This window comes from Lepidochelys kempii, chromosome 3 (assembly GCF_965140285.1).
Source record: "Lepidochelys kempii isolate rLepKem1 chromosome 3, rLepKem1.hap1, whole genome shotgun sequence".
NCBI lineage: Eukaryota > Metazoa > Chordata > Testudines > Cheloniidae > Lepidochelys > Lepidochelys kempii.
Window position 1 is genome coordinate 154,105,547 of NC_136382.1, and position 72,089 is coordinate 154,177,635.

Sequence of the window (72,089 nt, forward strand, 5' to 3'; positions counted from 1 at the left end):
TGAATTGCAGGTCCCTTCAGTTCCAGGGCTTGTGAAATGGTGCATTATGCGGGTGCATTATTTAGGACAGGATATGGTGTGACACTGCATTGCAAAGGATAGATTTGCATATGTAATGCTTATTTGTCTGGAATGTTTTATATCTAAAAATAAATAAATATTTTTTAAAACAAAGACCACCCTCCATCTGGGGAATGAAATGCAATGTGAATTTTCCTCATCTGTCCCTTAGACCATAGACAGTTTGCTTTTATTATCCTTACCTTTCCCTAACCTGCAACATTTACTCTCATCATCCAAACTCCCTGCATGACTAGAAACCATTTGTATTTGAGGTGGCCTGTCAGCGTTGACCTGCCCCTGAATCACTCTGAGGTTTGAGCATTAATGAATGCTAAAGAGAAATGGATTTCCTCCACAACTGTATTACACACCCATAGAGGCATAAAAAAAAAAATTCACCATGATTAACAATATTACTCTGGATACCAAGGAAGGCCAATTGATTTGGCAGTTATTATAAAGTGCTGCCCAATTTCCATAGACTCTATAAATCCAGAAAGCAGAAACAATCTGCTCTTACACTGTGCCTACTTAGTACTGTTAATGCTAAATGAGCTAGTATTTATTGCTATACAGCTCCAGCACAGACTATGATGATTTTGTTTTATATCAAGGACAGCAGCAAGAATTTAATTAAAGCATATTGTTGGCTTCTCCTATTTAACAACTTACAGAACAGAGATTACAAATAAAAATGGAGGGGCAGATCCTCTGCTGGTATAAATCAGCCTAGCTCTATTGACTTCAACAATTCTGATCTATTCTGTACACCTACTGAGGACTTGACCCATAAACTACAGTACTTTATAAAGGTGGATTTTCATTGAATCATAGAATATCAGGGTTGGAAGGGACCCCAGAAGGTCATCTAGTCCAACCCCCTGCTCGAAGCAGGACCAATTCCCAGTTAAATCATCCCAGCCAGGGCTTTGTCAAGCCTGACCCTAAAAACTTCTAAGGAAGGAGATTCTACCACCTCCCTAGGTAATGCATTCCAGTGTTTCACCACCCTCTTAGTGAAAAAGTTTTTCCTAATATCCAATCTAAACCTCCCCCACTGCAACTTGAGACCATTACTCCTCGTTCTGTCATCTGCTACCATTGAGAACAGTCTAGAGCCATCCTCTTTGGAACCCCCTTTCAGGTAGTTGAAAGCAGCTATCAAATCCCCCCTCATTCTTCTCTTCTGCAGGCTAAACAATCCCAGCTCCCTCAGCCTCTCCTCATAACTCATGTGTTCCAGTCCCCTAATCATTTTCGTTGCCCTTCACTGGACTCTCTCCAATTTATCCACATCCTTCTTGAAGTGTGGGGCCCAAAACTGGACACAGTACTCCAGATGAGGCCTCTCCAATGTCGAATAGAGGGGAACGATCACGTCCCTCGATCTGCTCGCTATGCCCCTACTTATACATCCCAAAATGCCATTGGCCTTCTTGGCAACAAGGGCACACTGCTGACTCATATCCAGCTTCTCGTCCACTGTCACCCCTAGGTCCTTTTCCGCAGAACTGCTGCCTAGCCATTCGGTCCCTAGTCTGTAGCTGTGCATTGGGTTCTTCCGTCCTAAGTGCAGGACCCTGCACTTATCCTTATTGAACCTCATCAGATTTCTTTTGGCCCAATCCTCCAATTTGTCTAGGTCCTTCTGTATCCTATCCCTCCCCTCCAGCGTATCTACCACTCCCCCCAGTTTAGTATCATCCGCAAATTTGCTGAGAGTGCAATCCACACCATCCTCCAGATCATTTATGAAGATATTGAACAAAACCGGCCCCAGGACCGACCCTTGGGGCACTCCACTTGATACCGGCTGCCAACTAGACATGGAGCCATTGATCACTACCCGTTGAGCCCGACAATCTAGCCAGCTTTCTACCCACCTTATAGTGCATATAAGTGCATATATTGACTTCAATAATATGTTTATTAGAAAATGGTTGCAGGCCCAGGCCCCAGCTCTTGTTTTTTTATCTGCTAGAAAACAATGGGGCCAATCCACAAAATTCAAATCTGGACAGAGACACTAAACAACCTGCATTTCTGGCATGTCCTGACCTGGGTTGTTGGTTCAGCACATTGGAGAGATGTGGCTGTTTTCAAAATGTACATCCAGACTCAGGTTTCAATGGACATCCTGAATATTTGATTCTGCTAAAGAGACCAGAATCCTGGGCTTTATTTAGAAGGTGCTTTTAGCAAAGCAAGTCTCTTGCGAGGGGAAGAGGAGGGGACATTGCATAAGAACACAAGCAATACCTACCTTTCTACTTTCATACCTCTAATTACTAATTGTAGCTGTTTGTTTTGTAGAGCGTTTACCATGCTGTTGACAAAGCCATATTCATTGATCTCGGTTTCTTTCCAGGACGAATGGAGCAGATTCCCACAACACTAGGTCAGAGAAGATCCATCAGGAAGCAGTGATATATGAATAGGAGGCAGGACAGCTGAACATAAGGCATCCATAGTAGGAAAGGAGAACTTGAGGTAATCAATGGAAGCGACTGAGGTTAAGGAACTGGCCTGGGACTCATGAGATCTGGGTATAGTTCCCAGCTCTGCCAGAGATTTTCTGTGGGATCTTGGGTAAATCACTCTCTCTGTGGGGGGTAATCATCCTTCCTTCCTCGGTCTTACTTATTTAAGATTGTAAACTGTTCATGGCAGGGACTGTCTCTCAATAGGAGTATGTACACCATTATTGTATGCACTGCCCTGGCTTCAGTAGGGCCTCTAGGCACTGCTGAAACAATAAATTAGCAGAATGGATATCAGCTGTCCAGACCCAGTTAGCCCTGATCCAACAAAGCACTTTACACATGACAATAGTGGAGCTGCTCAAAATCTCATTCAAAAATGTTTACTTTTAAAAACAAACAAAAAGCATTTTTGTCAAAATTAGAATTTTTTGCAGGAAATTTTCAGTTTCAGGCTTTTTGGTGTTTCAGTAAAAACCTCAAATATTTTTAAACACAAACTTGCATGTTCCTCTTTTTTTGTGCATGAGTGGGAGCAAAATCACTGATAAAAAGTCCATTGAGTCGTTCCAGTGACTCCAGTGGGTCAATAAGCTGCACACATGTTTAAATACTTAGCTGGACTTGGGCCTTAATGGGGGAACGGTGTCAGTGGAAGAAGCCACTAAGGACTCAAAATCCACTCGTCACTGTGCCGGCCATGAGCAAACTAATTCCAGAATACGAGATCCAGGCAGCTGCAGCGCCTTTAAGTTCTTCCGTTGGTGTTCGTTGCGAGGCACGTACAGTATTGCTTTCAGGCTCCGCCATGGGATGGTGAAATGTGTAACACTTGCTGAATAAAAACCTACAGGAAAATGTTCCTCCTCTTCTTGAAAAATCTGTTCACTTCTCCTGCTGATCCTAAAGAGAATCAAAAACCTTTCCAGGCAACTTAAAATCAGTTCCTCAGCCCTATTTGTTCTCCTGGCCCAGCTGCCACGCTGTTGTGTTACCTGGGGCTAAAATTAAAAGAATGGGTATCTGGGATATGTTGTCAGAAGCAAATGTCAGCCAGCAACCAGCTTCACCTGGATTTTTATGAAGTCTTATTTTACACTGGAGCTAGAACTCCGCTCATCATAAACCCCCAACGTTTTTCCTTCTTCGATGATGGTCTCTTTCCTTTAAGTTAATCTCGTGCTAGTGAAATGTAGCTAGAGCACAAGCAGCAGTAGCATGGGTATCCTGAAAAAGACTTCCCCCCACTCCCAAACACACACGTGGAATGCTCATCCTGACAAAAAATAAAATCTGTAAAGCTACTACCGTAGCCTCCTTAAAGCTCACGACTAGCGTGATGGCCACACAACACTGCCAGCTAACAATAGCTAAGCAGGCAGAGCGCGGACTGGTGCTACTGACCTTATCCGTTAAGCCTATCCTATTAAAAAAAAAAAATCCCTCTCCTTACAAATTGTGTACACAGCTAGTCTATAAAAAAATGCTCATAGTAGTGTTACCCCACCCTCCTCCCCCAGCTCTCTATTGGTGTCTCACCCATCTGCTACATCTCATCCCAAACTAAGATTGTAAACATATCACAGTGTTCCTCTCCCAGGCCCCCCCCATGGGTCAAGACAGGCCTTCACACCCACCTGCTGCCAGTCTGGAATACAGTAACTCCTCACTTAACACTGTAGTTATGGGCCTGAAAAATGCTACTTTAAGCAAAACAATGTTAAGCGAATCCAATTTCCCCATAAGAATTAATGTAAATAGGGGGGTTAGGTTCCAGGGAATTTTTTTTCCCCCACCAGACAAAAGACATTGTGTGTGTGTGTATGTGTGTGTGCACACGGCAGTGGTGGGGAGGGACACCTGAACTGCCCAACAATTGATAGCCTGCTGGGTGGCTGTTGCACAGGGAGCTTAGGGGAGCTGATGGGGGGCTGCCAGACCACCCTGGTTCCAAGCCCCCCCCACTAGCTCCAATGGGCTGCTCTTTCTGCAAGCAGAGGACAAAGCAGGTGGCTGCCAAACAACATTATAAGGGAGCATTGCGCACCTTTAAATGAGCATATTCTTTAATTAATCAGCGACGTAACAACGTTAACCGATGTTAAGTGAGGAGTTACTGTATCCATTCCATCACACTCGGTCATAAGATGCTCAGCCCTCCAGCTGAGTCCCAGATAGTCCACCCTTACCAGTGTCATTAACAAACAAGAAGTGAACTGTCCCAGGGGCACGGTAGGACTCTTTTTCTTCAGAGGGCCCTGGTAAGCTACAGCACCAACTGGGCTTACAGGCTACTCTTAAAATAATCATAGCATTGCCTTTTTAAAATTCACCATGTGTAGTAACAAGAGGGCCTCCCATTAAGAGGGGTCTCTCCCATGGAGCAGACACCATCTAGGGTCTGCATACTTAAAGTCTCCAGGAGCCCTCATCACATATCAAATAAAGAGAATTGTGCTTTAAACTTGATATCCCTGGTCTCACTCTGGGCTCCTGAAGTACAGAGGTTGCACAAGGAAGACACTGTCAGCTGCCTGACCATGCTAGACAGCACAACAATAAAGCCCCAGAAGGAAGGTGGCTGTCAGGCAGTAGTCATCCAAGAAGCTCTTACCTTCAGCCAGGTGTATCTCCAGGAGTTGAAGCCTAGAAGTGAGGTGAGGTCTGGTCTAGTCTCTAGTCTGACCCCACCTGTTTTGTGTTCTCCCCAATTAAGCTTCTCTCACCAACCCTGACACTTCTCACAGGTGTGATAAGGTGGGGCTGATAAAGTCTATAATAGCTTATTAACCCTGTGTTGCCCAGTGTTGGGATTGTATACCCCATCTCAGGGCACTTTTACTATGGTATATACAGTGCCTACCACAATGGGTCCCTGATGTGGCTGGGGCCTCTAGGTGCTACTGTGATACAGAAAATTAATAATTATAATAATAAATACATATACACACCTCAGTCCTGATCTTGAAGGACAACATCTAGGTTGAGGTTTTCAAGTCAGGGATTGAATTTCAGAGGGAGTTTTGTGGCTAAGTCCCCTAGTCAGCTTTGAAAATCTCACCCTAACTTTAGAGGGTGTCATGATATATGGAAGCACAAGCCTCCTTAAATAGAAGATATTTATGAAGAAAACAGCTATAAGTACAGACAAGCAAAGAGACTACCACAAAGCTTGAGTTCCAGCTCTGTCGCCCCTGTTTACCAGGGTCCACGCTCTCTCTGGAATGTGATATAACACAAAGAAACACCGAGTGATTAAAAAATATGCAGCAAGTAAACATCATTATGAAGAGGAATTCAGGCCCAAATCCTCAAAGGTATTTATACTCCTAATTCCACTGATTTCAATGGAAGTTAGGAGCTTTTATATCTTTGAGGGTCTGGGCCTCACTTCAATCCTTCTTCTCACTATTAAGGGTGACAACAAAGCCTGTAATGATGGCTTTTAAATTATATTGACATCTGTTCAACTAGAAAGTTAATTGAGACCAACAAATTTCATTGACACTGGCTTTCAGACAGCCATGAGATAGTAATAGTGTTCAGGTACTATGGTATAAACCCTTATTCCGGTCATTATGAAAACAGGTCTTTCCTGAGATTGCCAGTACCAACTAGTGCCATCCACGTTGGATGTATCACAAGAACAAGTATCAAGGTATCAAGTTTAAAGCACAACTCTCTTCAGTCTCACAGTATTTTGGCACCAATAGGGATAAAGGTGCATGGAAATGAAGGGGGTTGGAATGAACCTTAAAAACAAAATTAGAGTCAGTTCAGGTTTGGGGGGATGGTCTGAGTCACACATCCTAAAATGAATGGAGAATTTGATACTGAATTGCCTTATGGCTGACTTCCTCACTGGCATCCTGAGAAGATCCCCTCCAGATTCTTGGCCAGAACTACTGACGTTTGCAACACCTGCTGAAAAACTCCATCCCAGGAGTCCAGAACAAGCTGGCAAAGGACTTTGGGAATTCAGTTAGTGCTATGGTGATATAGTCAGGAGGAAGAAAGGATAGTGTGCTCGCTAACACACCACCCTGGGAGTCAGGAGATATATCTTTTCTTCTTCACTCTGCTACTGACTTCCATTGTTCTTGGGCAAGTCGCTTAGACCCAGATTTTCAAAAGCAATTGCTAGTTTTGTGTTTCTTAATTTCTGGGCTTCCAGTTTGGGACACTTAAGATCCACAGAGCACATGTCAGGAGCCTCCAGTGAATACAACCAGTGTGTGTGTGTGTATGAGGGGGGAAGGTTCTGTACAGCACAGGGGATTCATCAGAGACATTCCAGGCTGGTACAGAGGAGGGAGTGGGAAAAGTCATGGCCAGGGTACTCCTGTACCATGTCAGTTCCATGCAGCTGCAAGCCCTGTAGGAGCTTTGGCAGCTGGAGGCATAAGTTAGGCCATCTCTGGCTACCTCAGCCTATGCCAAGGGCTGAACCAGCAGCCCCTGCATAGGAGAGGCAGAAGTTGCTGCCCTAAGTTCATAATGCTGGCACAGGGATGAATTCTGCTGGGATCTGCCTTTCAGAAGTGCAAAGTGCCCATAACACTGAAGTCAACGGGAGCTGTGGGTGCTCACCACCTTTGAAAATCAAGTGCTGCTTGAAGTTGGGCACCCAAATACTGTGGCACTCAGAATGAATGGATACTTTTGAAAATGTGACCCTCAGCTTCTCTGTGCCTCAGTTTTTTTATCTGCAAAATGGGAGTAATGATCACAATTACCTCACAAGGGTACTAGAGAGATACAGTAGGTGTGATATTATCTTTTATTGGATGGACTGCGGTTGGTGTAAGAGACAGAGTTGTGTAGTTTGAAAGCTTGTCTCTTTCATCAACAGAAGTTGGTCCAGTAAAAGACATTACCTCACCCACTTTCTCTCTCTAATTTCCTGGGACCAACACAGCTAAAATAACACTGCAAATCACAAAGGTACTGTCAGACTTAACTCACTGATGCCCAAAAGCACTTGTCTTTGGGGTCCTTGCATGGAGGGTGCAAAGGACAGTATATTGTAACCAACTGGCCAGTGTCTACGTGTGCCGCTGCTCTTTATGGATGTAATCAGAACCGCTCAGCTGGTCATGGGTTCCCAAACTTCTTACAGTGTGGTCCATATCTTATGTTTTCTCAGTGACACCTATCCTCCTGTTTGTGATCACAATACATCCCGATGGCAACTATACTGACTGCGCTGTGGGAAAGTACCATTAGGAAAGTATGTAATGTATTTTTAGTACTTTTAAATGCAATTTCACAGCTGGAAACAAGAAGGTGAAATCAGCAGCAGATGACCGGCCAGCGCTCTGCAGACCAGTAGCAAGTGCCTCCTAACATACAGCTTGGGAAGCTCTGTGTTAGATCTCACAGAGCTAAGGAAGATTCTCTCTTATCTCAAGTGGTAGGGGCCACTTCTCATCAAGCAAGCTGCTGTTTTCAACTTCTGAATGGCCATGGGCTGCAGCAGAGCAGCAAAAATAGAGTTTTGCTGGTAGACAACACAGATTTATTTTGATTATTGCTACCATTGTTTTGTTCTGCGTTTGTACCTTTCCTAGTAGGAGTAGATTTGTAGGTGATCAGAGCAGATGTTTCCTCTCAGCGCGTGGCAGCAGTATCTCCAAATGGTCTATGAACCAGCCAACATTTTTCTTGGTATTCTAAGAGACAAGCTCGTAAGGTCGTTCAAATAGCTTCCAGGAGGTGTGCTCTAGAATTCTGTCTGGGTCTCTGTGACAGCATCCAACGGGCAGTTGACAAAGATGACAGTAGATGGTTGTAAGAGGGCATTAGAAAAGCCATTGGGCCGATAAAGAACACGATAGCTCCACTGAAAGATCTGGATGGCAATATTACAACAGATAAAGGGAAACAACCGGGGAGGTGGATTGAGGATAATGGAATGGTATCCTCAAGGGAGTTTGTCGTAGAAGAATGTATTAGATGAATTGCCTGGGTTTGAAGTTATGTCTTTGCTGGATGCCAAACCTACACTAGAGGAACTAAAGGAACTTGAACAAAGCATCAGGACCTGACTGTTTATCTGCTGAAATCTATAAATGTGCAAACAAAGACTTGCTGGAAAGACTGCACAAGGTATTGCTGGAAGGTATTTATTGGAAGGAAGAAACTGTTCCACAAGATTTTAAGGATGCTTGTTTCATCCAACTCTATAAAACAAAGGAACAGAAATGACTGTAATAACCGCAGAGGTATATCTCTTCTTAACATCATGGGGAAAATCTTAAGCTGTATTCTTTTACCTAGACTTCAAGCTGGATGGCAGGAGAGAGATCACTTGATCATTACCTGTTAGGTTCACTCCCTCTGGGCACCTGGCATTGGCCACTATTGGCAGACAGAATACTGGGCTGGATGGACCTTTGGTCTGACCCAGTATGGCCATTCTTATGTTCTTGTGCGACACAACATTAAAAATGACAACATACCTAAGATATTCAGAGTTGTTCAGCTCACACTCGATGTTTTGTCTGCTGTCACACGGATTCATTCTGTCATTAGAAACATGAGCTAAGGAGTGAGTGTGGAGCAAGAAGACTGGTAATGTCCTGGCTTTTGTCAGTTTGCAGTTTGCTACTGCATCTATTTAAATGAAATATAGATTTAATTTTTTGCATGGAGTTTCATGTTTATTCCTAAAGCAAAACCAAACCATCCACAAAAGGTTATAAAACATGCAATGCTTGCCCAAGAGATGACCTATTCTCTGTAAGAATATCTTGTTTTGGCTTCTGCAAATGGCTAGTTTGAATCCACTTAGGTATGTATTTATGCATTTTTAAAAGCTTCCCTTTTGGCCTATTTCATACATTTTCTGGGTCAGGCTCTGTCTTCACAACCCTATTCTGGGCCAGTCAGATGGCATCTCATACAGCATTTGGTTCACACATTTATGTCTCCCCAAAGACTGTGGTACCATAGCCTGTTCATCATTAAGACTTCACTGCATGCTTGAGTTAACATTTATTTAAACCCAATGCAAGTAGTGATGACACTTAGCAGAAACAGTGAGGAAAATTCACACACGCACACACACAAAGAACCACCAAGCAAGAAACATAGTAAATCCATCTTCTAAGCATGACAAATGTGAAAGTTCTCTCTTTAATGGTTAGATTAGAAGGAAGGAACTTTACACACTAATAAATATAAGCATGAAGGGGCTTTAAATAACATTCATTTCAATGGTGCATTTCATTCGAGGATCTGAAACAACTTCATGAATATTCATTCATTCTGCTTCCCAAAAACACTTGAAGCATCATTTCATCCCCTTTTCACAGATGAGGAAACTGAGGCAGAGAGGGGTTTTTTTTAATGACTTGACCAAATTCATCTGGAAAGATCATGCCAGAGCAGGGAATAGCTCTAATTACTTATCAACCCAGCCCCAATTATAATTGGATTATCATTACACTTGTTTTTTTAAGCAAGAGGGTTAGTCAACAGCCATGTGTGGCCTGCTGGATGGGATGCTGGAATGGCACTCGGGAGACCTGTGCTCAAGTCCCAGCTCTGTGGCTCCTTTTCTTGGGCAATTTATTGCCCCTCTCTCTGCCACAGTTTCCCCATTTTACAAATGGGGATAATGATACCGACCTTTGAGACCTACTGTTGAAAAGTGCTACATAAGAGCTAGGGATTATTGCTGAAGGTTCTGTATTAACATAAAGAAAATTCTTTTTTTTATTAAGATGTGCCACAATATTTTTTCCCTTTCAAAACACTGTATTATGTTATTCTTGTGGAATAGCAGAGAGGTCACTTTCAGTACCCTAGCACATTATGCTAGATTGTAACACTACACCACTGAACTGCCTCCTTCTCTTCCAATATGCTAAGAATGTGCAAAGACTGCTGCACAGAATACCTGTACTCTATGATATCACACCTGTAATATCCAGCCCTACTTTCTCACTTCCTAATGCCTGGTTAGGGGCTAGGAGTGCCTAAAGCAAGAGTGATTTCTGTCCATGTCAAAGCCTTCTGTTGCTCAATAACTACCTCGTGAGTTGATTAATGAGCATCAAGGATGCTCCTAACCACCAGGAAAGAAAGTACAATCTATATATGGCAGTGACACTGCCAACAGCAGCCAACATATCTAGGCTTGGGAAATGCTGAGGGGTTTGCGGCTGGTATTGCAGCACCCAAGGAGTAAAGGGTAAATGGCCATTTAAAAATGTGTGTGAGGTGGGATCAGGCCTGGTGTATGGTGAAAGACAGTAGAAGGACAGAAGTGAAGGGGCTGCTGTGGTGTGGTCATGTATCTGTTTAGATGTTTTGTTTCATTATTGTACCTTCAGACTTGCAACTTCTCTTTCTTCTGCAGCAACTGGCAGCCATTTTGTGCTCAGTAGAGTGCAGACCGTTACACAGCAGACACACACACACTGGGCTCTGGTACTTTTGTTCTTTCTTGTTTTCTTAATTTAAAATAAAAGCCCATCTGATTAAAATGACCACTATGCTTTTTTGCTTATAAAGCATGATGCTGTGGGCAAAGACAGAGGAATTTTTCTGAGAACCTGCTCAAAGCAGCATGACAGTAAAATGGGGAACTTCACTTTGCTCAGCTTCTTTCATATGAATGCATTGCAATGTTAAACGATACACGTACAGGTCTAAATAAAAGGACATGGGCCCACACTGAAATCTAATTCCCAGGGGATAGGGAGATGGAATTAAATCTGGTTGAGTTGTCTGGGGAACAAAAGCAGAATGTTTCTAATTTAAATTTAGCTGAGCAAGAATGGGGAGCATAGAGGAAATAGTCCAACACACCAAGAAGAAAAAAATACAGTGATCCTACCGTAACCGGTGTGGATTGTAGAACCATACTCATTCCATGTGAGTGATCAAAACCCATGAGCGCACAGTGAATAACTCTGACTCCTTCTGTGTGCCTGCCAAGTCATCTGCATTGGACTGGAGACAGCACAAGCTGTCCTGCAATGGCTCAAGAGCAGGGGTACCAACCTCAGGGCAGACTGTTAAGAAGCAGGGCACACACCCCAATTTGGTTGTGAGTTCTATACTTGGATTTCTCAGGCACTATAACAGCCTTAACATGGAGTCACAGACAGTCCCCTTGGGTACTCCTATCTGTCTTGCCACTCAGGTGAGCCTACCTTTGTGATAGATGGTCCCTTACTCCAAAAATCACAATAATATTCAGGTTACCCCCAGATCCAAAGGACCAGTCACTTACCGGTGATCAACTGCACCTTAGATCTCACACTAAAGGCAATGCTTGTAGCCAATCCTACAATAAACTATCTAAAGATTTATTAACTAGGAAAAGGAAATAACAGTTATTTAAAGAGGTTAAAGTAGGTAAACATACACACACAAATGAGTTACAGGCTTAAATTTCTAAAGGTAATATAAGCTTCTATAATAAGCAAGCACTATATGTCCCTTAGGGTTAATCCAGACTAAATAATGGAAATCTCTTGCTTATGCCTAGAAAACCTTGCCCTTGAGAGTACAAGCAGCATAGAGATCCAGTTTCTCCTTGTCAGGGATTTCTATTCCCTTCCCCGCTTCTCTGAGCTGACAGTTCAGCTGAAGGGGAGAATTTACTTGCACCACTTCTCTTCTTGGAGGATGTGGGCATGGGGGGGAGCAATCAGCAAACTCTTTTGTTCTCTTCAGTGTTCCACAATAGTTCACCTGGTGTTGATGGGCTTTCTCTATGGGGAAAGACATAAAACCTTTTGTTATAGGTCAGTATTTCACACAATTAATGTTTCTCGCCTGTCTGGTGATTTACACAGCTCCAGAGGATTACAGTGCAAATGCTTAAATATTACCTTACCCTATGGGATACAGATGTTATGAGATTAACACATGCAGCAGTTTACAAGCATTCAATAAAGTCGTAACGCTAAGCACATTTTTATAACTCTAATACCGATTTTAACAATAGTATCACAGAGGTAAACCAGATTAATCCCAGCTATGTATTTGTCAGTGTCTACATGATACAAGAGGACCTTGGCATAAGCTGGCACCTGGTTTGCCAGCATCATAGGCTGTTCAGAAGCTTATATCACATGAGCTTCTGGTTCTTAGCACCCTTCCTAATGGGACAAAAACCATCATCATAGTTGATACCCCATTTGGCAGCCTCAGCAAAAAGCCTGAAGACTAAACAGGCTGTGGAGACCACACATTTCTTTCTCTCTCCTAGAGATGGTCCCAGCAAGGAACATAAGGAGGAGTAGTGCAGAGGAAGTTTGCCCAACTGCACCTGTTCTGCAGCTGTATAGCATATGTCAATGTCCAAGGCTGTTCCCTTGTCAGTTTACCTATTGGACGGAGTCCACTGAGTCCTTGGTCTCCTTCTGAGAACACCGGGTCTTGTCCAGAGTTCTCTGCTTGGTATCTCCCTCTGGATCCCTTGATTCATAGCCACGATCTTCACCCCCATTCCTGTTTATTCCATTTTTGTCCCCCGTACTTACTTAAGTCCTGGTCCTGTGGGCCTTCCCTCACTTGAGGGGGCAGCCTTTACATTCTTGTGGGCTCCACTCACCAGTCCCAAGCTATTAATGCACTAGCAATTTTCACACCTCTGTTCTTGTGTGGCCCCCTCCTCACTTCTAGCAGGGAGGTCTTTCCTGTTACTTTTTCTGTGGCACAGGCCTGCCTCTTTCAAAGGAAGGTCAAACAAGCCGGCAACATTTGGTGTCACTAAAAACACATGAAAAGATGTAAAGAAAGCAGCCTGGAGCCTTTGGATGGGAAAAGGAGGTATCGCAAAATAAACTCTGACATCGCAGCACAGTGATTCACACAGCAAACTGGAGGAAACCCCAGTCCTGGCTTCCCAAGGAAACAGTTTCTTTCTCATGATAGAATTACACTTCCTTTTAATCGTGTGGGTTTGATTTAAGCAGAAGTAGGAGCAACAGTAAACATCTATCAAAAAGAGTTTAATTAAAATGTTAAATAATTCGCCATAGAGAAATCTCCTTTTCCAGCAATAAAGCCTCGCTACAGAGTTAATTATTTAAAGTAATGTATTTGCTTCTCTCTGTCTGTATATGAGAGATTAACATATTAATGGGAATGTAATTATGTTATAAAATTCCTTTTTATTTGCACTATATTTCAAGATGCAATGTTTCAATGAAATCTAATTCCTCCCACCACTCCCCCTTTTGTAACCTCAAGAGCACAAAGCCATAGTCTGTAGCATTGTTGGTGGAAGCACAGAAGTTCTGTGCACCATAAAAAAGGGAACTTTTCTTATTCTTGTTCTCCAGAGGTCTTGAATTCACCCTTTTGAAACGTCAGAGAATGCTTTCTTGTGTGTTTTTATGAAAATATTTTTTTCTTGGGAGACTAGGTGACTAAGAGGATACACAGCCTTTTCCCTTTAATTTTAACTCCAGCTCAGCTCAACAGTAAATTATTATTGTCTGATTAGAGTAAACGTCTGTGTCTTGGGTACAATACATTTGGTGGTTTCAGTCCATTTCCCATTGGACATGTGTCCATGCCATTAAAGCCAGTACACATTGCATACCTATTGGCAGTCCTGCAGAAAGGCCAAGGACTGAATGAACCATGGAGACTAGACAACTTTCTTTCACTAAGGACAGTACTATCAGTTCATGTTTGTAGCGTAGTGGTTTCTGGGAAGTTGAGCCAGTATTTTTCTCAGTTTCATCCTATTACTCCTAGCTATGTGTCACCCAAAGCAACTTGTCACTTTTGCATGTAGGAATTTAGTCTGAAAACGTGCCTTCTCTCACATATCTGAAACATCCGATTTTGGAAATGCAATTCATGATTTCCGGGGTGTGTGTGTGTGTGTGGGGGGGTGTGTTTGAGGAATTGTAGCTCCCAGTCCTGTTACTGCCACATAGGTTGAACTCCAGGTCAGCAGACAACGCCTTGGAAACACAAGCTACAGTCAAATTCTAAACATGGATACATCCAACTATGGAAAATAATGTGAAGGTTAAAGTTAGGTTTCAATAAAATGAGAACCAGCTAACATATATCTGGAAGAAGAGAGGGCACCACAGATGAGCAAGTGCATGAAGGGCTGATACTGCAACATGCAAAACATCAGATTCAGACAAAAGTCAAGCAGGAGAGGAACGCCTGCTCAAAAGCTCATTGAAGTCAGTGGAACGTCTCCCATTGATATTAATGGGCTGTGAATCAGGGTCCAATTCCCGCACAATTCAAGTGGCGAGCAGATAGAGAAGCAAACAGCAATAAAAGATAGCATGATATGAAGTGTGTGAGGGAATGAACTGTCTATTGCTATCCTAGTTTGGGTGATTACATTGTGCCTGCTTAGCCCCCAACCCCTACTGTGTCAATAAGGGAAAGGTCAGAGTTGCAAAATCTGGATCTGAACATTCCCATGTTTCAGGGGCAGGGAGGGACTGGATCTAGGATTTTGCTTCAGCCCATTAGGCCTTCTTTATACTAGGTGAAAATTTCCTCACAATCATTTATACTTGGTCTGGTGAACTAGAGTTAGTAATGTGAAGAGTGTAGTGTAGACACAATTGCTGCAGCTGACACCATTTGCAGCACTGTGTTGTCCAGTAGATATACAATTCCTAAAACTGTCTTGGTCACAGGAGCCCTGTCTGCAGTAAGGCTCTTTGATTTGTTAACACTGGCTCAAAGGGAAATTCTACAAAAAAGGTACCAGCCTAGATAAAATCTTAGGGAGAACAAAGGCAGCTGTGAAGTTCTAATCTGGATTCAAATATTGTGTTGCACAGGTGTAAATCAAAACCAGCCAGTTACCAATGCATCTGGATAATTAGAAAATGTAGGCAGCCACTGTCAGCTCAGAAACATCTTTACATTTTAAAGGGACCTCTGTTTTGGATGAAATTTATACTAACCATTTGCTCAGTTTCTAACTGTTCTCCCCAAAGCACAGGACAATTGACCTAACTCATTAGTTCACTGGGAGGCACTGCAGTGCTGTTTTACAACACCTACCCCTTCCTATTTTAATTATAATTTAGTTCAGCTGATTTATTTATTCCATGTATTTCCCATATTATGCCACTATATGCAGATCACATGCAAAGGGTTAAGTACATTTTATTGCTTATTTTTTCTATCTCATCTTGTTTTTTGGGGAAGTGCCCCCCCCCCCATTTTCTGCGGCAGCATTCACATTTCTCTCTTGCAGCATCTCCTTTGGATTAATGGTGTCTGTTTGCAGCATGCCTCTAGGCAGCAACTGCAAGTGGCTCTTGAAGCCATGTCAAATGAAAACTGCTCCTTAGATCTTAAGGGGCGAGTCTCCGCAGAGAGAGCAACAATATTCCTCTGAGACACAGGGCTCAACGGTCATGGCCTCTCTTTCACTCTCTCTTTGCAATGAGGTGTTCAGAAAGCATGCCAAAGTGTATCCACACAGGGCCAATTATCACCATCATTAAGATCCATTTTCCTCCTAGTTCAAAGTTCAGAAGAGAACTAGCATTGCCTTCAAAAGCCTTTCCACACACCTTGTTCACAGGGAACTGATTGCACGGCAGACAGGAACTTCCCCGTATGGCCCATGAGCCTTTGGTCTGTTCTCTTTGATGATGCTGATGGGAACATATTGCTCAGTGTATGCAAAATTCTTTGCTGACAAACTAAGTAGTGACAGTAAATAGTTACAGACCCTACAGTGTACAATTAGTATTCAAAACATGAAATTAATTTGTCTGAGAATATAGAAACCTTGTAATTTGTTTCACTTTTACTTTATTGTCAGATAGGATTCATTTTCTACATGATTTTATGGTTGGATAGGATTCATTAGAAATTTTCCCCAAACTACCTCTATTAAAAAAAAACCTCTTTCTATTCTTTTCACTGCAAATATTGTGCTGGCTTTTCTTCTGAAAATGAGCCTTAACTTGAATCTATCCACACACAATGCTCCGCTCCATAGCCTTAGGATATTTTTTATAGTATTGTTTTAATTTTCAGCTCCAAAGAAGATGTTCTTATACACGTACTCAAATGAAGACAAATCTTGTTTGAAGACTAGCAAAGGCCCTCTAAATTATACAGCGGACAGAGCAGTCTATATATTTTTTTAAGTGTTAAATTTTCCAAACTTGGCTTTAAGTTGGTTTATTGAAAAAATTTCTGACCCATGATTTCTAATTACAGAAACAAAATAATGTTTTAAAATTCAAATAGCATGATGGCTTATTGTTCATATTATTTTTCTTTTGTATAATAATCCTTCAGAAGTGAGATGTGTATTCATACTTGCATTGTACTTCTTTGTTACAATTGCTTTATCTCAATTTCTTTCACAGTAGCCACGATTGCTTTCACTAATACAGACTCCTGCCTCCATGCAGACCTCCTGTGTCTTAAACGGGGTTCTGCACAGGTATAGGGATCTTGCTGCGGGATCATGGCCTTATTTTATTATCCACTGCACAATAGTGGTCGTGATGGATGTGTAAAGACGAAGGTATAATACCTCTGACCACTACCCCAAGCCTAGTGTACCTCACTCAGCAGTACTATAGTAAGGTTGTAGAGTAAACTATTCTTAATCTTATCTCCTGATTGGTTCAAGTGTGGAAGTAGAGCGAATAGTATACTGACGAAAAATAATTACAGAATTTCATCTCCCTTTCTCTCTTGCTGTTGCTGCCGTTGAAATGCAAAATTCAGCAAATTTTGTCCAGTTCTAGAACTGGTGGAAAAAACAGGATAATTTTATTTTTATTCAATACTTCCATCCTGTTGTTTTTTTCCCCTCCGAATTTGCTCCGTTGATGAAAAAAATTGTTAAAAAAAGCACACACACACACCCCCCAACCTGGGAGAATTTTGACCATCTCTACCCAGATGTGAGAAGTCTGTCACTGAATGTAATTGATTCTTTCTTGTGTAATTTAGATACAGTAAGGGTTTCTAGATTTCCAAACTAGGAATCAAAACATTGTAAAGTTAAATTAACTCAAAGCCAACTCTGAAGAGTTCAAAACTTTTTTTTTCTAAAAACAATATTATCTCCTGGACTAATTCCTCATGCACTAAAACTTTCCTGGTGATAGCCAACTAACCCCTCTTTCACCTTCCCAGGGGGCAGTGCTGTCAAGTGGTTAGAGAAGAGGTCTGGGATTTGGGACCAACGAGCTATATTCCTGGCTCTGACTTGAAACCCTGGCTGACCATGAGCAAATCATTTGGTTTATCTGTGTTTCCATTTCCACGTCTGTAAAATGAGGACCATAATAATCTGTGTAACGGGCTTTGAGATCCTCAGGTAGAAGGTGCTATAGAAGGGCAAAGTGTTGGTATCATTGTTATTGTTGGGCTACATTCTGGTAAAACGAGTCTCATTCTGTTTTAAGCTTCCTGCCTGTCTGAGCACCTAAGGGAAAATTATACACTGCCCCTGCCTTTCTGAACTAGGAGGGAGAGAAAAGAATTTTCATGAAGCCCCTTTGCCCTCTGTGCACCCACACTAGAGCAGAATCAGAGACAATCCAGTGTCCCACAGAACACAAGATGAGGGATTCAGCTGGTTTAGTAGTCCCCTGACCACGTGCTGCCATTGGGGGGAAGGGTAGGTTGTTCCTTTCTAGAGGAACAATAAGGAGCACTAAAGAGTGCATGTTTCCCAGTCCCCTGAGCAGCCAGGATGGCTCAGGGACCTACCACCACTCCAGTCCCTTCCCCAGTACTCCTCAGACTCATGAAGAAGGCATTCTGCCTCAAACTTGGTGCAACTATAGGGCCCAGTCTTGTTTCCATTGAAGTCATTAGAAGTTCCTCCCACACACTTTATCCCACACACATTGTTTTCCACAAGGGAAAGGGACAAAGATCAGGCCCTCAATTTGTAGGTTATATAATACACTTACCCACTTTAGTTTGATTTTTTTTTAATATTGACTAAAGTTTTCTATTACTAATATATTATTAATCCAGTCTGCAGCCTTTTGCCAATGGGGAAAAAAAAAGTCAATACAAGCGAAAGACCGTGCCCCAACAAATAAATAAATGAAAAATGATTGCATCTACAAGTTCTGAAAGTCAATGCACTTTAAGAGCATTTGGAATTCTTTACTGCTTCTCTGATTAGCCAGTCAACCTGAAAGGCAGCCATGTCAGGGAACTGATGTTCAGCTTTCATTCTAAAAATCAGGGTTAAAGAAGAAATCTAACACTAGGACAATGGAGAGGATGGGCACCCTCATTGTAGGCATTATTGATTGGTACATGGACACTCAAGTAAAACTGCTCCCCTGCTACATTCACCGACTGGTGGGTGGGAACTGGGCACTCTGATCTATTTAGAGAGGAAAGTTGTTCCAGTGGCTAAGGCAATAACATGGTGACTTGTGAAATCCAGATTCAGTTCCATGAACTGTGATGCACTTGCTGTATGACTGTGGACAAATTCCTTAGTGTCTCTTTGCCTCCTTTCCCCATCTGTAAAATAGGGGTAACGGCACTACCCTACCCCATAGGGGTATTGTGAGGTGCTCAGGTATTGGGGTGATGGGAACCATATTCGTACCATTGTTTACCTGATCGATTTGGTACCATTTGGATCAGATCATCATATCCTTAGTCATGTTGAATAGTAGCTTAGACTACAATTTAATTGGAACACTTTATAAGCAAGGGGTTCAGAATCCGGCGCTTAGTTATTAGAGAAGGACTCAAGCCATATAATTTTACTCTAGATCCAGATATAGATTTTAAACACAACAAAGTTTGAGGGTGCTGGTTCACCTCCTTATAAAGCAAGGAGTTATTTGCAAAATTAGGATACACATTTTGGAGTGTTCAGATTCAGGATTTTAATTTACACATGCATCTAATACTAATCCTTTAGATTTACTGCATGGCCATGTTTAATCCTAGAATCTCAAAGCACTTGATAAATATTCATTAATTCAGGCTCATACCAGTACTGCCAGATAGGTAAGGGGTATACTGTTTATATTACAGATAGGTAAACTGAGGCACAGACAGGTTGAACAACTTGTTTGAGGTCATGCAGAGAGTGAATGGCAGAGTGGTAACACAACACAGGAGTGGCAGGGACTGTCTCTTACTCTATTTTTATATTGTGCTTAGCACAATCTCTGATCTCAGTTGGATCCACCCAAACCACAACACTACCTCATGGGAATTGCAGATGTTTTGCTCCATGCCACATTCTCCCTTATGGGCCAGGCTCCCTATCTATCTCCCCCCGCTAAGACTTAGTTTCTATGGTGCACCATTGGAATCCCATGATCTTTGTGCATCTTGGGAGATATAATCTGGCCAGGCAGGCCAGCCATAACAAGAAGGGAGTGGGGGTGAGGAACTCAAGCTCCCATGAAGTACCTTGATTGCTCAGGAGGACAGACCTAAGTTGCTGAACCAACCCAAAATGAAATGTTATGTTTCAATCTTCCAAAACTTCAGCAAAACAAATATTTTCTTATAGAAGATTTTAGAGGAGACCACCTTCCTGATCAGCTATATTGTGCACATTGCTCAAAAGACAGAGAAGTTCAATATAGTTGTCATCATATTTACTTTTAGGCATTGACAAATAGGATCTGGCCAGATATTGACCCAAAACTTGCACCAAAACCTGTGGAAGTTTGTGTAACGTTCTTCTTCTTTTTTGTTTGTTTGTGCCTTGTGTCTTCATTTCTAACTTCTTCTTCGTGACCCCACACCAAACAAAACCCAGGTATCAGAAGTAGAGTTACTGGTGCAGGAAGTGAAACCAGATATTATAGGTATAACAGAGACCTGGTGGAATAGTAGTCATGACTGGGCTACAGGTATTGAAGGGTATGTGCTGTTTAGGAAAGACCGAAATAAAGGTAAAGGTGGTGGAGTAGCACTGTATATCAATGATGAGATAGAATGTAAAGAAATAAGAAGTGATGAAATGGATATGACTGAGTCTGTCTGGGCAATAATTAAATTGGGGAAGAAAACTATTAGAGCCTCCCCTGGGATAGTGCTTGGGGTGTGCTATAGACCGCCGGGATCTAATTTGGATATGGATAGAGCCCTTTTTAATGTTTTTAATAAAGTAAATACTAATGGAAACTGTGTGATCATGGGAGACTTTAACTTCCCAGATATAGACTGGAGGATGAGTGCTAGTAATAATAATAGGGCTCAGATTTTCCTAGATGCGATAGCTGATGGATTCCTTCAACAAGTAGTTGCTGAACCGACTAGAGGGGATGCCATTTTAGATCTGGTCTTGGCGAGTAATGAGGATCTCATAGAGGAAATGGTTGTAGGGGATAATCTTGGCTCAAGTGATCATGAGCTAATTCAGTTCAAACTGAATGGAAGGATTAACAAAAATAAATCTGCAACTAGGGTTTTTGATTTCAAAAGGGCTGACTTTCAAAAATTAAGGAAATTAGTTAGGGAAGTGGATTGGACTGAAGAATTTATGGGTTTAAAGGTAGAGGAGGCCTGGGATTATTTTAAATTAAAGCTGCAGAAGCTATCGGAAGCCTGCATCCCAAGAAAGGGGAAAAAATTCATAGGCAGGAGTTGTAGACCAAGCTGGATGAGCAAGCATCTTAGAGAGGTAATTAAGAAAAAGCAGAAAGCATATAGGGAGTGGAAGAAGGGAGGGATCAGTAAGGAAAGCTACCTTATTGAGGTCAGAATATGTAGGGATAAAGTGAGACAGGCTAAAAGTCAAGTAGAGTTGGACCTTGCAAAGGGAATTAAAACCAATAGTAAAAGGTTCTATAGTCATATAAATAGGAAAAAAACAAAGAAAGAAGAAGTGGGACCGCTAAAAACTGAGGATGGAGTGGAGGTCAAGGATAATCTAGGCATGGCCCAATATCTAAACAAATACTTTGCCTCAGTCTTTAATAAGACTAAAGAGGATCTTAGGGATAATGGTAGCATGATAAATGGGAATGAGGATATGGAGGTAGACATCACCATATCTGAGGTAGAAGCGAAACTCAAACAGCTTAATGGGGCTAAATCGGGGGGCCCAGATAATCTTCATCCAAGAATATTAAAAGAATTGGCACAAGAAATTGCAAGCCCATTAGCAAGAATTTTTAATGAATCTGTAAATTCAGGGGTTGTACCGTATGATTGGAGAATTGCTAACATAGTTCCTATTTTTAAGAAAGGGAAAAAAAGTGATCCAAGTAATTATAGGCCTGTTAGTTTGACATCTGTAGTATGCAAGGTCTTGGAAAAAATTTTGAAGGAGAAGGTAGTTAAGGACATTGAAGTCAATGGTAAATGGGACAAAATACAACATGGTTTTACAAAAGGTAGATCGTGCCAAACCAACCTGATTTCCTTCTTTGAGAGAGTAACAGATTTTTTAGATAAAGGAAACGCAGTGGATCTAATTTATTTAGATTTTAGTAAGGCGTTTGATACTGTGCCACATGGGGAATTATTAGTTAAATTGGATAAGATGGGCATCAATAGGAAAATTGAAAGGTGGATAGGGAATTGGTTAAAGGGGAGACTACAACGGGTCCTACTGAAAGGTGAACTGTCAAGTTGGAGGGAGGTTACCAGTGGAGTTCCTCAAGGATCAGTTTTGGGACCAATCTTATTTAATCTTTTTATTACTGACCTGGGCACAAAAAGTGGGAGTGTGCTAATAAAGTTTGCAGATGATACAAAGCTGGGAGGTATTGCTAATTTAGAGAAGGACAGGGATACCCTACAGGAGGATCTGGATGACCTTGTAAACTGGAGTAATAGGAATAGGATGAAATTTAATAGTGAGAAGTGTAAGGTCATGCATTTAGGGATTAATAACAAGAATTTTAGTTATAAGCTAGGGACGCATCAACTAGAAGTAACGGAGGAGGAAAAGGACCTTGGAGTATTGGTTGATCATAGGTTGACTATGAGCTGCCAATGTGATATGGCTGTGAAAAAAGCTAATGTCGTCTTGGGATGCATCAGGAGAGGTATTTCCAGTAGGGATAAGGAGGTTTTAGTACCGTTATATAAGGCACTGGTGAGACCTCACCTGGAATACTGTGTGCAGTTCTGGTCTCCCATGTTTAAGAAGGATGAATTCAAACTGGAACAGGTACAGAGAAGGGCTACTAGGATGATCCGAGGAATGGAAAACTTGTCTTATGAAAGGAGACTCAGGGAGCTTGGCTTGTTTAGCCTAACTAAAAGAAGGTTGAGGGGAGATATGATTGCTCTCTATAAATATATCAGAGGGATAAATACCAGAGAGGGAGAGGAATTATTTAAACTCAATACCAATGTGGACACAAGAACAAATGGATATAAACTGGCCACTAGGAAATTTAGATTAGAAATTAGACGAAGGTTTCTAACCATCAGAGGAGTGAAGTTTTGGAATAGCCTTCCGAGGGAAGTAGTGGGGGCAAAAGATCTATCTTGCTTTAAGATTAAACTCGATAAGTTTATGGAGGAGATGGTATGATGGGATAACATGGTTTTGGTAATTAAATATTCATGGTAAATAGGCCCAATGGCCTGTGATGGGTTTTTAGATGGGGTAAGATCCAAGTTACCTGGGAAAGAATTTTCTGTAGTATCTGGCTGATGAATCTTGCCCATATGCTCAGGGTTTAGCTGATCGCCATATTTGGGGTCGGGAAGGAATTTTCCTCCAGGGCAGATTGGAAGGCCCTGGAGGTTTTTCGCCTTCCTCTGTAGCATGGGGCACGGGTCACTTGCTGGAGGATTCTCTGCTCCTTGAGGTCTTCAAACTACAATTTGAGGACTTCAATAGCACAGATATAGGTGTGAGGTCTTTTTTAGGAGTGGTGGGTGAAATTCTGTGGCCTGCATTGTGCAGGAGGTCAGACTAGATGATCATAATGGTCCCTTCTGACCTAAATATCTATGAATCTATGAATCAGGGATTTGAATCAGAGCACAACTCCCTTCCCCAATATTCAGGTGGGCCTGAATTCAATGTGGGCCCTTTAAAAAGTTCTGCAGGAAGAGAGGGAAATCTGCGCTGGGGAACTGAACCACCACCCAGCTGCTGCCAAAGGTTAAAGCCATAAATCCACCTTTCTCCAATCTCTCCTGGTTCTCTGGGCAGAGCTCCAGCTCTCCTGAAGATCCAGACCCATGTTTCAGCACAAGACCAAACAAGTGCTCGGACTGATCTCATGAAGATAGGTGTGGTACAAATACCAACATTAAAAAGGGTCTTTGCAGCATACCATATCCTGCATTGGGCTACCAGCGGTGCTCCCTCCCCACAAAGAAAGAAATCGGGTTGTGTTTTCCAGGAGAGGTCAAAGATTGTCTATTAAGGACCTTATCCAGTTCCTCCCCTCATTGTGCTGGACACTAAATTACAGGCCAGCAAAGATTACTGCCAATCAAAAAGGCAGCAAGATTAAAGTTATTTTTCAACTTGTAAGTCAGAGTACAGTACATACGAAGCTTTCCTTAGCCATTTGATTAGAATAAATGTTCTCCAGGCATAATAAAGTAAGCAAACACTCTTGGTTTCTCATTGCTATGTTTTAGTTCTTTGCTTCAGCTGGTGTTGTGGTTTCTTTTTCTTTTGCTCTCTGAACTAATTAAGGGTTCCTGATATTTCACCCACCGTACCTTAAACATTTCAAGAGTGCCTTTGTGATTGTAATATTCTTTCTGCTTGCAGGAGAGTAAATAAACCACACAGACTGTAAAATCGAGGGGTTCTTATTTTTCAGGTTTCTTGTGGGTGTCTTCCCTTCCAAAGCACATTATGATGTGAAAGGCAAGGTGCCAGGAACAGGAAGAGACCACTAAGAGCAAATTAGCACAAGCCTGTTGGAAAGATCACGCTCTTAATATGAGCATGGACATTGTCCATTTGTATAATGAGTGATGGGATAATGCAGTGTTGTATATACTCATACACTCCAGAGGCCCAGTCTTGCTGCTAGTTAATCATTTATTAACCTCTGATGTAGAGACCTGACTTCAAATCCCTTATCAAATCAAAACTGAGAATAACATGGTTGGCCTTATGAGTGCTATCAGTCTGGAATAGTCTATACAGGAGAGGATGAAAACTCATTGCTCAGGACACTTAAAACTCAACTGGACAAGGCTCTGCAAAAGGTTTTTATAAGAAGCAATCTTGTACTGGCTGAGGGCATGGAATTAAATGAACTCATAAGTCAGCAATGTTTGGAATAGGATTTGGGTATATTGGCTGAGTGGGTGGCGGGGAATGTAGCACTGCAGGGCTGCAATAACAAGGGATATTTCAAGTTGGAATCTAAGTGCATTGGTAGAGCAGTGTGCAGGGAGAGATTTGCACAGTAGCTATTTGCCTTATGTCTGGGACAAGCGAGTGCTATGAGACACTGACTTTCATGATCATGACCATTCATTAAAACAATGAACGAAGAAGCTTTTCCCCACTCTGGCCTGCTACTTCCATTACTAATTCTCATGTATGTGTGAAGCCCACCAAGAGCTTCTTCTCCACCCACAAAGACCCCCCTTCTGGGCTCCCCCACTACTCCCATTTCCTCCTCCTATTCATAATGATCCCACATATCTAGGAATTCAATGCAATCACATCTCTGTGCCCCTATAGTTTTACACAGGCCTACAGTGTCTTCTCAGCGAAGTATAAAGCTGTACAGTGATGCCATAACAGCTGTTGATAGAAGCTAATGAACCTTCGTAGGTACACTTCTACCACAGATATGGGATATCAATGAGTTGTTTAATACTGTCAAAGTGACAGCCATTTAAAATTCATCCTTTTGCATTCTGGCCAACACCCAGGCTGCCTAAACTAATTTCACTACATACAGTAGTTAAGCAGCCAGACATCATCGGAATGTTTTTATATATTAGCCATGTGTTTATTTTCAATCAGCTTATATAGCAAAGATAACCAACGCAGGATGTTTCGAGTCTGCTTATCCAATCTTCATCTGCTGCTGGAGATACAGTGAGCTGATTGAAATCTGAACAAAAAGATCACACAAGGGGAGTGCGGGGAGGGGTAAATGCATTCTTATTGCCTTACTCCATGTCACTGCATCTCTTCCTTGAGCTGAGCTGGATTTTATATGATCCCCACCTGTCTTTGAATGAGATCACAGGCTCTCAAGTGCTTTTAGGGGAGCCAAGTCATTCCAGTTTAGGCCCACCAATTTCTGTATAGGAGCTCCACTGCCTCTCCATGCAAATCCTGCCTGCTGCGAGCTATACAGCGTCCTTAAGGGTGTGCAGCCCCACAGTAGAGACGGAAGCTCAGATTCAGAGAACTCAGCAAATGGGGCTTCCATGGGAAAATGTTCAAAGGTTGGTGTGTGGTGGTAGTAGAAAGCTGGCTGGAAATGTGATGGTCAAGTACAGGCTAAGGAAGAGAACCTGAGGGTGTTCAGAGGAACGTTACAAATGCTGACTATTTACTAGCTATCTCTATAAGAGTATGTCCCCCAAACGGGGTCCTGGTCCATGATTAGGGCTCCCAGGCACTATAGTAATACAAATAATAGATTAATAAAAGAATACCACACGTGGAGCTGGGGGCATAGGTCCGAGCTCAGGGAGACATACCCCCACTAGTTCTAGCATACTAAAAATGGAATGTAGGTATGGCACTGTGATGGGCTAGTTGGCCCCAAGTACATGCCTAGCATCTCAGATGGGTACATACTCAGGGCAGCTAACCCTTCCTCCACCTCAGCGTTGCTCTATTTCAAATGCTCTAGCTCAAACAGAGATTGCATATCTCTGTGAGCTGGAAATCACACCCCCAGCTCAAAGTGTGGACATAGTCTCAGGGTTTTATATGGCCACTTTTCACTGTAGTATCTGAGTGCTGTCCACACAAAAATCGGTAGAAATAATGAAGTTAAATTCCTAGAAGCTCTTCCTTTTCAGGTCAAAACTCTGCTAGGGGCAGGTTTGCTGGGTTTTTTGTTTGTTTTGTTTTTGGGAGGGGGTGGTGTAGGGGTATAAACTAGAAGGACATTTGCAGCTAGAACTGGTTGAAAAAATGTCATCAAACTTTGTTTCAATGAAAAATGGCTTTTCAGCACACGAACATTTTCTCAAAAACCTTTTGTCTTTGTGAAAAAAATCATGTTTTCAAAAGAAAAGTTCAAAACAACATTGTTTTTGTTGGAAAAATTTCATTTAAGTTTTTGTTTTTTCCCCTACCACCTTCCTCTCACTTTCTCCTGTTTTCCACCACCTACTGGAAGTGGGGAAAAAAAAGCATATTAAGTATAAGTGTTACTTTCTCTCACTTCTGAAACATCTTTTAAAAAAAACTCAAACAAAAAAAAATGTTCTTCTTAATTTTTCCTTGGGATAGAGGAAAGGGGAGAGAGAGAGAGAGAGAGAGAGAGAGAGAGAGAGAAAATGGAGAGACTCCAAAAAAATCAAACTTAAAAAAAAATTCAAACCAAAATAGGTTGCTGTTTCATTTCAAATTTTCACAAAAAATAAATAAAAATCTTCAACAATTTTAAAGAACAGTTGTGTGTGTGAGTGCAAATAAAATTTTAAAAAATTCAACCAGTCCTACTGTTTACCTCATCTAAACCTCTGATATTTGCCCAGCACTGGTTTGAACCCTAACTTCTTACTCTTCTACCACCTTCCTTCTTAGTCCCTGTCTCCTCTAGATCTGAACCTAGAGTAGCGCACTGATTCTCAACCAGGGGTCTGCATATCCCTGGGGGTACGCAGAGGTCTTCCAGGGGGTACATCAACTCATCTAGATACTTGCCTAATTTCACAACAGGCGACATAAAAAGCACCCGCGACGTCAGTACAAACTAAAATTTCATACAAACAAAATGAGAAAGTAAGCAGTTTTTCAGTAACAGTGTTTTGTGAGACTTTTGTATTTTTATGTCTGATTTTGTACACAAGTAGTTTTTAAGTGAGGTGAAACTTGGGTATGCAGGACAAATCAGACTCCTGAAAGAGGTACAGTAGTCTCGAAAGGTTGAGAGCCACTGGAGTAGAGAATAGTGTGAGCAGCGAACTGAGTATCAGGAAGTCAAGATTTCTAATCTTAGATCTGACACTGACTCCCTCTATGGCCCTGAGCAAGTCACTGTACTCTTTTTGCATCTCAATTCCCCCTCCCCCAGCTATAAAATGTGGACAATATTTCCTGCTTCACGGGGGTTCTGTGGGGATGAATTAATGTTTTGAAGATAGAAAGTGCTAAGTATATTTAAGGGACAAGGTCGGTGAGGTGATATCCTTTACTGGGCCAACTTCTGTTCATGGAATGGACAAACTTCAGGTCAGACCTGAAGAAGAGCTCAGTGAAGCTCGAAAGATTGTCCCTTCCATGAATAGAAGTTGGCCCAGTAAAGGATATTACTTCACTCATCTTGTCTCTCTCGCATCCAGGACAACAAACCTACAACAATACTGCAAACAAAGCATATTTAAGACACTTTAGTGATGTTCCCTTCTTTATAAGGCAACATAGCTGTGATCAGATCTTTTCAATCCTTTGCTGTGTGTGTGTGTGTGTGTGAGAGAGAATGATCTTCTATTGAATGGAATCAGAGTTGCCACTAATAATGACTCCTAAGCCCTTAATTTCTGACAGGCCTCAAATAGCTGGGACTTGTGCTTTTGTAGCAGTCAGATCCACATTCTCTCATCACTGCCAACATATGGTTCCAAGAAGCCATGTATGCATTTTAGTGACAAACCACAATGCCTTGTATGGCAACAGATTTGTTACAGTATGTTAGGTGTCTCTGGAATTCATTTGTATTCTTGGCTTCATTCATTCACCATCCTTGGTAACTTATTACCCTCTTATAATCTGCTCCTTCTTTGTTTACTCCTCAGGTCTTCATTACCTAGATTAAGTTTTTTGACTCCTACACTCGTGTGAACAATTCATCTTCATCAGCTCCATCAGTCCTCCCCCTTCCCCGTCTCACTGTTCCTGCAACCCTCGCTCAGGCTGCCTCCATGCTCCCTGGCTCATGCCAAGGATAAGCCCCCGAAAGGCAGAGAGCTAGCAGAGGGATGTCTTTGATGGATTGGGAACAGTACTGAGGCGTGCACGAGCTTGAAGGCCGCCAATAGGCCATCATTCTCCTGCCCTCCCGACAACAATCATTTCCCTGTTTGAAACGCTTAACCTGAAGTTTGTGAGGCTTTATTCAACTTAAGGTGAAGGGTTCACACGGTGTTTAAAAAATGAATGAAGTGGAAGGGGAGGCATGCAGCTAAGCAGCAGCTGGTAACAGCAGCCCCTGCCTCTGAGGCACTGGACTCACTTGCTTCCTCAGAATCAGCAATGTCCAAACCAACTGTACCAAGGAGTGTCCTTTGTGTTTACGTACATTTGTAATTTTTATTTACGGATTCCAAAATATGTTGCTTGGGTAGCAATGATGTCCCTTCCATGGGGCCAGATCCTGAAGGACCTATTCTGGTTTCACTCAGTCAAATCTCCCACTGAAGCCAGTGCACAGCCCGGAGTACAATACTGTGGGGCTCAGATTGTGCCATGTAGACACAACACTTCGTAATGGACAGGGACTTCCAGAGTGCCCCTGTACAAGGAGGCCACATTGCTCACTACTATATTTACTGGCGCGTGGTGCAGTTTGCTTCTCTGCCCCCCTCAATGGCTTCATTGGGTGGTGCTTGGTTGGGCCTAAATCCCTATCTTCTCTCTTTGGGACACCATGTATCACCAGGGAAGCAGAGCAGGACAAATCTCGCACTCCCAGGAATACAGGGATAATTGCATCCATCCCTTGTGTGAGCCATGCCAGTGGGGAGAAGGTTCTGTAGGACCAGGCAGAATCTGCCATGGTAAATTTTGCAGGATTTGGCCCCATAACAGCATCTCTCACTAGTCATCTTATATGGGACCAAAATCTGGTAAGATCCTATGCATAGTGGCCTTGCCATAAAACCCATACACAGCAGGAGAATTAGAGTAGACATTTACAGCCCCAATCCTCTTTCTATCTCAAAGCCTTAGAAATGGCTGCACTGCAAGAGGAAACAGTGCTCAGAAACAGGGACTAGGGATCAGGAGTAGAGTGGGATGAATTTTTTCCCCCACACAAAATTTTTTTGGGGTGAAAAATGCAGATCTGTCGACACCAAAACATTTTGCAAATACACGTCAATTGTGCCAATTTTTTTGTTAATAAAAAAAATGAAATGGCCAGATTTAACATTTTCTAAGTGAACTGTTTCAATTGTTTGGGTCAAAATGATTTTTTGTTTCAAATTGCCCTTTAATTTTATTTTTAAAAATTAAAAAAATTAAAAGCGCAACATCAAAATGAAACACTTTGATTTTGTTGAATCAAAGGTTTTGTCTGACCCAAACCATTTTTTTTGCTGAATTTTTGATTAGCCAAAAATACTAAAAAATGTTGTTTTTCATTCCTAAGGGGAATGCTTTTTTAAAATCAATCAATCAATCAGTGAACCAAAATATTCAATTTTTTTTAAACTTGCTCTAGTCAGGAAGAGTGGGCCACATATGTCCCCCAAACTCAGCAATAGCTATCCTGCACACCACACAGTAGTAATGCCAGCTGGAACAGTGGTGCAGTGTGAAACTACTGTAGTATGTGTGCCATCATTCTGGGGAGCTGTATATGTTGCCCCAGTATCTGGAATCTCCCTTGCAAATTCACGAGGTGAGTCCTCACACTGTTCAAATACCGAGCCTTCACTTTTCATCCCGCTCTGGGAGGTTTTGAGCTATCTAAGGGCAATTTAGTTTATGTCCTTGATTCAGTTCTTTCCATCACCCGGTTTCTCTGTGTCTTACCTGTCCACGGCTCTCAAAGCACTTTCTCTATCGGATCTATTTTAAGTGTTTTGATAGAATGCTTCATAGTAGCATCTAAGCACTGAAATCCAATCTAATCCATCAGCACAACATCTAGCCACTTTATAAACATTAATGGTCAGATAAAGTTACCCTTTCTCAGACTGAAATCAATGGGAATACTCATGAAGTAGAAGACTACTCAGCAGTGAGTAAAGGTCTCAGAATCTGTCCCTAAACTCAAATACCTCATTCTTTTTCTAGAGGCGGGGAAACTGAGGTGTAGAGAGGTGAAGTTGGCCAGGATCACATCTGGCAATTCAACTGGAAATAGAGTCCAGGAGTTCTGACTCCCAGTCCCCTGCTCTAACCAATACATGTGAGAAATCTAATAGCTGTACAGGGAGTTGACTTGTGTTTAATGCATGTTATTTTTTCTGACTTGTCTTTGGTAATTGTCAAATATAAAGGGAAGGGTAAACCCCTTTGAAATCCCTCCTGGCCAGGGGAAAGCTCCTCTCACCTGTAAAGGGTTAAGAAGCTAAAGGTAACCTTGCTGGCACCTGACCAAAATGACCAATGAGGAGACAAGATACTTTCAAAAGCTGGGAGGAGGGAGAGAAACAAAGGGTCTGTGTGTCTGTCTATATGCTGGGTTTTCTGCCGGGGATAGACCAGGAATGGAGTCTTAGAACTTTTAGTAAGTAATCTAGCTAGGTATGTGTTAGATTATGATTTCTTTAAATGGCTGAGAAAAGAATTGTGCTGAATAGAATAACTATTTCTGTCTGTATCTTTTTTGTAACTTAAGGTTTTGCCTAGAGGGGTTCTCTATGTTTTTGAATCTAATTACCCTGTAAGATATCTACCATCCTGATTTTTCAGGGGGGATTTCTTTATTTCTATTTACTTCTATTTTTATTAAAAGTCTTCTTGTAAGAAAACTGAATGCTTTTTCATTGTTGTCAGATCCAAGGATTTGGGTCTGTGGTCACCTATGCAAATTGGTGAGGCTTTTTATCCAACATTTCCCAGGAAAGGGGGGGTGCAAGTGTTGGGAGGATTGTTCATTGTTCTTAAGATCCAAGGGTCTGGGTCTGTAGTCACCTAGGCAAATTGGTGAGGCTTTTTACCAAACCTTGTCCAGGAAGTGGGGTGCAAGGTTTTGAGAAGTATTTTGGGGGGAAGGACGCGTCCAAACAGCTCTTCCCCAGGAACCAGTATTAGTTTGGTGGTGGTAGCTGCCAGTCCAAGGACAACGGGTGGAATATTTTGTACCTTGGGGAAGTTTTGACCTAAGCTGGTAAAGATAAGCTTAGGAGGTTTTTCATGCAGATCCCCACATCTGTACCCTAGAGTTCAGAGTGGGGGAGGAACCTTGACAGTAATAAAGGTTTTAACTGTAAAAGAAGTGTCCACAACCATAATGTTTTGCTTGCACTTGAAATTCTCTTTCTAGATGAATAGAAATTGCTTGTTTGTGTTCCCCAGCAACAATCATAATAACAAAAAAAGCTACAGTTGATCAGCTATGTTCTCACCCTTCAGTTATAAGGCAAGTGTGGCCACAGACCTGCTTTTAGGATGCCACAGGCTGCATTGGGCCCTTAGGATGCAACGTGTCATCTTCTGTCCCGAATGGCTACAGTACAGAGTGCCAAGATATGAAATGAATCACAGTAGGTTTAAAAAGGTTATAAATTAATTGTCAGAGGCACTGATGCCTCCTGGAATCCTTTGAACAATTCCAAGACATTCCGCTGGAAGATAGCACACATTTTGTTTACTTCTCTTATTTTTTTTAAAGAAAATGATTCCTGAGGACATTTGCATGAAATCAAAATGCTAGTTCTTAAATTGTTTGGCTGCTGCTGCTTATTCCTAACCTGCTGTCATAATCTTCTGTTGAGACTTCAGTTTGATGCCGAGGAAATGGTTATACTAAATAGAAGACTGTAATTGATTATAATAGAGCTGTGCACATCACCGATTCTTTGGTTCACTGGCCATATTGAAAAATACATTCTTTAAAAAATTGTTTCAGGTCAACACAAAAGAAAAAAAATCACATTTTTTGGTGAAAAGGGAAGTTAAAAAAAATAAAGTATTCTGGATCAACCTAAATATTTTGTTTTCCCCCTAACAAAATGTTTTATTTAGTTTGAGGCTTTTCAAATTTTTTTCAATAAAATTGAAGTAGAATTTGAAAAATAGCCATCTCAGATAAAAGAACAGGAGTACTTGTGGCACCTTAGAGACTAACAAATTTATTAGAGCGTAAGCTTTCGTGGGCTAAAACCCACTTCATCGGATGCATAGAATGGAACATATAGTAAGAAGATTATATATATATATATATACACATACATACACACACACACACATAATGGCTCACCTGATGATCACTTTAGATAAGCTATTACCAGCAGGACAGTGGGGTGGGAGGAGGTATTGTTTCATATTCTCTGTGTATATATAAAGTCTGCTGCAGTTTCCACAGTATGCATCCGATGAAGTGAGCTGTAGCTCACGAAAGCTCATGCTCAAATAAATTGGTTAGTCTCTAAGGTGCCACAAGTACTCCTTTTCTTTTTACACACAAGTAAGTTGGAAGTTACCATACAAATGGTGAGAGGCTAATTAGTTAAGATGAGCGATTATCAGCAGGAGAAAAAAACTTTTGTAGTGATAATCAAGATGGCCCATTTAGACAGTTGACAAGAAGGTGAGGATACTTAACTTAAGGAAATAGAGTCAATATGTGTAATGACCCAGCCACTCCCAGTCTCTATTCAAACCCAAGTTAATGGTATTGAGTTTGCATATTAATTCAAGATCAGCAGTTTCTTGCTGGAGTCTATTTTTGAAGCTTTTCTGTTGCAAAATTGCCACCCTTAAATCTTTTACTGAGTGACCAGAGAGGTTGAAGTGTTCTCCTACCAGTTTTTGAATGTTATGATTCCTGATGTCAGATTTGTGTCCATTTATTCTTTTGCGTAGAGACTGTCTGGTTTCTGGTTTTTTTTCTCCTGCTGATAATCACTCATCTTAATCGCTCATTAGACTCTCACAGTTTGTATGGTAACTTCCAACTTATCTGTATATATCTTCTTACTATATGTTCCATTCTATGCATCCGATGAAGTGGGCTGTAGCCCATGGAAGCTTATGGTCTAATAAATTTGTTAGTCTCTAAGGTGCCACAAGTACTCCTGTTCTTTTTGCGGATACAGACTAACATGGCTACTACTCTGAAACCTGTCATCTCAGATAAAAAAATTCTAAACATTTCATTTTGAAAATGTCAGAATGACATTTTAAATTTTTCAGAATATTTTGTTTTCCAACCAAAGCAATTTGGCAAATTTAAACACAAATTTGCAAAGTGTTTCAGTCAAGCTGAATCTGTATTTTTTGTTGACATAAGTTTCTGGTGACAAATTTTGCCTAGGTCTGTTTATAATAGTACTTTGCATGTATACAGCACTATTCAGCTGAGGAAGTCAAGATACTTTACAAAGGTGGGTAGGTTTGTTATCCCAATTTTTACAGATGGAGAAAATGAGGGACACATAGTAGATGTCTTGTCCAAAGTTGCACAGTGAGTCTGCGGTAGAACTGGAAATAGAACCCAGGAGTCCTGATTTGTCAGAGCCCTGCTCTAATCATTAGGCTATGTTGCCTCCTTGAGGGGAGTAAAAGGGAAAAGAATAGATTGCAAATGGTACAGCTTTCAAATATGCCACCCAGTCCAGACAGAGGGCTTATATTCTTTTGAAATGTGTGTGTGTGTGTATCGATTATATATATAAATTAGGGAGCAGGGTCCAATTCAGGAAAGCGTCCTTATTCAAGACAGTACTTAAGCATGCGCCATTGAAAGGCACATTTAAATGCTGTCCTGAATTAAGGTCCAAGTTTACACCCATTCTTTAAAATCTTAGCCCAGTCACTAAAGGAGAGAGGCTCTTGTTAACATGTTAATTAGTGTAAGGGTTACTTAGTAGGTGATGGAGCTATGGCCTTAAAAGGCTAATAAGTGTTCCCATTTACCTCATCTGCTTTGAGAAGAAGAAAGAGGCACCCAATTAAATTATATAGAAAGCAACTTGGTCTAGAAGCATTTAGAGTGCAAGACTGGGAGTCAGGCAACCCATGTTCTTTTTCTGGCACTGATATATGCTGTGTACAAACATCAGTAACTGTATAGCCATTATACAGTGATTTTCGTCATTGATCTCAAAGTGCTTTACAAGCATCATTATCCCTATTTTACAGATTGGAAAGCCAAGGCACAGATCGTTTTACCTGTGTGTGCGGGAATTTTCTCCATAGAGATAACACTTACACACTTTAGCAAAATGTTTTGAGATCATCAGATGAAGAGTATTGTGGCTCTCACTCTCCACTCTGTTTACACTGGTGTAATTCCATTGGGCCAGATCCTCAGCTAGTTGAACTATAGACTTCAATGTAGCTGTTACAGCCTAAAAACAGCGTAACTTATGCAGAATCAGGTGCTATGGTAGGGATTTTTTATATGAGCCAAAGTGAATTAGGTGCCTACAGCCCACTGAAATATAATAGGAGTCATGTGCCTACTTCCTTTTAGCACCTTTGAAAATACCAGCCCATGATGTAACATGTTGCCATTATTACGGCTGTTGATTAATCACAGTTAACTCATGCGATTAACTCAAAAAAGTTAATCGTGATTAAAAAAAATAATTGTGATTAATCGCACTGTTAAACAACAGGATACCAATTGAAATTTATTAAATATTTTGGATGTTTTTCTACATTTTCAAATATATTCATTTCTATTGCCAGACAGAATACAAAGTGTACAGTGCTCACTTTATATTATTATTTTTGATTACAAATATTTTCACTGTACAAATGATAAACAAAAGATAGTATTTTTCAATTCACCTCATACAAGCACTGTAGCACAATCTCTTTATTGTGAAAGTGTAACTTAAAATGTAGATTTTTGTTACATAACTGCACTCAAAAACAAAACAATGTAAAACTTTAGAGCCTACAAGTCCACTCAGTTCTACTTCTTGTTCAACCAATTGCTAAGACAAACAAGTCTGTTTACATTTACGGGAGATACTGCTGCCTGCTTCTTATTTACATTGTCACCTGGAAAGTGAGGACAGGTGTTTGATTGGCACTTTTGTAGCTGGTGTTGCAAGGTATTTATGCGCCAGCTATGCTAAATAAATCCGTATGTCCCTTCATGCTTCAGCCACCATTCCAGAGGACATGCTTCCATGCTGATGATGCTTGTTGAAAATAAACAATGCGTTAATTAAATTTGTGACTGAACTCCTTGGGGGAGAATTGTATGTCTCCTGCTCTATTTTATCCGCATTCTGCCATGTATTTCATGTTATAGCAGTCTTGGATGATGACCCAGCACATGTTCGTTTTAAGAACACTTTCACAGCAGATTTGACAAAACACAAAGATGGTACCAATGTGAGATTTCTAAAAGTAGATACAGCACTTGACCCAAGGTTTAAGAATCTGAAGTGCTGTCCAAAATCTGAGAGGGATGAGGTGTGCAGCATGCTTTCAGATGTTTTAAAAGAGCAACACTCAGATGCGGAAACTACAGAACTCGAACCACCCAAAAAGAAAATCAACCTTCTGCTGGTGACATCTGACTCAGATGATGAAAATGAACATCTGTCGGTCCGCACTGCTTTGGATCATTATCAAGCAGAACCTGTCATCAGCATGGAAGCATGTCCTCTGGAATGGTGGTTGAAGCATGAAGGGACGTATGAATCTTTAGCGCATCTGGAATGTAAATATCTTGCAACACCAGCGCCATGTGAACGTCTCATTTTCAGGTGACATTGTAAACAAGAAGTGGGCTGCATTATCTCCTGCAAATTGTAACCAAGCTTGTTTGTCTGAGCGATTGGCTGAAGTAGGACTGAGTGGACTTTTAGATTCTAAAGTTTCACATTGTTTTATTTGTGAATGCAGTTATTTAATGGACATAATTCTACATTTGTAAGTTCCACTTTCATGATAAAGAGATTACACTACACTACTTGTATTAGGTGAATTGAAAAATACTATTTCTTTTGTTTTTTTACAGTGCAAATGTATGTAATCAAAAATATATATAAAGCGAGCACTGTACACTTCATATTCTGTGTTGTAATTGAAATAAATATATTTGAAAATGTAGAAAACATCCCAAAATATTTAAATAAATGGTATTCTATTATTATTTAACAGCTTGATTAATCACAGGATTAATCACGATTAATTTTTTTAAATTGCTTGACAGCCCTAGTCATTATTTTATGTAGCAAAAGACAACACATTTAAAAATCTGTGGAACTCATTGCCATTAGAGCTGATCAAAGATTATCCATCATAACTGTTTTTTGACAGAAGTTGGGTTTTTGATAAAATTATTTTTTTTTTCATGAAAAAGGTTTGCTTTCCAAAGACAATGTCAGGTTTTCATCAAAAAAGCAACACCAGAAAAAAAATTCAGTCTTCAGGTGAAAACTGAAATATTTTGATTCTGAAATGCCCACATGGTGCCTCATGGGAGCCTCAGGCACCTAGCTACAACTCCCACCCCTCTCATCAAAGGCCTGGGATCCCCAGCCAGGTATATAATCATAGAAATGTAGGGCTGGAAGAAACCTCAAAAGGTCATCAAGTCCAGTCCCCTTCACTGAGACAGGACCAAGTAAACCTAGACCATCCTTGACAGGTGTTTGTCCAACCTGTTCTTAAAAACCTCCAGTGTTGGGGATTCCACCCGTTGGAGCCTATTCCAGAGCTTAACTATCCTTATAGTTGAAAAGTTTTTCCTAATATCTAACTGTAGCGGGGCAGTCACCCCACTCCGGCTCAGAAGGGATTAAAAGCCAGCCCTTGGAGAGGGCCGGGGCTGAGAGAAAAGGCAAGGCTAATTGGGGAAACAGCCACATCTGTGGCCTTGCCCCAATGAGGCCACAGCTGGCCCTATAAAAGGGCTGTGAGCCAGGAGTTCAGGAAGTCTCTCTCCAGCAGTAGAGAGAGAAGGACCTGGCTGCCTGGGAGAGAAGGGTATCTGAGTAGAGTAGTGCTGGGGAAAGGAAAGAGGAGCTGTGGAGCTCCAGCCTGGTAACTCCCCAGGCTGCAGGCCTTGTGCAAGGCCTACAGAGGAACGGGGGCTAAAGAGGTGTAGCCTGGGGTTAGGCAGAGGCAGCTGGTTCAAACCCCCTTGCCCGAGATGCAGTTTACAGACTGCAGTCTGCCCCAGTGAGCGGGGGCTAGATGGTGACTGGCAGTAGCCACCGAGGCAAGGAGGGGCTAGAGGGTTGGGAGTTCCCCTGGGAGGAGAGACCCAGATTGTGGATTACTGCTGGGGGCAGAACCCTGACGTAGAGGGGCACCGGGGTCCGGGAAGGACACGGGGACCAGCGGCAGGTGAGACACCAGCCTGCAGAGGGCACTTCGGAGGCTGGTGAGCTAATTCCCAGGATGACCAGCAGGAGGCACTGCACCAGTGAGTCTTGACCTCGCTACACTAACCAAAATCTCCCTTGCTACAGATCAAGATCGTTATGTCTTGTCCTACCTTCAGCGGCCCTGGAGAACAATTGATCACCATTTTCTTCATAATAGCTCTTTATGTATTTGAAGAATGTTAGCAGGTCGCCCCTCAGTCTTTTCTCAAGACTAAACATGCCCAGTTTAACCTTTCTTCATCGGTCAGGTTTTCTAAACCTCGTATCATTTTGGTGCTGGGCTCTCTCCAATTAGTGCACATCTTTCCTAAAGTGTGACATCCATAATTGGACACAGTAGTCCAGCTGAGATCTCACCAGCGCTGAATAGAGCAGGAGAGTTACCTCCCGGGTCTTGCATACAACACTCCTGTCAATATGCTCCACAATGATATTAGCCTCTTTCACAACTGCATCACATTGTGGGCTCATACTGAATTTGTGAACCACTATAGCCCACAGATCCTTTTCAGAAGCATTACCACCTAACCAATTATTCCTCCTTTTGTAGTTGTGAATTTTATTTTTTCCTTCCTAAGTATAGTACTTTGCACTTAACTTTACTGAATTCAGACCAGTTCTCCAATTTGTCAAAGTCATTTTGAATTCCAATCCGGTGCTCCAAAGTGCTGGATGTCATCTGCAAACTTTATAAGCATACTCTCCACTCCATTATCCAAGTCATTAATTAAAATATTGACTATTACCATACCTAGGACTGACCCTTGTGGGGCCCCACTAGATAATACACTCTCCCAGTTTAACAGCAAACCGTTGGTAGCTACTCTGAGTACAATCTTTCAACCAGTTGTGCACGCACCTTATAGTAATTTCCATCTAGATTACATTTCCCTAGTTTATAGGAATGTCATGGGGGACTGCATCAAAAGTCATACTAGAATCAAGTTATATTGCATCTACTGGTTCCCCCCATCCAGTAGGCTTGTATCCCTGTCAAAAGAAGGAAATTAGCTTGGTCAGGCATGATTTGTTCCTAACAAAACTATGCTGGCTACTCCTTATAATCCTATTATCTTCTAGGTGCTTATAAACTGATTTGTTTAATAATTTGTCCCTGTATCTTTCCAGGAATCAAGTTAGGCTGACTGATCTATAATTCCCCAGGTCCTCTTTGTTCGCCTTTTTCTAAAGATAAGTGCTATAGCTGCCTTTCTCCAGTCCTCTGGGACCTCACCTGTCCTCAGATTCATAAAGATAATTGTTAACTGTTCCAAGATTGCTTCATCTAGTTCCTGAGGTACCCTAAGACAAATGACATCATGCCAACTTGAAGACATCAAGCCAACTTGAAGACATCAAGTTTATCTAAATGTCTTTAGCTTGTTCTTTCCCTATTTTGGCCTGTGTTCCTTTCCCCTTGTTTAATATTAATTGTGTTGACTAACTGGTCACCACTAACTTTTTTAGTGAAGATTGAAGCACAATAGGCATTGAATACATCAGCCTTCTTGATGTCATCAGTTATTAGCTCTTCTTCCCCGCTAAGTATCCTCTCTCATGGTGCAGCATGGCCATCCAATTACCACAATGCACCACTGTCCCACACCATGAGGTGAGATTATTGGGTATTATTGCAGATGTAAGTTGACCAGGGAGTCCTCTCTCTAGAGGCATATGGAAGCACAAAGCTGCCAAACTACAACTCCCACGAGGCAGCACACTGGTGGCAATTCAGAACTGAAATATTTTGTTTTTCAGTCAGTCTTACAGATTTTTTTTTTGACAAAAACATGGAAGAAAACCCATTTTCTGACCAACTGTACTTGCTACTAGATAACACTGAGTCAAACAGAGAAGTCAGACTTTCAAAAAAATTACAGCACTTATGTGAATACAAATAAGGTCTACAGTGACCATTAGTTAGGATAAAAATTATGAGTGCTCTCAAGTCTTTTGCTTCAGGGCATAAGCCAATCTCCAGCTGGGAGTTGAAGGCTATCAGACTAGTTAAGGTTACAGGTCTATTTTCTTATGCTCATTTTCAATTTACTTTTTAAGGTGTATAGACTAACTTTTAAAAATGTATCAGTGAAATCTGCTTGGGGCCCAAACTGGGTATATCTTCAGAAAAGATGCTGTCATCTTGACAGTTCCAGGTGTATCGTAGCTGGTGTGTTAGGTCTCAAAACGCTATTCACAACGAGAGAAAGAAGGTGGGGAAATAGAATATTTCATCACCTTAGCTTTGCACAAATTAGAGGCTACTTTGTTCAATTCTTACTTTCATTGGTGAGCAATTAGGGCCTGATCCACAGCCTGATAAAGCCAGTGGGCACCTTCTCATTGACTTCACGGGTCTTTGATTAATAGATTTTAAGGCCTGAAGGGAGCATTATGATCATCTAGTCTGATCTCCTGTATAACACAGAATATAGAATTTCACCTAGTGATATGGATTCAATGCAGGAATCCTTTGGAAAAAGCCTTACTCATATGAGTAGCTGTATTGAAGTCAATGGGACTGCTCAGGTGAGTTGGTGCTCACCAACCTCTGAAGTTTGCACAATTTAGCCTTAGGAAAATGACCCATCGCTGTCAGTCGGCGTCAGCAACAAGTCCAGGCTGTTATATAGGAGAGCTATATAAAGGAGTGCATGTAAAGTGTACATGTAGATAGAGAATAAAAAGAGCACCGTTTACTTGCATATAAGAACATGTGGCATTGTCCATAACTGAGTAGGTTTGATCAAATTGTTATTGCTATATATTCCATGTGATGGTCCGTGCTCCTTAGAAGCTCTACCTAATGGTTAGGATGTTGGGTCCTCCTTAATGTAGGGGGAGGTTGGTAGAGCAACCCAGCCCTCCTACTCCACCAGGCACCGGCCCAGGGCCAGGGCCCTATAATGGTTAGGAAAGGTCTGGTCCCCAGGCATGCCTTAAGGCTGTCCTCCCTGGGCCACTTCCTCCCACCCACTCTATAATCCAAGTTTTGCAGGTAATAGAAGAATGTACTAACTGCACCTTCAGTCTGTCCAAGTCCAGCAGGTAGAGTCCTCTTCACCAAAGGAAGCCCTCTTCTCAGGAGCTCCCAAGGAAGGTCATTCTCCCTGCCTGGTCAACCCCGATCTGAGCTTTTTGGCTTTGTTTTAAAGGTCCCTCCTCTATCTGGAGCATGCTCTGCAGGTGTAGTTGGGTGGGGTTATTTGGGCCCAGAGTTACTCTTTAGTTTTAGTGTGGGGTTTATACCCCTCCCCATCACACTGCAAACAGATTCCAGAATCCAGCTGATACTGCAGCTGAACTGGTGCTGGACACAATTGGACTGCAATTGTAGAAAAGGCCATACCAGGCCAGAAACCATGGTTAAAACTTGTCATGTTGGGCACTATAGGAAAACCTAAATAGACAGAGCTGAGACTAGATTTGGATCTGTAATTGTAACGCTTATGAAGGACTTGGTTGTACTCATTGGGTGGTCATAATGCCAGAAATCGCATAAGGCCATCTCCTCTGTAAACATCTTTAGAATGAATAATTAGGAAAGAAACTAATAATTTTATTTTACTGTGGGTGAGCAAAAGTTCTGAATAAGTGATCTAATTGCGAGATGACTCACTTCTCTGAAATCTCATCCACATACAAAGTATGTGAGAAATTATGCTAGAGAGAAGAGGCAGAGAAAAGGAAAATATGTAGAACCACTAAGTAATCTTTATAATGCAAAAAGAAAAGGAGTACTTGTGGCACCTTAGAGACTAACCAATTTATTTGAGCATGAGCTTTCGTGAGCTTTATATTGCTTTATAATGCAATAGCATTTAAGCAGGAACAATAGTTAATTTAGAGTGATTGGCTTTCCCTTGGGTTTTTAACTTTGTTTTTTGGTTGATTTGTTGAACAGAGGATGCTTAATTGCTTAAGGAGCCTCGATCTTATTTATTTCTTAAAGGCAAACTGAAAAGTAACTGAAAATAGCTTCCGATCGTGAGCACATCTCCTTGTAAAGAAGAGTAAATCACTACAAGAAAATGTCTTAAAGATAGTTTCCTGCTGGTTAATGCGTTTTAAAACTATCTTTAATTTTTTGATAACCAAGTCTGAGACATTAGAAATGCTATTTGAATGCATGAGAAAAGCAAGAGACTTTCAAAGCTAAAGTGTATTTCTCCTGCTGGTAATAGCTCACCTTAAGTGATCACTCTCGTTACAGTGTGTATGGTAACACCCATTGTTTCATGTTCTCTATGTATATAAATCTCCCCACTGTATTTTCCACTGAATGCATCCGATGAGGTGAGCTGTAGCTCACGAAAGTTTATGCTCAAATAAATTTGTTAGTCTCTAAGGTGCCACAAGAACTACTTTTCTATTGCTTTAGAGACCGTGTGGGAGTGTAAGTTACCAAAAAGGAGGATGGTCTTAGAGGACTAAATGAACCACAATGTGTTAGGCTAAACCCATATCTTACTGGGGCAGGCATTTCTCTACCACAGACTGTAATTTTGACCTCTAGCACCCACGCTAACCAAATCTTGGGTCTCTCCACACATCCGTTCAATGGCCCTCAGTCCTGACCTCCAGAAACCTCTGATTTGTTACAGTCCTAGCACCATCTTACTTAATGTCTGTGTTCCCTTCCTGTACAATGCTTCCTTTATGAACTACCAGGCATTGTGAGATATGCCATGTGGTGCTTATTGTCCTCACCACATTCTCCCAAGTGAAAAGTCTTAGCTGGCCAAAGCCATCAGAACTTCAAATTCTGATATAGTCTTTTATAAGCCAAGCATGCCCATGCTGAGATGGAAGACCTCTGGGAAAAAAAAAACTATTTGCTCCAATGCAAGGAGGTGGTGTTGGTGATGCAGAAAAGGAGGTGCTAAATCAGCACCCCAACACAATGCCAGGGCAGCTGTGATCCTGGAGCGGCTGTCTTTCCAATGAGATGTAAAAGAGAGACCACTCTTTACTTCTGTCTTGTTTGTAACCTCTGTTTCGGTTGGTGCCTTTCGACCAGTGGTTCTCAAAGTTTTGTACTGGTGACCCCTTTCACACAGCAAGCCTCTGAGTGCGACCCCTCCCCCCCTTATAAATTAAAAACACTTAACACCATCATAAATACTGGAGGCATAAATACTGGGTTTGGGCTGGAGGTTGACGGCTTGCGACCCCCCCCCCCATGTAGTAACCTCGTGACCCACTGAGGGGTCCCGACCCGCAGTTTGAGAACCCTTGCTTTAGACTATCAGCCCTTTGGGATATGGCTCCTGGTTTATACTTGGCACTGATCTTCTACCGTGCACTGCCATGGACTTTTACAGTGCTATCCAAATGAATTATAAATATGATTAAATAATTAACAGCAGTGCCCTAGTCAAATTGGCTAGTTCCATTTTCCCTCCATTTCCCATTCCAAACAGTTATGTAGTGATGCTGGGTGTCAGCAAACATCTGCTTTTTACTGAAACAGGTATGGGGATATGATTTAATGTAGAGTTTTCTCCATCTAGTAGAAGTTTATAAAGTGCCTTGGGATCCCGTTGATACAACATGCTACATAGATACCAGCACATTTCTAATGGAATATTCCAGTGATCCTCAACCTGTCTGATGCTAAAGCTCCCACCACCTTCCATAAAACAGATTGGAGTCTAGTGCTCATCATAAATGGAGTCAAATGACGACTACAGTGTTAAGTGTGTGAAAACATCCTTTCACTTGCTGGTGTAGATCAGGAATAAATCTGCTGAAGTCCACAGAGTTACTCTAGTTTGAAATTGGTGTAAGTCAGAGCAGAAATAGGCCCTATATATTCAATCTCTCCTGTCTTCTAAGGGTATAGCCCCATTGGTGTGCCTTTACATTCATCTGCTGGATGCATCTGTTACTGATGGTCAGGCTGGTGCATGGGGAAATGTATAATGCTGCAATATGGAGTTGATAATCTCCATAGAAAGTGTGAGTAAGACATGCTCAAGAGTACAAAAAGGGCCAAATTCTGTGCAAGTGGGGTTCTTGTAAACTTCACTGTGTGTGGCACATATAAGTGTTCAAGGGGAGAGTTTGGCTCAATACCATCGCTCCCTTCAGCTTGTTCATCTTGAACACTCTCCTGAAAAATAAGTCAGCTTTGGGCTATTCTATGCATGAATATTCTGTGTGGTTTTGTAAGGAACAAACAGACTTAAGATGGCTGCTGCCATCCTCCAGTGCAGTAAATGAAAATCTCAAGTCATGCTGTTGAAAAAAGATTGGTTCTGGCTGTTACTGCAGAGAGACCATGCAGTAACATGTTAGGAGGGGAGAGAGAGAGATACAGTACATCCTAGATTGCCGGAGTTTTCAAAGAGTGTGTGCCAATATCACTCAATATGCTAAATTTGTACTAACATAGCAGTTAAGAAGCTGAACTCCAGTTTAAGTGTTGTCTGACAAGACAAACGTGCTCTGCTGTCTCCTCTTATCTTGTGAATGCTTTATCTCTGGAAGAGGGGAACAGCAGACATTCTCCCAGTCTTTCAAATCTAGTCTTTATATTGGAGCTAGTGCTCAGAATACATCACAACTGAAGAGAGTCGAGGAAAATGGGACAGTCTCAGACTTCCTTTGAGGACATCTAAATCATGAGTGGTGGATATCACAGGCCAGGGGAGGCTGAGCCTCCGCAAACAGCCAGGTGTGGCCCCGCCCACATTCTGCCCAAGGTCTCCTCCTGCTTCCTGCTCTTCCCCCATAGCCCCAGCTCAGGCTGCTCCTCTTCCCTGAAGTGGGCAGGGGCTGGGCTAGGGCAGGCCGGCCTGTGACCCCAGGACTCTGGCTACCCGGCTCTAAGGCCACCCACTGAGGGTGATAGGGCTGAGGGGTGCTTTGGCTGGCTTTGGTAGGGGGGCACAGAAGAGGCAAGGCCTCAAGCAGAAGAGGCAGGACTGGGGACTAGCCTCCAAATAGGCAGTTCATGCGTCACCCATGATCTAAATAATGGGTAGTTGTTTTCCACTCAATTCTAGAAGGGGAAGAATAGTGGGTAGCAAAACTTTTTATTTTGCCTTACGTATATTCCAATTTTGACCCAAGAGCAGCGAATATACAATCCAAACACAGCCAACCAAACCACTTTCACAAACACTTCTTTGCACTCCCTCCCTCTCTCAATGTTCTGCAGATCACATTAACATGCCAAGTATCCAACATGATCTTTTCCCAGCAAGTTACACAGGGACTTTTCTAATCATAAGGACTAAATGAAGGTAACTAACTGGAATGCAGATTGTTCTAAATAACAACTCACTGGGATTCTGCCATCTTCCCAAGAGAGCTACACAGCGTGATGCTCTTTGTCTTATGACAAGTTGGCTTATATAATTTGTCTACCATTGTGAAGGCCTTTCCTCCCCCATTCCAAGCCACTGCGAAGACACTCACTGAAGATGTGTATAGTTTGATCCCAAAGACTTTCTGGGGACCTATGCTCAGTTAAGATGTAACCCAGAGACCAATCTGAGGTTTGAACTTCTTGAACGATAGTCTATAGCTACTGCACCATTAATGGTAATTATATCCACTCAAGTTATCCTTCCTGCCACTACTCTGCTTAACATCAGGAAAAACCTCCCCATGTTAACTTTTGCTGACTCATTTGCATAGTGTTCACAGTCAGCTGTATGCTTTACAGGTAAATACGAAGGCATGACTCTGCTGCAATAGTGCTTACATTCTAAGTACCTTGGAAAAGAGTCACTGACCGTTCCCTTGATCCTGGGTATTTGCATGTCCATCCTTCCTTCCAGTTTATTTCTGAATCTGTTTTTTGGAAATTGATTTGAAGCTTTGTTAATAGCATGCTGACCTAGTAGTTGCTATATAAGGGTTATATTATGACTATTACACTTAGGGTATGTCTACACTACGAAATTAGGTTGATTTTTTTAGAAATCGATTTTATATAGTCAATGTAAGCATCCTGCCTGCTAACACAAATCAGATGGGAATTCAGAATATCATATTCTGTAGGCAACAGCTCAGCCAGGGAGGTTATGATGCTGTGGCTGAGCCCATTGGAGCGGTGCTGAGAGAGTCTCAGATTGAAGGAGCTTTTGCATGTCTTTCAGCTCCACAATGCAGAGCACAGATCCTGTGGAATCTGTTGGTATTTCTGATTCTTTCTTGTTCCTTTCCAGGCCTGCTTTTGTAGTGTGTTGCTTCAGCTGTGAGAGGCGGGACAGGTCAGTCAGCTCCTGTCCTCACACATGCTACAAATGGCTGAGTGCTGAAATGCTTCTTGGCCTCAGATGAATGATCTATTTTGATGCAATATGGTCAGGGAATGAACACAAGTTGATCTAACATTGCCTCATCTTCTCAGGCATTTCCTCTACAGTGCATCAATCCTCTGGATGTATCAAGGACAGAGAAACATTACAGGCTGGGCTCTGCTTCTCATCTCATATCTGTGTAAATCTGGAGTAAATCCATTGAGTTACACTGGTGTAAAAATGATGTCAGGAAAATCAGATCCCAAAGACTTAAAGGGAGAATCAGGCCCACAGGATTCACACTTGGCTCGATTCTGACACCCCTATTCACACTTAGCTCTTTGAATAATCCTGTTGATTTCAGTGGGATTAATGGCTGCACACGGTACTACTCAATGTAAGGGTGGGTAGAATCTGGCATTCTGTGGTCAGAGAAGACCTGCCTTTCACTATGAGGAGAGGGAAGGACAAAGAAGCCTATTAAAAAGACAGATGGAAGAACACATATCAACTATTACTCCCAATAGGATGTAGGATGCTTGCTGAGAAAGTGGATTATGTTCAATTTACTGATTTTGATCTCGATCCAAAGCCCAGTTGAAGTCAATGGCTAATTGCAGTGGGCTTTGGATCAGGCCCCTCAATATTACATTATATGTGGAGCCCAATTCTGAACTTCTTACTGAAGCAAAACTCCCATTCGAGTCAAAAATTCTAAGACTATGGCTGCCCCATCCAATCTTACAAGATAGCATGCCATTATACTACACACTAATTCCATACATTATATCACAAGATATCATGTACTAATTCCTTTGGAAGAGTCAACTGACTGCTGGTGTGCACCCCTGGCCAATGGCTACTCCAACGTTGTGGTGGTCTGCATCTTCTCATGACTCAACCTGCCCACCAGGTCACCATGTATTTCCACCCCTTCCAGAGTAACCGAAAGTTCAACTAAAAGTCCATAAATGTTCCAACACAAAAGATCCTCCTGCTTCTTCTTGGGCTATTCGTCAGCCCATCCTTGAGACTCTGTCTTCAGCCCCACCCTGGACTCAACAGTGCTTATGTAATGCTTGTGCATGCCCCTTCCTCAGGGTTGGGGTAAGAGAACCCAGACTCACCTTCTGCTCAGGGTTCTGGCCCAGGGACCTTATATGAAGCCGCTAGGTCTATTCACTCAGACACATTGGTGTTTTCCTGGACCACTTCCTACCTCCAAGCCCCTTCTGATGTTTCCCTGAAGCCTGTGCTTAACAGCCTCTCCTCTGGTTCCCAGGCTTGTCTCTTCCCTAGGTCCTCCCAGTTCCCCCTTTCTCTGCTAGAACACTGACCACTCAGGACTGCCTCTCTGTACCTTCCTCTCTTTCCAAGGCCCACCACAGGGATTAATTCTCTTCCAGTGGCCGCATTCAGTTTGCCTTCCCCAGGTCCCTCCCAGAGAGCGGGAACTCCCTACCTCCTCTCTCCCAGGTTTCTCTGCTGGGCCTGCCCTACAGCTTTCACTTCGTTCTTCTGTGAAGACCCAGCTCCTCCCCAACTGGGTAAAACAAGTCAATCCTGACGCACCCTCCCAGCGCAGCAAGCTGACCTAACTGAGCTTTCAGGCTCCTGTTAACCCTTTATTCACTTGTGTGGGGTAGACACCCCATCACAATTCCCTTGTAGCATAACATGGTATCCTTTATGTGGCTCTTGTAAAGCATATTTCATCCAAAGATCTCAATGTGCTTTACAAACATTAATTGACTAAATAGACAATGCCTCTGTGAGGTAGGGTATTGTCACCATTTTAAAGATGGGGAAATCAAGGCAGAGAAAGGTTAAGTGACTTGCCCAGAGTCATAGTGTAAATTAGTGTCAGAGCCAAGAGTAGAACCCAGATTTTCTGAATCCTGTGCTCTAACTGGTAGATCACACTGCCTCTGCTTCCCTGGGTAATCTGAAACAAACTCCCACTGTGTCTCCTGCTATATCCACGATTAGAAGAACTGTTTAATTCAGATGGCAGGAAATTGTTCAAACAAACTCTTTTGTAAGAGCTCCAAAATCAAAATATCTGGATTGATACATGAACCTTAAATCACCTCCCTCTAGTCCACAACTCTTAATAAACATGTTGTTGAAAGATTTCTCACTTGCTGCTGGCAGTCTAAGAAAAAGACAGCATTAGAGATAAGCAGTCATGTACCAGCATAAAAAGACGTCACTCCTTATTCTTACTTATTAAACTCCATCATCACTCCCTTAAGCAACAATGCACTGGGATTTTTTTCCCCATCAACACACACTATTAACTCATTACCCCATTAAAAACATCAAAGAAACCGTTACATGAATGCACTAGCAAATTAATCCCAACACAGAGAGAGTGCTGCCGACCAATTGTGAAATGTATCACCTATTTCTCAGTAAGGCTGCATTTAGCCTGTTGAATAGAGGACACTCAGGTAATCGCAAGGAGAGGCAGTGTGTTTTGGGGACTAGAATGTAAATTTTGCTCCTTCCCCCTAGCCCTTGACCTGGATCCTCTCAGTAAAGGTCCACAGATCATAACGGAGGGCACTCTATATAAATCAGTCTGAGGCAGAGCTGATGTTAGTACCCTGTAATCTGCTACAAATAGTGCATGCTGCTGACAAAGTTCCAGGCTCCCAGCGAGAAAGAACATCATTCGTTTTCTCTTCTGGAACTGAGGTTTCAGTCTGGCCCATCTCTATGGAGGATGTAATAGTTTTAGGTTCCAGACACCGTTGTTTTCAAGCATGCAGTATGAGTTTAGTCACAGCCTGAGGTCAAATCCCTTCAGGACCCAAATGCCTTCAATTCAAACTACTCTGGATATGTTTATTACACCCTCCAAGCCCGTTGCTTTTCCCGCATGTCAGCACCCGAGCATGGAAAGTATATCTTCCCGTCTGACCCCTGGACCATACCTGTTACAATTTTGAGCCCATAAGGAACCACTCTGATCATCTAATCTGACTTCCTGCATAACACAGGGCAGCAAAATTCGCCCAGCAATTCCTGCAATGGAGGGAATTATTCATCTCTACTATAAAAGTGAACTCAATTGAGCCCAGTTATTTCATTATTATTATTTATGTGGCATAGCAACTAGAGGCTCCAACCAAGACCAGGCCCCCACTGTGCTAGGCAGCGTACATATGTTGAGGAAGATATAGTTCCTACCACAAACAGCATACAGTCTAAATAGAGAAGATTGATACATGATGGAACAAACTACACTGTTTTCCAATTCAAGCTCTCAAATGCAGTATCTGCTTGGGATGACCAGCTGAATGCAATTTAAGATTGGAAAGGCCACCTTTATTACTTTTAGCTACAAATATTTATGAAAATTTTACCCTACGATTTCCATGCACATAGGGCCTCACATACATGTAACTCAAAGAGAACTATGCCTGCATATCTGAAGGCATAATGGCTTGAGTAATCAATTTGGTGTTTCCCTTGAAGCACAGGAATACTACTCAATTGAATCCTCTGCATCATACTAATATATGAGTAAGGCGTAGAGTGACACGTAACTAGCACATTATACAACAGGCTGGCCATCCATCTTTAAAGCATTCCTATCAAAGCCTGGGCATTATTTCAAGTACAGTCAGATCACCTGAACACTGGGTCAGTATTGTCAACCCAAAACATTAAAAAAACCAAACCCATGAGATATTAAAATATTAAATGCTGGGTTCTTTTTCTTCTGGTTATTTGAGCCTTTTGGAGCCATGTGTTCAAACTTTATCTGAAACAACAGGAGGCTAAAGTTCTACTCTTTACTAACAAAATGAAAGTTGAGATTTTCATGACTCCAGGACTTTTAGGAAAAAATATAAGTATGTGACTCATGATAAAACTGCCAGCATTAGCAACACTGCAGACCTGAGCAGGTTTAACAAGAGGGAGCACCATCCTTTCAGGACATCAGTATCTTGCATTTTGCATGTTCTCCAGGACTACCATTTCCCTCCCTCATTTTTCCCAGCTGTTATGACATCTTTGGCAAGCTCAGGACATTCATGCAGCAAGCTGAGTTTGTAGGGTTTCTTTACAGATATCTATGAGGCCTGGTGACATAAGTTTTATTATAACTCATTAGGGCACAGTGAGGTTCCCTGCTCTCTCTTGTGTGTGGGGGGCTTTCTTAAATATAGCGTGTCTTAAAGAGAGAGACTATCTTAGGCTAGGAGCACCCTTTTAAACTTCTGCTGGAAATCTACATTCCCACTGTCTAATCCAGGGGTGGGCAATCTTTTTGGCCCTCGGGCCACATTTGGGTGTGGAAATCGTATGGCGGGCCATGAATGCTCATAAAATTGGGGTTGAGGTGCAGGAGGGGGTGACGGCTTTGGCTGGGGATGATGGCTCTGGGGTCAGACATGAGGAGTTCAGGGTGCAGGAGGGGGCTCAAGACTGTGGCAGGGGGTTGGGGGGGTAATGGCTCCAGCTGGAGGTGCGGACTGGGGATGATGGATTTGGGGTGTAGGAGGGTGCTCCAGGCAGGGACTGAGAGGTCTGGAGGGCGGGAGGGGTATCGGGGCTGGGACTGGATTGGGGGTTGGGGTGCAGGAGGGGTTCAGGGGGGCAGGCTCTGGGCTATCTCAAGCAGCTCCCAAAAGCAGCAGCATGTCCCCTCTCTGGCTCCTATGCAGAAGCACGGCCAGGTGGCTCTGTGAGCTTCCCCATCCGCAGGTGCCGCCCCTACAGCTCCCATTGGCTGCAGTTCCCGGCCAATGGGAGCTGCGGGAGTGGTGCTTGGGGCGGGGGCAGTGCACAGAGCCCCCTGGCTTCCTCAAAAAAAAGAGGCATGTCCCCCCTCCGGCTCCTATGTTTAGGGGCAGCCAGGGGGCTCCATGTGCTACCCCCGCCCCAAGTGCTGCTCCCACAACTCCCTGCGAACAGGGCAGTGCACAGAGCTGCCTGGCTGCACCTCCGCATAGGAGCCAGAGCGGGGACATGCCGCTGTTTCTGGGAGCTGTGCAAAGCCATGACCTGCGTGCATGGAGTGGCCCCCAACACTGCTCCCTGGCTGGAGCATGGGAGTAGGGCAAGCCCCAGACCCCGCTCCCCAGCAGGAGCTTGAGGGCCAAATTAAATCGGCTGGTGGGCCAGATGTGGCCCACAGGCTGTAGTTTGCCCACCCCGGTCTAATCTATCTCATCATGTAGGTTGAACCTGGTATGTGTCATCACTCTGTATAGACTGGTTTATAAAACAGGCATCCCTGTTCAAGGAAACCATCTTAACACACTCTTAGCAAGAACAATTGAACAAAGCTCTGACTAGCAAGTTCCAGTACTAGTGCAAGTGGCTCTGCACACTTACTGAAGCCTTGCCTTTTGATGTGGATCTCACATACCCCTTTTTGGGATGGTGGGGAACACCAGCTCCTTGCTTAAAGTAATGCTATCTAGTACCAATATTCAGTTTGAAAGGAAAGTAAGACAGATTTCTCTGCTTCTGCTGGATTTCACCCCTGCTCTAGATACTGTTTATTCTACTACTCTAGACCTCCATCCCAGGGGGGATTTTTATCCTTGAAACTCTCTAAAAATACTTTAGAAGCATATTTCTTTTGTCTTTAGAACACACCACATTTCACTAACTGTCAGAGTGTTTCAGAAACCTTTCCCAGAAGAGGAGAACCCTAGGCTACCTTGACCTTCAAATTACACAAGTTAAACACTCTGCTATATACTGTCAATACACCGTGTATTTTTCGGGATCAAATTGTAAACATTTCCATAAAGTGTACTTAACAGAGTTCCTTTACCAAGTAGCAATGCTTCTCCTGTTGGCTGTGGTGGGGAAATATCATTTTTATTTAAATGGGAGAACAAATTACGAGCTTCCCCATGCTTCATTCCTCTTCTATCCAGGTCCTCCTGGCAGGCAGGGAGCAGCACTGGGTAAGGGTGGAGGTTTGCTGCGGACCCCATGTTTTAAAGGTTGGCAGCACAACATCAAAATCTCAAAAGTTTTTGAGAAACAGTAAACTGACCTTTTTTGAGTTTAGGTCTATAAAAAGGTTCTGTTTCGATAATTTCAAAAGTTTCATTTCAATTATGTCCTTTTTTTCCTTTGTTTAGGTCTAAATTTACTAACATGTTGAAATGGAAAGTTGCTTAGAAACTTTTCATCTAGAAAATGTCAAAACAGGATATTTCAACAATTTCACAATGTTTATTTCCAAATTTATTTTTTTAGTCAGGCTATCTGTTGAAACTGACCCTGTTTCGTGAGCAGCCTGCGGTTTCAATGAATTGGTACTTTGTGGCAAAAAAACATTTTTGTCCAAAAGTTCCCAGCCAGCTCTAGTCTTAGGGTCCTAATTCACTTGTGGTTTTTAAATGTTACCCTGCATTCCTTTTGATTACAAAAGCTTCCAAAACAGGTCTACTGCACGGGGCTGTCACCCTGCTTGGACTCTACCAGAGCTCAGAGATGCACAAATCTCCACTCCTTCTTTGGAGAGCACTCTGTGAGCTGTAATGGGGTAAATAACCTTTTCTGGTGGTAGTCGGAACTTCTGTGGGCCTGATTCTCCCCTTTCATTTACATCCATTTAGCACCAGTGCAATTTCATTGACGTTAGTGGACTTACTCCTAATTTATGCTGAGGTACATGAAAGGAGAATCGGGATAACACAGAGTATCACTGTTACCCGCCCACCTCCTCTTCTAGAAGTATGTGTGTAGGAATAAAATGAATGCAAGGCAACCTTCCCACAGTCCTCTTGATGTTGGCCTCTAGAATATCTTCTGAGAGTTGTAGGGACTAGTGTTCAGCATACCTCTTCCAGAAAAGATTTGGTGGCCCCATGCCCCAGCAGAAGACAGAGCAGATTTTGGGGCTTGGTAGTTCTCAGACACCATCAGACATTGCAGTTCTGTTCTGCTCTCACCTCTAACCAATAAATGTTGCTCTCTCTCCTATATACAGATGCTCTAAGATATGGGCATCTTCCTCACCCACTTCACAGATGTTAAAGGAAACATCTGCTGAGACCAATGTGCCACTGTGACAGTCCATTAAAGGGCAGAGATTAAACATTTACTAAATATAAAGAGAAACACACAAACCTCTAGCTAAGAGATTCTCAACCTTTTCCTTTCTGTGATCCCCCCCACCCCACCCAAACATGCTTTAAAAACTCCATGGCCCACCTGTGCCACAATAACTGGCTTTCTGCATATAAAAGCCAGAGCCGGTATTAGGAGATAGCAAGAAGAGCAACTGCCTGGGGCCCCATGCCACAGGGGCCCCCTTGAAGCTACATTTCTCAGGCTTCAGCTTCAGCGCCCGGATGGCAATGTTCAGGGCCCAAAGCTTCAGATCCACATGGTGGGGCTTTGGCTTTCTGCCCTGGGCTTCAGTGAGTCTAATGCTGGCCTAGGACCCGCCCTGCTCTCCCTCATCTTTCATTAAGTCTGTTCTCAGTTTATGCTATTAAGGTTTGTGCTGAGGTCTCTAGATTTCATTGCCAAAGAAATACATCAGCATCTGTAATGGCAAAAATATAGTCAATCCTTACAAAGTTAGAAAGGAAATGGAGAGACAGAGAGGGAGGGAGGGAAGGATGGATTGATGGACACACAAATTTGCCATAATCCTTTATTCACTTTTTGCCTGTCTCTGATCCCTAGAGCTGAGCTGTTAATGTGACATATATCAATTGCTTCACTAGCTGCAGGTTATTTTTTTAATAATAAATAATAATAATAATAATAATCTAATTACTGGTGGAGTGTGAATTGTCTCCAGAATACCAGGCACTTGGGGGATAAAAACAAAATTAACCTTCTCCCAATTTAAGCATAAAAAGATAAGCCAGGGCAGAACAAAGAGTGGAATTGTATATTGGTAGGATTATGACATGTGAACCATAAGAGAGGACAGATTCTAGTAGCTACTCTGTTACACTTGAATAAGTCCCTTGACTGTCCAACCAAGGGTCTTCAAATGGAAGGGTCTATTTCCTTATTTGAAGTGGGGCTGGCTGTAATTGATTGGAAGTGGCCACTGCCCTATCAGTAAAATTCTGTTTAACAATATTGGACCTTGGGCAAGTCACTTCACCTCTGAGCCTCTGTTTCTTTCCCCTCCCTTTGTCTGTCTTGTCTATTTAGATGGTAAACTCTTTGAGGCAGGGATTGTCTCTTGTTAGGTGTATTTACAGCACATAGGACCCATTCTGTTGGGGGTCTCTAGTCACAGCTGTAATATAAATAATCAGAATAATAACAAACCTCATAAAATGCTTCTTTTGTTATTACCTCATCCTCCCACTCCTCTTCCCCTCCTCCACCTGCTGTGTCTTTTTGGAACTTGAATTGTGATCTCTTTGGAGCAGGGAAATGTCTTCTTGTTTCTCTGTACAGTGCCTACATTGTATATTTGGCACTGGTGCAATTGCTGCATCCAGTTCTGATGCTCACAATTCAAGAAGGATGTTAATACATTGGAGAGGGTGCAGGGAAGAGCTGCAAGAACAATTAAAGTATTAGAAAACATGCCTTACAGTGATTGAGGTCTTTGAGTCTATCTATTTAGCTTAACAAAGAGAAGATTAAGCGGTGATTTGATTACAGTCTAGGAATATCTATCTAGGGAACAAATGTTTAATAATATGCTCTTCAGTCTAGCAGAGAAAGGTGTAACATGATCCAAGGGCTGGAAGTTGAAGATAGACTAATTCAGACTGAAAATAAAGCATAAATAGAATGGTTTTCTCACAGCTCTGCTCTAGGAATTATTCTGGGGAAGTTCTATGGCCTGTGTTATACAGGAGGTCAGACTAGATGATCACAATGGTCCCTTCTAGCCTTAGAAACTATTTGGAACCCCTATGCATTACAGGTAATAAATAATAACAAAAAATGTAGCGCAGTAAAGTGGTCCCATTTTTCTTAGTGGAAAACAAAAGACGAGAGCACAGGGTGTGCCTTCCCTTTTGCCTGGCAGAGGCACATATTTCCCAGCAAGCTTTGCAGTGACATTAATGAGAGACAAAGCATGAGCACAGAGGACAATGTAGAGTTTTCTCACAAGAATAGCTACTTTAACAGCCCTACAGGGCTTCCACAATCAGGCCATTTCGGATAGGAATGTAATTTATAATAAATGATGTCCATAAACCCAATGAATTTGCTACTTCAGATGTTCACACTGATTTACATTTAGAACCTCTGTGGTAGCTGGAGAGCCTGGCAGGATAGCAGAGTGGCGTATTTCGTGAGGAGCAGCAGTCACACTCACAAAGCCTATGGGAAACATAGCTGTCATGGCAATAAAATGATTAGTATACAGAGGAACAGAAGGGCACTCTCTAGCCTGTTTTTAATCTTTTAAATAATTCTGGCTTCTGAAGGTTAAAGGGGTTGGCAGCATGAGACGCCAGAGCTTTGTAGACATCCAGTTCTCTTGCTCACTCGCTTTGATTTTTTTTTTTGCTCTCCTGATAAGATTTCTATCAGACGGCCTGATCTAGGCAAAGGCAGTAGGAAACAGCTACCCTGTAATCTCAATAGGTCAGGTCCTTTAGGAAGGCTATTGCCCATTATGGAGGGAAATGACAAGGCAAGGCAGAGGTTCATAACAAGCCCTAATAATTCTACCTTTTTCCAGGGGAAGGCTGGTAGCCAGTGCTCCATGTTCTGTGATCATCACAATTCTTTGTTGCTCTTAGGTCTCTGTGTACCATAGAGCTTGATATTGCATATTTGTCAGCACAGAGGGCTCCTCCTTTCAGATAAACCTTAGTGAGCTGGTCACAGATCATTCAGTTACTGCCTTGCTTGAGTTCTTTGTTACATGGGTTGCTGAGATATGGGCAGAACTGGTCTTTGGTTCAGGGTGTGCTGAAACTGTAGTCCATTGACTCCTGAGAGATGGCCTGTCATCAGTCTAATGATAACAAAATTGATCACATGCAGATTATTATGAGTGATGATCTCAGATAGCAAGCAATTCCTGCTCATCTCTCATAGATAATTGGTGTACAAGAAAATATGATTTTGTGAATTTATTTAAGATTATTTTTTAATTTTAAAATATGTATATGTGAGTCAAATAGGTTAATTAGTTTCAAAATAGTGTCAGACATTTACAAATATCTTGAGTATTTCTGGCTGGGACAAAAAGGGCTTTTAATCCTCATGCTTCAGAGCACAAGTCGATCACCATCTGTGATCAGGAAGAAATCCCCTCATAGTAAAATAAATATGCTGATTGAGGGTTCACACCATCCTCAGAAGCATTTTATTAGCCAATGTCAGATGCAGAACACATGATATGATAGGCCTTTGCTCTGTCCTGGTATAGTTTCTAACTCTTCTCCACTAGAAAGTGACTTCAAACTTCAGTCTATAAGCAGACTTGTCCTCAATTTCCATAGAAACAGCTTGCCCTGAATTCCTCTGTCTAAAACAAAAGTAAGGTAACATTACAGTGCTTTGCACAGAGTTATCCAAGCTCCTTTTTTCAGGTTGTCAGCTATCACACAGAATGTCGGGTTTGGGGCAAGAGATTGTGTGAAGGGTAGGTGTCCCCAGGAGAGGAGAATAACTGGAATAAGTCACTGAGCACCACTTAAACTGCTAAAAGTAGCAAGCTATTGTAAGCAGCACTCATACAGGAGCTCGCTGTTCATGTCCCATAGTCTCTCAGCAAGGGAGGGAATTAGAAGTAACAATTATACAGATAAAGAAACTAGCATAGATTATTATATAGATATGCAGTTTTATAGTACCTTTCTGTAGAGGACACTGTAAAAACACTGTACAAATATTGGTAAAAAGAAATTCATAATAGAGCTGTTAGGAATTTTTCCCAAAAAGTTTTGTTCCGTTTTTTGATTGGAAAACACCAGTTTGTTAAAAGAACAGTTTTTGCAGAAATCTATCTGTTTTGACAAAAATGTTCATTGAAAAGGTTTATGAATTTCTGGTCAAAAGGAGCGTGAGACACCATACCCAATAGCCTGGTGATCAGGGCACTCGCCTGAAAGGTCCCACTTCAAGTGCCTGATTTGGCTATAGAGTCAGTCCATCCACTCTATTTTATAAATGTCCCCCACATTCAGGAACCCTCCCCACCCTGAGGAGCCCCACTTCCCTTGCACCTGGATCCGCACCCCAGCCCACCAAGCCCCAATCAGCTACACCTGGATCCCCACCCCACTAAGCCCCTCCCCCAGCATCTGGATCCTCCACTGAGCCCCCTACACACAGACCCCACTGCCAAGCTCTAGCCCCCTCACTCTCAGACCCCCCCCACTTAGCCCCAACCACCTTCACATGAACCCCCCTGCAGAGTCCCATTACCATTGCATCCAGAACCCCCCAACAAGCCCCTGTGTATCCAGATTCCCCCCACCCACACCTGGATCCCCCCACTGAGCTGCCCTCACCCAGATTGCCCTCTTAACCCACACCTGGATCCCCCACACTAAGCCCCTCTACACTTGGATCCTGCCATGCTGAGCCTGCCTACCCATACCTGGTACACCTGGCATGGAGGGGCAGGACCCTGGGGTGTTTCTGGGGCAGGTCTGGTCTTTGCACTGAGTCAGGGTTGTGTGCAGCCTCACCGCTGAGTGTGTCCCCCATGGAGTGGGGGAGCTGCACAGTGATCTCCCACCTCTGGGCAGCCAGCGGCCTGTGCTGCCCAGTGCCATGCAGGAACCTCCACATTTATTTGACAAATAAAATTTGCAGAATTTTAAAATATTGTGCGCAGAATTTTTAAATTTTTAGTGTAGAATGCTTTCAGGAATAAAATAAAAGTCTTATTTAATATTTTACATTTCAAACTAACTGTTTTTTCCTTCTTTTCTGTGTCTTTAATAAAGCTTAAAGAAAAATTAATGGAGCATTTCCCATGGTAGTAAGCTGGCAGAGTTCTCTGTATTCCAAACCCCAAGCCTTGTTCAAAAAACTGTTTAGTGATAGGGTCACACTGACACCTTCAACTCTTTGGGCTCCATTTATTCCACCATAATTATTACAAGAGCATTTATGAAGAACATAGGAGACCCAGGTTCAAGTCCCTGCTCCAAATTATGCAGAATAGGTACTTGAACTGAGATCTCCTACCTCCCAGGTGAGTGCCCTAACCACAGGCCTACTGACTACTCTGGCACAGATGTGTCTCATGTTTTTTCACAAACTTTTCAAGAGGCCTAGTTTTGGTCTAATACAGAAAGAAAAAAACATACCAAAACTTCAATTTTTTTCACGAAATAGAATTCTTGTTTTCTGGCCAGCAACACCTTATCATGTTCTTCGATGAGGCACATAAGAGATGCACAGGGATAATTTCACCCACCAATGAAATGCTGCCACCTCTGAAGTAGAACATGGCAGCTGTCTAGCAACACAAAGCTATACTTCAAAATAGTTAGGAGAAACAAGTTAATACCATGCCTAGATTAAATGAATATTGAGGTAGACAGAATGTAATTCTCTGAATTTTAACTTTCCAGGAGACTGGGATTCACGTTTCAAGTCCTATAAAGAGTAGTTGGGAGTTCAGTTTAATAACTCATTTGATACACACTACCTTTAGCATTCTTAACAATGTACTAAGGGCCTGGGTTCAGTATTGATGCAGATGGAAGAAGTAGAGGTTTATGTAAATGAATGTGTGCATCAGGTATGGCCCCTTGGTCTCCTAAAATATTGCCAACATAATTCAGGGTCCCAAAGTATTAGTGCTTCTGGTCCAGTGGGCACCATGGTCTCTATAGTTAGCATTTCAAATATTAATGTAATAGGATTACATTTGTTAACTAACTAACTAACTATCAGAGGATTGAGTTCATAGGGTTTGATTATTTAACAAGGAATTGATCCAACACAAAACAGCCAGAAGCAATGTTTACAAGCCCCTTTGCTGTGGCATAAATTATAGTCACCTAAAGCCTCTGACCAACCCCAGAAGAGGGAGAGTGCGAAGGTGCTTTAGAGCTGTTTGGAGGGAAAAAATCCACTGAAAATTTAGATTAAAAACCATGTTTATCAAGAATTCTCCATGGAAAGTTTAATCTTCTCATCAAAAAAGCCTGAGAAACACAAATCTCGGCCAAAAATATGAAAGTTTCTCTCAGGAAAACTAAAATGAAGTATTTTTTGGGGGGTCAGGCTGATCTGAAGTCAAAATATTTTGGTTTGACATTAAACTGTGACCATTTGAGCTGCAGCAGTGCCTCATACGAGTTGTTGTTCAGGTGTCTCATGCCCCCATTCTCCACTATGAACGGGGTTCACTGGATTAATTACATATCCCACAGTATCATCTCATATTGACCTACTGTGATGCATGTGATGGGTTGGGACACAGAAACCCCCTTAGGACTGCCACCTGATGTGCTGAGACTACCAATGAGGCCATTTTCCCTGGCAGTTTGAGACTTCAGTGCCCTGCCTGGTTGTGCCAGACACGCTAGCCAGCTACAAACACAGACCCAGGTCTGAATCACATCCCCCAAAAGCTGCAGACTTAACTGAAAATGGCTCAGAAAGTGTTCCTGTCTCTAGCACCCAGATACCCAGTTCCCAATGGGATCCAAACCCAAAATAAATCCGTTTTACTCTATATAAAGCTTATACAGGGTAAACTCATAAATTGCCCACCCTCTAGAACACTGATAGAGAGATATGCACAGCTGTTTACTCTACCAGGAATTAATTACTTGCTCTGGATTAATTAATAAGCAAAAAGTTATTGTATTAAGAATAAAAAGTAGGATTTAAGTGGTTCCAAGTAATACCAGACAGAACAAAGTAAATTGCCAAGCAAAATAAAACAAAAACACGCAAGTCTAAGCCTAATACAGTAGGAAACTAAATGCAGGTAAATCTCACCCTCAGAGATGTTCCAATAAGCTTCTTTCACAGACTAGACTGCTTCCTAGTCTGATTCAGCAACCACTCACCCCCCCATAGTTACTTTCCTTTGTACCAGTTTCTTTCAGGCATTTCTTTGGGATGGAGAGGCTATCCTTTGAGCCAGCTGAAGACCAAAGGGAGGGGTTTCCAGGACCTTTTATATTCTCTCTCTTCTGTAACATTACAGCCACAAGATGGGTCTATGAATGATTCAGCTTTTTTCAGGCTGACGCCATTGTGTACATGTTAATTTGAACATTCCCAGGAAAGCTCAGATGTGGATTGGCGTCTCCCAAAGTCCACTGTTAGTTAAATACTCCCAATTACTTGAATAACCCCTTCACACTATGTTGACCAAATCTGCCTTATGTGGGCAGTGCCTTAACACTTTAAATACAAGCATAGAGCCAATGCTCATTACGTCTGATATAAAAATGACACATGCATATGAATAGGATGAATATATTCAGTAGATCATAACCTTTGCAAAGATATGTTACATGGCATTTCTAGCATAAAATATATTTCAGTTATGTCATATTTACACTCATAAACATATTTCTAAAAAGCATTAGGGCGTGCAACATCACAATGCATCATCGGAATCACATGGACTGGATATACTATGGGAGATACAGTCTACCAATGGAGCCAGACTATATAAAAGGTTGGGGAATGAGACCCCTAAGGGAATGTCTACACAGCAAAGAAAAACCCATGGCTGGCCCGTGCCAGCCAACTCGGGTTCACGGGGCTCAGGCCTGAGCTCTTAAACCCTCCCACCCTACAGGTTTTTCTTTGTTGTGTAGACATACCCTGAATTACAACTCGCAGGAAGCACCACAATGGCTAAGCATGATGCATTTTAATGTTGAAATGTAACATTTCCAGTTGAGAATGCCAAAACATTGCAATTTGTTTGAAAGTGTCAATACAAAAGATTTAGACATTTCTGAATTAACATTTTCCACTTCAAGCCAAGATTCAAACAAATTGTGGTATTTGGACGTTTGACTAAAAGTCAGAATTTTCCATGGAAAGCAGACTTTTGAAAAAAAAACTGGTTTTGACAGAATTTTTTTCAATCAGTCCTATTAATAACTACTACTCTCTCTCCATCCCCTCCTCAGCTGTATAACTGTGAGCTCAGAGAAGCTGAGGTCTCAGAACCTCTCTTACACACAGTTTCAGTCCATTGTAATGGATTTACCTGAAAAGGGACTTTGTTGACTTTCATCCCTGATTAATTCAGAAATCTGAAGCCTTGAACAGCCAGACCATGGGTCTGTTTCTCATTTACACAAAGACTATTTTAGACTCTGATTTTAAGACCAGATGGGACCATTGTGATCCTCTAGTATGACCTCCTGCATGGTGCAAGCCACAGAACCTCACCCACCCAGTCCTCAAATCATGATTTATAGACTTCAAGTTACAGAGAATCCACCATTTACTCTAATTTAAACCTATAAGTGACCCATGCTGCAGAAGAAGGCAAAACCCCCTAGGATCTCTGCCCATCTGGGGGAAATTTTCTTCCCAACACCAAATATGGGGCTCAGTTGGATGCTGAGCATGTGGGCAAGACCCACCAGCCAGACACCTGGGGAAGAATTCTCTAGTAACTCAGAGCCTTCCCCGTCTAGTGTCCCATCTTTGGCAGTTGGAGATATTTGCTACTAGCAGTCACAGATGGGCCACATGCCACTGTAGGCAGTGTCATCATACCATCCCCTCCATAAGCTTATCAAATTCATTCTTAAAGCGAGTTAGATTTTTACCCCACTGCTCCCCTTGGAAGGTGGTTCCAGAACTTCACTCCTCTGATGGTAAGAAACCTTTGTCTAATTTAAAGCCTAAACTTGTTGATAGCCAGTTTATATCCATTTGTTCCTGTGTCTACATTGGTGCTTACCTTAAATAACTTCTCTCTCCCTGTGTTTATCCCTCTAATGTATTTATAGAGCGCAATCATATCTCCCCGCAGTTTTCATTTGGTTAGGCTAAACAAGCCAAGTTCCTTGAGTCTCCTCTTGTAATGTAGGTTTTCTATTCCTCTGATCATTCTAGTAGCCCTTCTCTGCACCTGTTCCAGTTTGAATTAATCTTTCTTAAACTTGAGAGACCAGAATTGCACACAATATTCCAGATGAGGTCTTACCAGTGCCTTGTATAAAGGTACTACTAACTCTTCCCTATCTCTACTGGAAATATCTCACCTGATGCATCCTAGGCCACATCAGATTGGCAGCTCATGGTCATCCTCTGATCAACCAGTACACCCAGGTCTTTCTCCTCCTCTGTCACTTCCAAATGGTAAGTCCCCAACTTACAGCAAAAATTCTTGTTGATAGTCCCTATGTGCATGACCTTGAACTATTAATTTTCAACCAATTTCTATTACTCCAGTTTTCAACGTCCTCCAGATCTTCTGGTATGATATTCTGGTCCTCCTCCGCGTTGGCAACACCTCCTAAGTTTGTGTCATCCATACATTTTATTAGCACACACACTTTTTGTGCCACAGTCATTAATGAAAATGTTAAATAAGACTAGTCCTAAGATGGATCCTGAGGAACTCCACTAGTAACCTCCGTCCAGATTGACAGTTCACCTTTCACTAAGACCTATTGTAGTCTCCGGCTTTAAATAAGTTCCTTATCCACCTTTCAATTCTTGTATTAATCCACATCTTCTCCAATTTACCTAATAAATTTCCCACATGGTACTGTATCAACTGTCTCACTGAAATCCAGGTAGATTAGCTCTAATGTACTTCGTCTAAAAAAAGAAAAACAATCAGTTATTGTCTCAAAGAAAGATCAGGTTGGTCTGGTATGATCTATCTTTTGTAAAACTAAGTTGTATTTTACCCCAGTTACCATTTACTTCCATGTCCTTAAGTACTTTCTCTTTCAAAATTTGTTCTAAGACTTTGCATACAACTGAGGTCAAACTAACAGACTTGTAGTTTCCTGGATCACCTATTTTCCCTCCTTTCTTAAAAATAGGTGCTATATTAGCAATTCTTCAGCCATAGGATATGACCTCTGAGTTTATGGATTAATTAAAAATCCTTGCTACTGGGCTTGCAATTCCATGTGCCAGTTCCTGTAATATTTTATACTGTTCTTGTTACATATGGCACCTTTAAAATGAGGGCAATTATAATTTACTCTCACTCTAAGGCCTCTTTATACTACCAAAGTGGTGTGAAGCAGCCTTAGTGTAAATGTGAATCAGGCCCACTGACTAATGAGCCTCGACTCCAATTTCCACTAGTGCCCCTTTCTGCTGCTCTGACAGCGTGAAGAGGCCTTAAAGTGAACGTAATTTTTTTTATTGCCAGTTTAAGGCCCCTCTATGCTACCAGAGTGTTATCAAGGGAGCTTTAGTGTAAGTGAGAATCTGGCCCATTATATTTTAACTTGGGTGGTTTAATTGTGTTGTGGTTATTATGAAGAGGTTGAAATGGTTCAGAAGTGCAAAGTAGTAAATAACTAATATACCATTTAAAAACAAGTCTTTGTTAATGCTTGGGTAAACCCTACTGAGTGAAGAGACCCGATGGTAGAATTCCTGGTTTTATTGTGCTTGTGTAACCCACTGGTAAGCATGTGTTACAAATCCTACTCTGCCTGATCCACTAGTTAGGCAATCATGGCTGTTGAGCTCAAGCTGTAGCAGCTTGTGTTTTTAAACCTAGCGCTCACTTCCCCATGTGCCAGACAAAAGAGCACCCCTTCCATACACGCTAAGTCTGAGCTGTAAACCAACCATGCTGAGGCTAAGATGCTCTGTTTACACAGCAGAAGCATTTGCATGGTGCTTTCAAGCCAAAATCTCCCCCGATCCGGTCCCCAGTGTCTGGTCTGAGTGACTTGGATGAGTACTGGGGAATAACACTGGTGCATGGAGAAGAAATCGTCTCATGCAAGCTGCAGCGGGTTAATGGGGGCTAGTGCTCTCACCCTAAGAGAGGGAGAGAAGCAGAGGTTTTGGGTTTTGCCCCAGCTCCAGTATCCTGTTCTTTTCCCTCTGAACCAATGGGGGCCCCCTCCGAAACCATGGGGGAGAAGAGAGCTGGATATGAACCTTACAGCAGCAGAATTTTCACACTGGAACAAACTCAGTGAGCAGGAAGGGCAAGATCATTTAAAAGCCAGATATGAGAATGGCTGATATTTTTTTCCTTTTCCTAGTACTGAAGCTATTTGCATTCAAAGAAGAGCTTTGAATCTCATTCCCTCCCCCACCTGAGTTTCACCAACTGCTTGATCCTACAGCAAAGTCTTCTCCCTCTACAGACCTAGCATCATGCCTCTACTGCAAGATCAAGTGGAAGGAGCAGAGGAGGCAGGAAGGATAAAACACAAAGCAAGTTTGGTAACTGGAAAGATGGGAAAGGGAAAAAATAAATGATAAAAAACAGCTTGTGAAATGTAAAGGGTGGTGAAGTTTGAAATCTGATGTGTTTGGAAGTTCCCTCCCCCACCCCAGTATGAAAACCACTCTCTCATGCCTCCACTATCATTAATTAGAGGAGGGAATTTGATTGGTTTGATACCCAGCTACAATTATAAATGAATACCGTTAGCTCTGACCCCCAATAGTGAATTATGCAATGAGCTCTGACAAAGTGAAACAAGATAAGCCAGGTACACACAGGGGGAATTCAAAACTCAGCACACCTGAAAAGCTCGCCTCTCCATGTCTGGAAATCCTTATTCGGTTGGGTCAGTGGACACTTACCAAGTCAAACCGAATAAGGATTTCTGAATTTGCCTCTCTGAAAACAAAAACAAGATGAGAGCAGACCATTTATTTGTAACCCACAGAGCGTAGCCTCTTTTACACACAGTAACAAAACTTTATGTATAGGCCTGATTCTTAAAGTATACTTAAAGCCACTTTACAGATTAAAGATTCAGGGGAATATGTTCAAAGGCATCAATGGCTGTTAAGAGCCCATTTCCACCTAAAGTCAATAGAAGTTAGGTACCCAACAGCCATTTGTGCCCTTGAAAATCTCATCCTGTGTCAATCACATTTAAGTAGTTCCATTTCTTCATGCTTCAATATCAGTGACATCATGGCAGAATTTTTGAAAGACTTCACAATCCATCACTAACTTTCAGCCACTCAGCCGCTGACCTTCGAGTGATCTGCCTCACACCATCTGTCCATCTCCAGCTACAATGAGCCTCTCCCACTTCTTCCATAATGGCTGTCTTATGGCTATTTCCCGCTCTCTGCCTAATGCAACCCCAGTACATAAGTTTGTGTCTGTTTATTGCAGAGAAGCATGTCTGAAATCATATTTCTAATCTAAGCGTGTGTCTTTTTTTCCATCCAGGAGCTATGTGAGAGTCTCTGCCAGCACCACATTTCAAAACTTTAAATTTTCCTCTGGTCAGCAGCATTTACTTCTTACAATTCACATCCATAAATCACTATGAAAAAATTTAGCCTTTTCCCCGGTCTCATTTTTGTACATGTCAAGATGCCATGTTTTGTCCATGCTTTCATAAGGGAGGCCATAATTCAACAAGCCATCTCTACTCCCCTTCCAATTTCTCTGGAATAGCCTCCTAGCTTGGAGAGATATGATCCCAGAAATTACAAATTCATGTACTGCCTTTACAGCTTGTTCATTAATTGTGGTTTCCACTAGCATCCTGTTTTTGTTAGTCGTGTCAACCTACATGCATTTTTTGGTCACATTGTGGAATTGTATTTACTCCCATATTAAAGCCCCTTTATACAGTCAGAGTGGTGACAGACACCCTAGTGTAAATGAGAACCAGGCTCTATATGCTGAGATGAAAAACAGAAAGACAGATCTATGGAGGTCAGCCTGCCCGAAAGCACATTGATACGTGGTGCAATAGAAAAAAAACTCAGGCAGATAAATGGGTAGAAGAAAGTGATGTATAGAAAAGGAGTGGAGGGAATGAAGAGAAAACTGGAATTTAAGAGCTTTAGAGATGGAAGTGAACTGGCACACCAGTTACTGGGGGAGGTGGAAGAAAGAGGAGGCAGTAATGGGCAAAGGTGACAGATAATGGATTATTCCAAAGGGCTCCAACTATTTTTGAAAGGTTAAGTAAGCTTCACAACCCCACTGTGAAGAAAGTATTATTCTGCCTGGTTTGAAGATGGGGAAACTGAGGCACAGAGACCAGGCATGGCTTACTCAGTTTGAAACTATGAACTGGCCATGGAAATTGAACCCTGAAGTGTGCCAGAAACGGGAATAGCACCCCGGAGTATTGAATCCAACCCCCACACTTCTAGCCCTATGTAACATTCCTCTCCCCACCTGAAGGGGGCAGCGAGATATTAATACAGAGTAGGTCCTGGGTATTAGAGGCAGTGCAGGGAGCCTGGTAGTGAGCAGTGAAGTGTCCTTTCTCAGTTCAACACCCTCCTCACACTGTAATTTGTACCTTGCCATGCAAACAGTACTTTTTAAAAAATAGATATATAAAATGTGCATGTGTGTATTACATTACATTTGTTAACTAACTAACTATCAGAGGATCGAGTTCAGAGGGTTTGATTATTTAACAAGGAATTGATCCAACACAAAGCAGCCAAAAGCAATATTTACAAGCCCCTTTGCTGTGGCATAAATTATAGTCACCTAAAGCCTCTGACCAACCCCTGAAGAGGGAGAGTGTGAAGGTGCTTTAGAGCCGTTTGGAGGGAAAAAATCCACTGGAAATTTAGATTAAAAAGCATATTTATCAAGTTATATTATATATATTCTAGTATCTTCGTCTTTTTACCAAGTCCTGGAATCTGCACGGAGCATATGGTAATTGGATATCTTTTGTTCCACAAAGACTCTGACAAGCCATCCCATGATGCCGAGCCATTCTGTTAAGCGCAGCCCCAATGGGGCTGTGCCTTTTCCACCTTTTATAATGTTTATAATCTTCAAAATAAAATTATATATAGAAAGGGGGAGGAGGGAGACAGGGGAGGGAGAGCAAGACTATCATCTCAGTATTGTATTCCCAGAGTCTGAGGCTCTACCGGCACATCTGTGCACACAGCATTCTAATCACATGCTGTTATTTAATGATTCCAGACCAAAATTTCAGACTTACTGAATCCCAAGAACAAAAGGCATTTTGCAGAGGGCAAAGGGGCATTGCCTAAAAATGCTGAAGCAGCAGGAACAAAAAAATTGAACAAAGTATATTCACAAAAGAAAGGGAAGAAAGGACAATCTTCCATTTTTCAGCACCATAATCAACCAGAAAAGGCACAAAAGATTTCAGCAATATATTGTGGGCTTTTCCAGAAGTCCTGAACCAGCATAGAGAATCAGTTACCTGCTCACTTTGCTATTTATACTCTCAATAGAAGTACCAGCGGGCCTGGTTGCATTTTCATTCATGCTTGTGTAATCTGGAATAAATCAGGAAGCCAATGCAGTTAGTGGTGTAAAAAGCATTGAAAGTGAGGTCAGTACCAACTCCTATAAGTAACATCCATGCCACACCCAGGGTGATAAAACCACATACTATACCACAATACAACATCCTGTGTAGACTTGCTCTCCCATCATAATCATTTTACAACCATAGCACCTACATGCCCCCATATCAGATCAAGGCTCCTTTGGGCTAGGTACCGCACATACACACATTAAGAGGCAATCCCTGCCCTGAAGAAATTACTATCCATTTGGATAAGTCAGATAAAGGAAGACCTTTCCCAGTGTATGCACGCATGTGTAAACACACACATGCTTACTCACTATAGTCATATAATGTAAATGTCAGTTTGTATATTTTTTTCATATAAACTGCATCTCCAAGCACACTGAAGAGGTAAATGATAAACAGCAACAAAGACATTAAGAGGTGTAGCCAAGGGAGGAAAAGATACCTTTCAATGGAGATTTGAAAAGAGGGACAGCTGATAAGATGAGAAACAGAAAGTGGGTTCCGTATGTCAGAACCTGCAGAGGAGAAAGTTCTCAAATCAGCAGTGTTGAGACTGTATGCAGAGAAAGTGAGTAAAAGGGCATAGGGAGCGATTGCCATTGGACCAAAAAATTGTTTGTAGGTGCACTTGTGCAAGTCCAGAAGTCACTTGAGTGACTTCAAATTGGAGTCAGGGGAGGCACCATTGTAACCAAAAACAATCTGGATCATTGTCGGTACAGGGTGCCCATTGTTTAAAACTACAGACCAAAAGCTACCACTCCCCAGGAGGTTGAGGCCCGGTTGAGATAGTTCCACAGTATACTGGACTAAACCATTCACATCAGGTCAATAACATTTCTGTTTTTTGTGTCTTTTTGATCAGGAAACAGCCAAACACAGCTTGTAGAAGCATCTCTCAACTTTCAGAAAGCAGGGTTCAATGGATACTACTAACATCCCGGTAACAGGACAGTAAAGACTTGTTAGAGGGAGAGGTCATAGGCAATATATTGAAAAGTCTGGGAAGATTCACTGAGCCAGTGGACTCAATGATGCAGTTGATTAGGAAGGAGGATCTGGTAGCTATGCATGAGTTCACATCTCTGGCTGAACAATACTGCACTGTCTGACTGCTGGGACAGTTCAAAAAAATCACCCTAATAGCAATTATACACAGAGCCAACAAGGTCTGTGTTTGGAGGTATTTTACAAATGCTTTTTACTTATAAAAATTATCTCCGCTTTTGCTCAATATCTGTATTACTTCATGTACTGAGTAATGAGGGCTGGGGCAAGATTTGGCAGTTTCTCTTTGCAAGGGTTTGAGCACAACATTTCCGTTTTGATCCATCTACTTTCTAAAAACTCGGAGGGTATCAAGTCCCACCTCCCACAGCAAGATTCACTTCAAACTAGATCCAAACCACTTGAAGCTGCCAATTTCAGACAGTTATGATGCAAAGACATGCATCAGAGCTTCCAGTTCCACTCAAAATCTTGCCCAGATTGAATCAAAAAGTTTGTGAACCTCAGCAAACTTTATTTCAATGAACTTGGCTGAATTCTGAATTTGTAACAAAAGGCAACAGAATCAGGAAACACTTCATGTGTTTGAGTCATGCTTGAACTATAGATGATCAGGTAAACAGAATGAAAATGTTATTTAGTGTCATTTTAACTTCTGTGGGCTGTCTTAACCAAAGTATTAGCACAAAATTATCCTCTCCCACGCCATATTCACAGTGCAGATTAGAGAGGGAAGGTACATATTTCAACTGGTCATTTGCACACACATTTTGTTGCACGTGCCATGGAGGTGCAGGAAGTGCTTATGTAAGTCAGAAGTCCAGCCATGTGTCCAATTTTCTAAAACTGTAGATCCAAATAAGGACAAATGTGTTCCCCCTTTAACATGGTGCAACCTGCCAAGACTACAGATCCCAGTATACAATACCCTGATCTGTAGTCTCCCGGGCTGCACTTACATATCAGTTATGAGGGCAGGTTCCCATAGTGATGAGTGGAACCTGTAATAGAATGCTAGTATTGTATTCTAATGTTCAGTCACTAGGTAGAGCCATGTATAACATTCCTTACTGGAGCTGGTAGCAACCATACTTGGCAGCACATGCAAGCATCTCAGAGAGCACATCTTTTGTATCTCTCACCACGATGGAAGCTCTGTAGCCAATCCACATCTGGTGCAGAAACCTAACCCAAGAAAGTGAGTCAGGGGTCAGGAGTGACATAACTTTGTACTATATGAGGACCCCAAGAATACAAACTGGGATGAGACTGCTAACAGTCAAGTCTTAGCATGTTTAATAAAGATCTCATCTCTACAGTCCCTCCTACTTGCCACATCACTTAACATGAGTTCCATTTCTGAAAATGAGAACTCTCTCACAAACTCCATCAAAATTGCTAATAGGAGAAACTTAAGCACCCCTTAAATAAAAACAAACAAACAGACAGACAAACAATGTGATGGCCATTGATTGTATGGGTTGGAAAAAAAATTCCACAGAGTGGCTGTATCCACAGATACAATGGCTCCATCTCACAAACTGAACTGGTCAGGGCTGGAAAGAATCCTATCTTTATATTCCAACAGGCATTACTCATGCAAATCAGCCTTGACACTAGCCCCTCACCTCACTCTGAAATGCTTCCAGCCAGTAGGGTGACCAGACAACAAGTGTGAAAAATCGGGACAGGGGGTGGGGGATAATAGGATCCTATATAAGAAAAAGACCCAAAAATCGGGACTGTCCCTATAAAATCGGGACATCTGGTCACCCTACCAGCCAGCCAGAAAGAAACTGGCAGCAGTATCTATGTAATCAGAAAGTGCTCCCCAGCACCCGAGTGCACTTAAAGCTGAACTGAGAAGCCTACTGTAGCAGCATAAAGAAAAGGAATACTTGTGGCACCTTAGAGATTAACCAATTTAAGTACTCCTTTTTTTTTTTGCGAATACAGACTAACACGGCTGCTACTCTGAAACCTGTAGCAGCATTGTACCTTCATGTTTAAGATTCCTGATCTTTTACCCCACTGTTAAGTATCTGCTTCACCTACCAGACTGGCACAAAAACACTGACAGTCTATGCCAAGCCTGATCTTCTGACTAACTTTGATGTTTTAAAAAGGGCAAATCCAGTTGGAATCTGCACTCTGTGTAAACGCCATCTTGGCCACTTGCCCAGACAGCCCTCTTTAATTGTCCAGGGGCATGAAAGACAATAGATTGTCTCCACCACTAAATCAAACTGATCAGCAAAGGCTTCTAATATCTGAGAGTGCCTATTCATACCTCTGCTTTGAAGAATCATCATAGGTGAGAGAGATTTCATATGTCAACCTAAAAGTACCCGAACAGCTAAGCTGATGCGACCTGTCAGCTTCCTTTCCTTCAGAGGGGAAAAAAGGGGGATGGAACACAGCATGTGTGTATGGCACACACAGGAAACAGGAAATCTGCGAAAAGCAGTTCCATCCCAGCATGCTGCTTTATTTATATTCTTTAACAAGTAATAGTTAAACAATTTGTTCTATCTAATCAAGAGCAAGACTCTCTCATATAGTACACAGCCATGAGGAGATGGGCTCTAGTCACAGTCTGGATTTAGATCTGGATTTCAAAACACCACAGATTTAACTGCCATCTTCAAGTTTGTTCATAAAGCCATCTCTGTTGCCACGTTCAAATCCCACCCACAACTCCCTTCTTCCACAAGGTCTGTGAGAAGTGAGGGAAGGGGAGACAGGTAATCAACAAATAATTCTTCCAAGACAAAGGGCATGTGGAAATCATCAAACCATTAAGATGTGCACATGTCTTACTGGGTATCACCATCATTCTTTCTTTCCCCTCCCATTGGCTGTGTATGATCCTCCCTTGGTGTCATGTTAAATTGACTTTGGGACAGGTATTGTATATGAGACATCTACCATGTGTATGGGAACTTGATAAAGATAATTATTTTGTAAGTTCCAAGGTGTATGGCTCTGAGGTTTTGATTCAGCCCCACATCCAGTGGCTATCTATGCATATCTGATTGTCCCTTCTGTCTGGAATTCTGCTGGGGTGACACTGGAAACTGTTGGATAAACAGCTGTAACCGTGCTGCAGTGAGTCAAAACTGAGGATGTCAAATTCAGGATGAACCACTGAGAAATAGGGCAAACAACCCAAAACTGGTGGCTATTCTTTCATACGATATACCCAACCAGCCACAACAGTAAACTCCTGTTTCACCATACTGGCTAACAAGAAGTCATAAAAGCAGTTTCCTTGGGCATTCCAGTTCTTATATCACCACCAAAAACACTGGATTCAGAGATGAGTGGTTCTTTACCACCAGTCTCATCAAATGAAAGGTTCTTCTGATCCCAAAGTACCAGCCAAACACCCAGGTCAATATATAACTTAGATCTTACCCAAAAATCATGCTGATGCCAATCCTTTTGTATCTAAAATCTAAAGCTTAATTCATAAAAAGAAAGAAAGGTGAGAGTTAAAATTGGTTAAAGGAATTAAAAACATACAGTAATTGTAAAGGTTTCAGAGGAACAGCCGTGTTAGTCTGTATTCGCAAAAAGAAAAGGAGTACTTG